The sequence below is a fragment of the Diadema antillarum genome, unplaced genomic scaffold (genome assembly GCF_040938485.1).
Source record: "Diadema antillarum isolate AM-2024a unplaced genomic scaffold, OU_Dant_1.0 scf00000008, whole genome shotgun sequence".
Classification (NCBI taxonomy): domain Eukaryota; kingdom Metazoa; phylum Echinodermata; class Echinoidea; order Diadematoida; family Diadematidae; genus Diadema; species Diadema antillarum.
Window position 1 is genome coordinate 234,934 of NW_027270897.1, and position 72,089 is coordinate 307,022.

A 72,089-nucleotide genomic window follows, 5' to 3' on the forward strand; every position below is an offset into this window, starting at 1 on the left:
AAGGCGAGGACTCCATTCACATTAGCAATGTGCTATTCATTTGGGATAGTGGCGTGATGGTGGGGGGGGGGGGGTGGTGGGCAACTTGAGATACCGCTCTTATGTATATTCCTTTCAATGCATCATATTTGTATGTATGTATGTGTGTGTGTGTGTGTGTGGGTGTGTGGGTGGGTGTGTGTGTTTGTGGGGAGGGATGGTATTGTATGTATGTGACGTCAGTGAAATGGAGTATGGCTGCTCTTTTGTTTTTGACCTAGTACCTGTAGTGAAGACTAGTATTGAAATGAGACACTCTTTGGTTTGTTGAGGGGGAATCTCTTGATACTAATGATAGGATACTAATGATAGCAATCTTGATTGTCCATTTTGTCTTCATCTCATCTAACATTTTCTTTGTCTTTTATTATATATGCTGTCTGCTTTTGTATCATTTTTAATATTGTTGCAATTATGGTAAAGGAAATTGAAAGTTTAATCATATTGTTTCCCCCAGTGACTTCCTGTATTTACTCTGATTGGGCCCATAGGCCAACAGTTGTGTTATAAAAAAACCTGACTCGTGTGATCCTTGATGTGTCTTCTTTTCCATTTATGTACAATTCCTGAGGGACGAACGAGAACTACCCAGACATATTGAATGGGATCGATGAGAAGGGAACAAATTTGTTGAAGTCTTGCGGCTAGAAACTGGAATTGTCAATACGTCTTCAGACTGTGAGCAAACATTGCGGGACCCTTGTGAAATTTACAATTCAGCAATGGGTTTTTGTGAATAAAGCAGATTTTTTCCACAAGTTTATTATCAAGTGGGCCTGTTTGAATACCTCCAATAAAACATGCATGTGCTCTTTGGCACATTTTGCCTGTGAATGATTTGTGGGAAAGGTATACAGCCAGGTAATTCTGCAAGTGATTGCGAGAAGGTGATACAATTGAGTAATGGAAGACATTAGCACACAGAGTGAGATGAAATGCATACACATAATGTCTGGAAAAGAATTGTCAGGGTTAGCCTTGGGGAAATTGCAAAGTGCAGGTATCTCTTTCTAACCCATCTTATCTCCCCCCCCCCACCCACCACCCCCCCTTGTTGTGCCCCCAGCTAATATACACCTTGATTCTCGGGCCATTGTTTTACCTGCCCCTTCGGGGAGGCCATCATCATCGTCGCTATACCAGCCATGCCTCATACCGCTCTGGAAACACAAGGCTCACGTGGTGACGACATTCCATTCAGCAATGTTTGCAGAAATGTTGGGTTTCCATAGTGACCTAAGATCCATTTGATGTGTCTCAATATTAGTTTTGGCACTGCCAGGAGCTAGGATGTGGAGAGTAACATGCGATCCAATGCATTCGTTATTTAGACCTAATTTGTGACAGGATTTGCTGCACATTCATACATGTATGATATGTGAAATGAGAAATTTCACACATACATTCAGATACTCATACATCTATCTACCTATATAAGATATATATATATATATACGTGTGTGTGTGTGTGTGTGTGTATGTGTGTGTGTGTGTGTGTGTGTGTGTGTGTGTAGGAAAGAGAAGAGCATGCTAATGTATACAGCAGCAGGAGTAACTAAATTTGGAAATAATCTGACCTGAGATAAAGAGAGAAATTTTGGAGATGGGATTGCCATGGCAACAGCCGAGGCTCCCGGTGTGATGGGGAGAAAATCGTGCTGACCTCACCTGCCAGGTGATAATGTGATGTGGGAACTTGGACTTATGGCATCTGTTGTTTTCTCCTCTCCCATGGGATATACAAGATACTAGTAGTGTGTGATCTCCCTCCCATACACTATACTAGAATATGTGCATGACAACTGCTCTAGATATAGAGTAACAAAGTGATGATATCACAGTCTTTTGTTAAAACTTGGGTTGGAACCAGGTATGAGCATGGTTAGCAACAGTAGTGCTCACAGATATTTGGGCCAGGTGAGGTTGTTTAGAACCAGTTTCCATGGCGATGAATGGCTACGACATCTCACTTTGGTACTCTATTGGTCCAGTGCAGTTTTTCGTACTAGGGTTAAAGGCTAGGAAACGGAAGTGCTTGGGGGCTAGTCAGGAATTTGGAGTGCATAATGTGGTCTTAGAACATGCAGTGATAGACCTGCACCATTTGCGGCAATAAGTGAAGTGAGTGTATAATCAATTATTTCCTTTGCAAGAGTGCTACTATTCACCCAGATCACAAGTCATGTTCAAATGTATATGATTTGCTATGATACATCAAGCATGCTATGAGAGAAAATGAGGCATTGTAGGCCAGTAATAAAAAGGAGACAAAAGTGCAGTCATCCTGACATTTTTGGGAAAACATAATATGACTACAGAAAGCATGGTAAGAAGAGAGATACTAAAAGGAGAGAGATATAAGGAGAGAGATAGACAGCTTGAGAGAATGGAGATATTGATGAATAGCGGAATCATATGGAGATAGAGAATGAAGAAAGGGGGGGGGGGGAGAAAAGTAAACTAGCAAAATAAACTGTTGATGAAGTGAGACTGTATGAATGTTGACATCCAACGCTCTGCTCAGAAAAAGAGAGAGGTATAACGTACAATGTAGGTAGAGAAAGAGAGATAGATGTGGGCAGGGCACGTTTCCTTCATTTTAGGATGGATTGGTAGGAACCATGATATCCACCGGGGGAACTTCAATTACAATTAGAATTAATTGGTTCCTGAGTCGGTCCCAAAGTGCCATTGGGTGTACACATCTCTGGACAGATTGAGTCGTGGATGATGGGCCTCACTTGGCAAATGCAAAGCAATTTACGTGGCAGTTACACACCCAACAAGAGGTGATGTGGACCATCAGAGAGGAAAGATAAATATATACACACGCTGAACTTGAGAGATGCAAAAATTAAAAGAAAAAAAAAAGAGGGGTTTCAGACTGTAAAAGAGAACATGTATAGTTAATGTCTTCACATATGGAATATGTTTCAAGCTCAAGTTATTTTTTGTTCATCTGAAAGCTGACTTGAATCATAACCTCCAAAATGCCGTATGCATGTCATATTTAGGCAGTCACGGTCTAGAGGTGTTCTCCAATTGCAGTTTTACTTGCGTGTGAGTGTGATCCTTTCAAATCTGAATTTTATCTCCTGGGCGGAGCATATGTTTAGCTCATATCAACTTCTACTGAGGTGTGTGCTCATACTTGTGTACTCTTTCATGTTAGTGTATTTAAAGTGATGCTGTTTGATTTGTTACAGCCCATACTCCCATGTTACAGCCCATGGAGTTTGTGACATATCTATCTCTTGGATGGAATGTCATTTGCTGTTTGATAGCAATTGGTGAGGGGACACTATTCAAGTGTTTGAATGGATCATACATCCAAATGTGATTGGAAAAACATCGCGGAAAACGTCATTACAAACACAAGATATATGCAGTGTGAAACCACCCAAAGGCTTGGCCCATAGAGGTCTGTCAATTACTGACTCCCCCGAGAACTTGATCAATTATTGAAATGCAGAGGGTTCAAGTCCCTCGGCTTGGTGACGAAAATGGGGGAGAAAATGGCGATGGTGAGGTGGTTGAATTACTGTTATGCAAATTGTTCTATGAACTCTGTCTGAACCTTAGTTTCAGCGAAGCATTTTGGTCATGTTCTGGGGACATTCACGTTAAAATCATCGCTGCATTCAGCCATACCTCTCTCATTGCTGTTGGCATAGGTTATAACATTTTTTGTTTGAAAGAGTGTCCACATTACTTTTTTTCATGTTGTGGTTGCTGTTGCTCTCATGTCTTGACAAAAAGCAGATTTTTGTTGAGTATACATATTATATTATGGCATGTGTGATATGTTAGTCTATTTCACATGCATACCTTACCCACGTGTATACACACTGTCAATTATGTATAATATCATGGTTAATACAAGGCAAGCAGAGAAAGTGTACAGGAGAGTATCAAAATTGTTTTCTGCTGAAAGATTTATTTAGTTTAAAAATATGTTCTGCTTGAAAATATATAGACATATGTTGTGTGTGTGAGTATGTGTGTGTATATACATATAAGTCAGTGTCCTTAATTGACATAAAAAATATAAGACTGTAACCTTCCAATTTTGGATGTCATAGAAATCTTTAACAGCAGCATCGGAAGTGTTAACGAAAGAATCAGGTACACAAGTGTACACTATATTAATTTGATGGGTATATACAAATGTTAATTGGCTTGTGCTATTCCTAGCAGCCATGCACAATCTTACGTAAGTGTGTGATATGCATGGATAAAACAGGTAGGGGGTGGTGGTGGTGGTGATGAGAGTCGAATTAGAAAACCAAAGTCTCTTGTTCGGTGGTCAATTTTTCGCCCCTTTCCCCGGGAGTGCTTTGCTGCGACAGATTGTCACTGAATAATTCATGCGCTTAGAGGGAGATCTGGTCACAGTGCTTCATTAACGCAGTAACAGATTACTTGTGAAGATGCCTTAGGGACAGAAAGAGATAGAGAAGGAGAGGGAAAGAGAGAAGGAGAGATGATGATGGATGGGACAACGAAGGTTTGAAAATTACAGCAAGATGTGTGCGTGTCTTAGGAGAGAGAAGCAGAGGGGTATTGGTGGAAAGATACAGAATGAATGAGGAATGGAAAGGCTGGGGACATCTGTATGATACTTTGCTCCTATTCCTTTTAATTATGGTTTAATGTACTGTAGAACAAGATATATTCACAGCATGAAATTTCACGTATTGGAGCCAACAGCCTTTTTCGCGGCATGAAATTTTAGTGTATATATATAGTGTTGACAAGAACTTTTGCATGCATTTAAATTTCGCGAATCTTGGCTCTCGTGAGATTCGCGAAATTGAAATGTACATGAAAATTTCTGGTTGTATAGTACTTTTTTTGTCTCAACTTTTACAAGGAGTATCTACCCTAGGCCATGTTGCTTTAAAAAAAATGTAATCAAACATAAGTCAGAAAGCCAAACATAAGCAGGCATCAAGAAATCAGATTTGAGTATACAGATACTTATGTTTGATATTCTGACCTATGTTTGATCTCAACTTTTCTGCAACAGGAATATGTACAACACTCTACTACCTCTCCTCCCTTGCTTTTCTACTCAACTTTGTCATGATATGACAGCATCAAAGTAATATCTTTCAGGCCCTAGCACTGAACTGCAATCTTCACCCCCTCCCCCCTCTCCATGGACTCTAGGTGTTAGTGGAAACTAATATTGTCTATGTTGAGTATGTTAGGCATCCTGTAGGCACCGAAAGATTGAAGTTGAAACTATAAAAATGTTTCAATTGAGTGTATCTGTATTGGTGAACAGCATTGTTTTCTACACTATGTCTGTCACTAACTTTTTGATTTGCCAGTTTAAACCAATGATGTGAAATGGACCCCCCCCCCCCCACATCTAAAGACCACATGTGACCGTGCATCACAAAACGAACAAAAAGTCGCACCCCTTGGTTTTAAGTATGGACTCAAAAAAGGTGAAACGAGTCAACTAAGCCAATATTAAGTTTTTCATATTTTCTGATAGAACTACTCTTATTCTACATTATTCTTAAGTTTGGGATAATAAAATGAATGGGAAAGTGCATTTTCAGCAGTTTTTCTACAACTCTTTTTTGTAGAGTAGTGAGATCAGGTATTATGTCTTATAGGCCCCTTTTCATTTCTTGATAACCCTTTGCACACTCTTCACTTTCAAGTCTGATAACTTTTGAAGGGATAAGGCTACTGCTTTGAAAGTTGGCTTGAATCATGGTCAGAACGTGTTAATAAAGCATGCTTAATTTCAACATAATCATATAATCCCTTCATTGTTGTTGCCCCAGTGGTTTACATCCGATTTTTGTCCCATCCATCGCACAGCTAGCACGGTTTGGTCAAGATTTAATGCTTGAATAGACAGGTACAGTAGACCCTTTACTTCAGAGCTTCTTTTCTCGGTTCCACTTTTCCAGAGCGCATGCTTTCTTTTCAATATTTAGATAGGTTAGGAGAGTCCATTTCAATTGAGCTATACATCATTTTAAAGGTTAGAGTCTGCTCTTTTAGAATCTGCCCTTTACTAAAAATGCATTTCTGGTGACTTTTTGTTGGTTTTGTGATGCAGGGTCACAAATGCTTTGAAGTGCAGATGTTCAAAGGCTGTTCGCCATTTCTCACAAGTATCTGTCGTATGCATTAGCCCGGTTGAACATAAAGTGTTATATCAGATAAAGAGGAACGCTTTGTGTTTACTCTCAGCCATTTATTATCTTGTTTGCATTGTCTGTATGTACATATTTGCAGCTCTGTAACGACAACAAACCTGTTGAGTAAATTTGAAGGTCACCACTATCGGTAACATGGTCCGTTCTACGTGTCTTCATTTTTTTTAATGACATCCTTTGAATATATGAAGAAACTTCTTTATACTGGAAACCAATATACTTGTTGTGATATCCAGTACTTTTTTATAACAACATCCTTTGTGCATATAAAGAAACTTCTTTATACTTGAAACCAAAATACTTGTAGTGATATCCAACACAACAACAATACTTTCACTTACAATGGCTATAGTCATCAGATGGTTATAAATGATCTCCATGGTGTAAGATTGCACTTACAAACTGTAATGTATGTGTTTATATACATTTCCTCTCTTTCCTGATTGTGAAATAAGATACTTTAGGCCTGTACTCCTTTTAGAGGACTTGGGTGAAAAGAGGAGAATGAAACAAATGTCTGTGAAGAATGTCCTTCAAGTCACTACAGAATTTTTCAAAGTTTTGTAACATATAAGTTTGGGTTTTTTGTGTTGTTTTGTGACACAGCGGATGATTTCTAGTTCAGCGCTAGCCTATTGTTAGTGATATTATATATCAACATGAGTGCCAGCAATAAGCCTAACTTGAAGTCAGTCAATGTTAGCAAGTTGACCCCATAATGATGACGTAGTTCCAGTATGTAGCTGGTGTAGGGTGCATGCTTAATGCTGTCTGCTGAGTCAAGTTCTATTATTCTTGAAGGCTAGTACCATGATTTTTTCTTTCCCCCTAATGGCTAACATCAGCCCCTAGGGACTATCAAATTTGTCATTTCAAATTTGAGGTCAGTGTTGGCATTGCTATGCATGAGACCTACATTCATGTCCATGACTGCACTTCGTCTCCTCTCAAGTAGAGTAATTGCATTGCCTAAGATACTAATGCAATAGTCACCCATGGAAAGTACCCAAATACACCTGACATGGCCACATACATCCATTTGTATGTATGCATAGGAGTGAAATTCAGGTCAAATTGTATTTTTGAAATAACATTAAGGAATTTGTGGCATTTCAATTATTCTTCCATCTCTTGGCTGCATCTTTTCATATTTGACCTGACCTAAGTGCAAATACTTTTTTTTTTTCCCTCATCATGCTATGCCTGCATTTCTTAGTGGTGGTGTGAAGGTAATGCAAGTGTTGGGATTTATAATCATGATCAGTATCACTTGCAAGTAATTTTAGGGATGATGTAGGAGCATTCAGCAACTACAGACATAAAACCTACCCTTTTCAAAGTCCTAACTGCTTAATCATTACAGCCTTCAACATTTTTTAATGTGTATGATGTGATTTTTTTTTATTTATAATTTTCATTTAGTCTCTAGGGATGTGTTCCTTTGAGATTTAAATTTTGAAATGAGATTAAAGAAATGATGTACAATTGTATGTGTTTAAGAACAGGTGGGTAGAGATCAACAGATGGATTGAGTGGGCCTACCTATTGAAAACTAAAAAAGGAATGGATATATCTGCTAGAGATAGATATAGATAGATAGATAGATAGATAGATAGATAGATAGATAGATAGATAGATAGATAGACAGATAAGATAGATAGACAGACAGATAGAGAGGCAGGGAAAAGAGTGAGTGATTGTTAATGAGTCTGAAAGTGATGTTCCTTCAGATTACCTTGGTGTGATATTTTACAGACTTGAGCCAATTTGCAATGAGATGTATTGGTTATCACTTTGCGCTGATTTGAAAGCTTTCCTTGACCAGCTTAATTCACCAGCCACGGAGCTCCAGGAGTGGAATTCTTTGGGGTCCATGATGGAGAACACTCCGTCTGGAAGCTCTTCTTCCTCCCAGCTGAGGTAAGATCCTCCATCCCATATTTATTCATCCTTCTGTCATTCTTCCATCCACCTGTCACTCTTTCCAGGATGCACTCTCATGCATTTTCTCTTATTACCTTATCTCAATTACCTCTCGTTTTTTTTTTCTCTCTCTCTGTTTGTCTGTATCTCTCACACATGTTGTCATCTCACACATCCTTTAATCATTATCATCATTATCATCATCATCATCATCATCATCATCATCATCACCACCATCACCATCATCATCATCATATTTCATCTCATCCTTCGCCTTTTACTCCTGTTTAACCCTTTATGAGCTTTGAGTGCTGATTAGCACAGAGAAGCCCTATAGCTTTGTTGTCCAAAGACCCTGGCACTGAACATGTTTACTGTTTCCAAAAAACCCCATTTCAAAATGTCATTGGTATAGTTTATGAATTGATCCTTGGTGGTAGTGACAGGATTAATGCCAAACGGTTGAGATTCTGTTGGGTGTCATTACAGATATTATACAAGTAACACACATAGAGCATTAGTAAGTTATATCCACATAATATTATGGTACCTTTGGCCTTTGGACAGTTTCACTTTACAATAAAAATATATGCGAAATTTCCGCAGCTTTCATATTTATGTCTGATTCCATTAGAAAATGTTTCTTGTTTTTCACTCTTCTGGCTATTTGATTGCACTCCATTTTGATCAACTGAAATTTGAGATGACAGTTTGCTGAAATCTTTGTTCTTCTAATGTGCAGGCTTAGGTAGAGTACAAGAGTATCTGGGTAGAAAAACATGGACAGCAACATTTTTTTTTATTACACGCAGTGGGATATCAGCATTTTGGATGACTCACATTCAGATGAAGTGGCATAAGCATTCCATTTGAGTCAGGCCATAAATTTTTAGTACTCTCATAGTTATTAATTCTGAAGTTTTGGTGCCAAGAGATTTCCTTACTCCGGGGAGTGCATGAAAAAGATTTGATTTATGAGTGTGATGTTTAGGAAGGAGAATGGGCTCCCCTCCCCCTAAGTCTTGAAAGTCTACCATCCTTTCCCCGTTGCCATAGGGACGCATCATCAGTCTCCTGGAGGATAACACCTTGCACCTGTGGGAGATCAACATGAAGGAGGGGCGCTCCATCATGGAGGAGAAGAAGATATTCACACTGGAGGGACGGTAAGGGATCCTAACGATCCCCTTCCCCGCATCTCTAATAGACTGTTCCTGTAATTCATTACAATTCATGAATGTTTCTTTTCTTACAGCCTATAGAAACGAAGTATTTCATTCACCTGCTATCTCCAATTAAGTTCCACAGGCAGGATTTTGCTCAGTTGTTTCTAGGTAGGGCAAGCCTCCAGCAAGCTTTGTAGTTGTTAAAGTGCAACTTTTGTGAACAGAAGATCCATAAAATCTGAATACATTACAGAACCAATATATAATTCATTTTGCTTGAAATTCAGCATTCTCCACCGTTGAAAAATATGAACTATAAAAAGTAGGAAGAAAAATGAGCAAAGAAAATGAGATTCCATCTGGGTTCAAACCAAAAAACCTCTGGATTGCTAGACTAGTGCTCTCACTGACTGAGCTATTGTTTGCATTGAAAATGTATTCAAAATCCTGCATCACTTCGGTGATCCCTGGCCTTTATACCCAAGTTGATTTCCTTTTCTTTGGGTTTATGTCAGGTTAATGCAAGCTTCTAACTATATGAGATTTGAGAATCAAGGCTTTCACTTTAAGGACAAACACTGTACAAGGGTTTTCCATATGTCAGTTGGTATGTTTACCGCTCTAGCAATCCAGAGGTCTAGGGTTTGAATCCCATTTTCTTTGCCTATTTTTATTCAACTGGTCATTTTCCCATTGTTTGCATTTATTGAAATAGTATAAACGATACATTGTAAATGAGAGGGTGATCTAAAAATAAAAGCAAACTTCTGAAATGTAACCATCCATTTTCTCTTTTAAGGTTTTGACTGTCTGAACCTAACTTAAACACCCATCGTTTTATGATACCCCAAATGATTTTGTGTATGTGTGTGCATGTGTGTTTGTGTATGTGTCATACTGGGCATACTGTAGGCTGTTATTTCACCCCATGTTGTGTGATTATGCGATGCCCTTTTAAGTTCGGTTGAAAGGTTTGTACAATTGATTAGCTGCATTATTGCAGGTGAGAGTGCCTGTGCCCTCAACGCATCACGCGTCGCTGCCATCACAAACGCGGTGTACATCCCCACAGTGCAGAGAGAGCAAGAGAAAGAGAGAGAGAGGGAGAGAGATTTAATCACAGAATGGCCGTGTGACATACAGTTAATGAGACGAAACAGGGCGTAGTACTGCAAAAAATGAAGTTTGTCATGTTGATATTAATATCTGAATTTGTCACAGGCAGGTTAGCATACTGAGATTTTCCGATTAAATGAATTCCTTGGGATTGATTTTGATAAACATTTCACAACTTTGTGTAGATGGTCCACCCTTTTGAAAGTCAATTGCAACACCTTATCTCGTATGTTTTGGTCAAGATTATGGGTCATGATGAAATGCTGTCAGATTAAGAGCAATTAACTTTGATTGATATGATTTTAAAGATACGATTCAAAGTTGTGTGTCAAAATCTGTCTTCTTTGTGTTCTTATGAATACCAAACTTGATGTAATGTAATCTACCTTGGTTGGGGATTGCACTTGTAAAGACAGACTGACTCAGGCAGTAACCTTCAGCTTGATTGGTCCGAGGTCAAGTTAAAGTTCAGGGTCAAATTTGGAATCAATTGAATAACATTTGATCAGACTTGCTATAAACATACAAACCCATCTTTTATAGAAAAAAAAAACAACTAACCTTTGGATTTCAATAGTATGTTGGTACTGACCTTTCATACTGTCTCATTCAAAATTGACCCTGGGCAAGTTTCAGGTCTAACAGAGTTGCAGCTGCAGTGAATGTGCTTTGGTTGAAAGCAGTGTGGAATGCAGTGTTGTACCACTTTTCTCTGCTGCTTCAAAAGTTATTATACTGATATAGTTCAACAAAGGTGCCCCTCACATTTGCATGTTTTACTTTAGTAATCAGCATTCTTAAATAAAATTCAGTTGCATTGACCTTTTTTTTTTGTTTCATCTCCTATCTGCATGCTAAACAGCCTGAAGAAGATTTCAGTGTGCTGCTTGTCGTCAGACTCCTCCCGCCTCTACCTGGGCACAGAGGGCGGTAACATCTACCTGCTGGACGTCGAGAAGTTTGACCTCGACGAACACATCGTCTACCAGGACGTCGTCATGCAGAAGTAAGCCTATTCCTCCTACCCCAATTTACATCATTCAGCTGTGCTGTGACGAGGAGGTTGATTATGTAACCACTCCTTCTTTTGAGATCTGAAAGGACTGTCACACTTTTACTTTCTCGAAACTTTTGGAGTATCTCTCTTAAAAGAAGAAGAAAACGATTCTTGAATGATCTGTTTGTTTGCTGCCTTTTCTCCCTGGTGTGAAATCATGTGGCACTTCATACACTTTTCCTCCACTTTGCCTACATCACTTGTTTTCTTCTCTGTGTTGCCAGGCAACCAAGTTTGGATGTGTGATAAGATGTCTTGTTCTGCAAACTGTCCCAAGTCATCACCCTAATGTGTGTCTGTGCCCCAGTGGCAGTGGTGGTAAAATTGGCAGCCACGCCCACGACTGAAGGAAAATATCCTGTGTCTTTCTTTGAGGAACTTCTTCAGGAAGTCTTATTCCTTGTAGGAAGACATTCCGTGTAGGAAGTCTTATTTCTTGTAGGAAGACTTATTCCTTGTAGGAAGACTTATGCCTTGTTGCTGTCACTGTGGATGAAAACATCAGCCATATTGTACTTTCAAGACATAAAGGCCAACTTTGTATATCCACCTGAAAAGATTTCTAGCATCTCTGCTGAAACTGGTATCTTGTTAGCCATACATTTCAAGTGAAAACTTAAAAAAGAAAAACTTTTCACTTGGCTACCAACCAGGCCTGTCGCAGTTTAGCATCTGTTGTATTTTTCTTTTTTTCTTTTCTTTTCATTTCTTTTTTTTCGGGGGGGGGGGGGGGGGAGGAGAGCTACGTATGTCAGCCCCATAATGATCGCTTCACATCATTGTGATAACTTGTATCTCTGCAGTTTGTAAGTCCAATCTTGATGTATTGTTATCTATTATGGGAATCTGGAGAGGAAATTCCCCCAATCTGGATGAGAGCGGTATCAATTTGCTGCAGACTTTTCCAACTTAGTTCGAGCTTGGGATGTACAAACACACATAAATTCTGTGCAGCGGTCTTGGGAAATATTCATCTTCTTCTCTTGGGGGCTGAAGGCCAGTTGATGAGGAAAAAGGACTTTGTGGGGCCAGTAATGCCACGCCCTCTCATGCTGTGCATCTCAACTTTCACATGCCCTCATCATCATCATCATCACCATCATCCCCTCTGCAAAGGGGGAAGCTATTGATACAAGGCTGCCAGATGAAAGTTTCTGGGGTGCCACACCTTCTCATAATGTGCATCCTCCCAAAATTTCATCCACCTTTATCATTCACCCCTTGCCTAAGTGAGATGCAGGTTGCAAGGTTGTGAGGTTTTTCACTCCCATTTGCTATAGACATCTTTCACCTATCATCCACCACTGTCTTCCGCTCCTCCTCCCCTTTACAAAAGGGAGAAGCAGCTCGTGCAAGTCAATCAAGATGCAGGGTTGCTAGGTTACCAAGATGCCACACCCGTCCACTTCGCACGTCCTCCCCAGCTATCATCCACCTTTTTCTCATCCTTTGCTTGCAAAGAGTGAAGCAATTAGTGCGAAGCTTCATAATGCATGTTTTCAATGAGAATGGGACAGAACCAATGTGTAGATAGTTTGACTGCAATGATGGGTCCATGTCACATTCCAAAGTGTTTTTTTTTTTTTTTGGGGGGGGGGGAATAGAAATAAGATATTTTCAGACTTGCTAATGCAATGTTTGTTTTCCAGCTTGGTAGAGTTGCATAGTGAAAGATGAAAATCGAAAGTACAGTCAACTTGATCAAACCAAAAATCATTCATGAGGTCAATAGCCGATTTTCCAAACAGCACATTTTCTGGGCCATAAATTATTCTTAACCAGACTGAAACTTAACCAAAGTCATGTGAAACATTGCGCACATTCCTTGAGAGCAGATTCAGTGTTTCCCTCCAGAGAGTTGGTGAAGTACATTCAACTTGGGTTTAATAGGGGAAGCAATACTTTTGCACGTTGTTAATGTCACCAAGACCAATTGACTTATGAAAATAGATCCACAAAGAAATATATGGCATATAGAGCAGATAATATCCTAAGATTGAAAAAAAAGTATTAGGAGGAAGGATACTTGTGGTAATCAAGGGTTGTATGTCAATCGTACTTCTGTCACTATGAATAGACATAAGTGTTTCAATGCCATTGTGTTTAGGAGCTAAAATTGTTGGGTGAAAGCTGTGTGTGTCATTAGACCCATTTGTGACAGGGCCATTAAAAAAAAGAAAGAAAGGACAGATAAACTTTATGGACCAAGTGGAGGCTGTATTCTGGAAGTAATGAGTGATTACAGAGCCAATTTGAGGCATGAGAGTGGTATTGTCAGTGTACTTCTTTAACCACAATAAATACAAGTACTTCAGTGCCATTTTGACCAACTCTGTAAGGGCCAGAGCTCTCTATATCTTTTGTACAACACCAGAAAGAAAAGGAAAAGTCTGTGACCCTAAAGCCCGCTGCACACTACACAACTCAAGACTATATTTTAGGAAAGGGGGAGGGGGTGAGTTGGGGGAGAACAGAATGATTGTGTCCTTCAAGCCTTGCAGCAAATTTGATAAATCTGGCTTCTAAAAGACTGGAATATGTTGTAACTTTCCCAGTGTACAAATCATTTTAATGTTTCATGTTTCTCGGTGACATTTATGAAATGTATAGATATTAGAGGAAGACAATATTTTTCTCTGTTTTTATCTTGTAAATCTCAATGCAGATACTAAAAATAAAAAAAGGATTGTGCTGCTTATACAATGTGCACTGAAAAACTAGTTAGAATGATTGTCAAAATTAATATGAATTCACTGTACAAAAACTATGTGTTTAAATGAAGAAAGAAAGGTGCACTTTCCTCATCCTTGAACTAGTGATATGCTAGAGTTAAAAGTGTGTTTTTGTTTACCACTTCTGTGAAGTGTCCTTGCAAAATTATATTATTTGCTTCTGTCAGGGAAGGCTAAGGTAATTTATGTTTATGATATTTGATATTTCATTGGTTCCTGTTTACCACTGTCGCAAAATGCATCGTTACAATTGTGCACAGTTTTACTCAACAACGGTGGCTTGAGTTGCCATTTGCGGATAATGCTAAGTTACAACGGGGGGGGGGGGGGGGGGGGGGTAAATGAGCTGTAGCTTACAGCACTATATTGTTGCAGCTTAATGCAGCTTCCAGTCATTAAAGTAAAAAATAAAGTTCTGGGAAGTGCAAAAAATTTATTCTTCCACTGCTTGAAATTTGATGGCAACATATCCAAAGGGTCTACTGAGAACTGCCAGGGTAATGAATATTTTGAGATCAAGAGTGCAACTGCATGGGATTCACTCTTGCGCCGAAGATCAATGGATGTTGCTATGGCCCAATTTGTAATCAGTTAAAGTAGCAACCATGACGGGATATGCTCTGAGATTCCAATGTTATTGGCATACCCTTTGGGAAATATATTGCACTTGTCGTTATCCAACTAAAATTGTGGTGTTACGGTGTTATTTCACACATTTCTTATGCATAGAATTTGTATATAATTCATGTCCATTTTGGAGCAAAAATGTGAGAGTTTCCGCAGGCATACCAGGACTATAGTATATTTTCCCAGACAGACAAGTAAACAAAGGAAATCGTTTGGTGTCTTCCACCCAGCAAGATCTACATCAGAAGTACTTTCTGAGAGAAAAAGAGAAACGTGTCATGATGTTAAGTTGTGTGTACTTCAGCCTGTTTTACACCACCAGATACAGTATGTATACACGCTTGCTAGCTTTATGCATTTGCCTACCCCCCTTTCTCATCCTACGGGGGCCCACCCAAATGAACAGTACACACTGGTGGTGATAACGACGATGTGTGCTTGTTTGTGTGTGGGAGTGCGAGTGGGATTGGGGAGTGTATTAATTCTTCCACCTCCAATCACATTACCGATGTCTTGTGTAAATTGATGTTCCCCCACACCCCGAGCAGCCAAATCAAATCAAACATGCACAGTTTGCCACTGTCTGGTCTCACTCCTCATCGTCATTGGAGTTGAAAAAAAGAAAAGAAAAGAAGGGTCTAATCCAGGGACGAGACAATCCCTGCAAATTCTCTCCCTCTACACCCCCCCCCCCCCCCCTTGTCTTTTAAACTCAGTCCATAGGATCCCTACAGGATCATTATTTGTGCAGCTGGAAAAAATACAACCCCCAGTCTCTCCTCTGTCCCGTCCCTCCTCCCTATTGCTTAACTCTTTTGATAACTTCAGCAGCTTGTTTGCATACAGAATAAATGGTATTTTGTGACTGTGGCCCTCCAAGGGTTAAAGAGAGAGAGGAAAGACAAAAATCCAGCCCTCCAGTCGTTGATGAGAATCGTCCCGCGCTGATTGGACCCAAGGGACTCTAGGATGTGAGGAGATTGGAATGAATGTAATGATGCTGGATTGGATAGGAGGTCGCCTCATTTGCAGAACATTAGCCGCATTCACACGTACCGAGTTATCGGTTTTTGCATCGCGATGCCAAAATCAATTTTACTTGCCATTGTTCAAGCACATCGTGCATGACAAATTATAGGGAGAGGTCTTTTTTTTCCCCTTTAAATCATGTTGGAATGAAAAAAAAAAATAATAATTTGGCTGCAAATGAAGAGCTTTGAATTTCCAAGCTGCCTCCATGCTGAAACAAAGAAACAACATGAGCCCAGGCATCTGAGTGTCAAATTTAATGTAGAGAGTTGCTCTATGGGATTTGAAAAAAAAAGAAGATGATATCTTTCCATTCTGTTCACACACACAGCACAGGGCAAATGAATAAAAAAAAAATTAATCCTCTGATTAAAGTTGCAGATGTAGCCCTTCAATATTGGATATCAACAATGAGATATTGCAACCCCCCCACCCCACACTGAAAGAAAAGATTAGGAAAAAGGAAAAAAGGAAATATTCTTCGAAGTTCTCAGTTATTACTACAGCATCCCATTCTGTCTTATCTCCCTGCTGTGTACAGGTTTTGATTAGCGCTCAAGTGTGTATGAAAAATTTTGCTTGAAGGGCATTCCAAAATACTTTTCGCATGTCTGATGACCTGACCTCACTTTTAGGCAGAATGTTATTGAACATGATCAAAACAACTAGAGCTCAGCCAAGACCCCAGTGTCAATCACGACATTCTTGGAATACCTGGAATACCACCACTGCTGCAATTTCCTATTCTTGCTATTTATTCCCCAGGTGATGTCTGCATACTATCAAAGAACATACCAGTGAAGGATGATGTTTTCTTGAAACCAACTCCAGAGAAAACAACAGAAATCTCAAGTAGGGGGTTATAGATGGGTTCTATCACTGCAACATTCTTCACGTAGTCATCGAGTATATAGCAAATCAGCAATGCATTCTTTTGTTTATTTCAAGTTATCAAGAAAACACCAGGTACAGATGCAAAGAAATTGACAAAACATTGACATGACAAAATAATTCCTGGATGTTATTCTAAGTAAAATGCATTGAGAAATGAACAAACTTACTCCATGAGTCATACTGTTTCAGGATGCCATTTTTGATAATGGATTTGTTGTTATGCAGACTAGCTCTGAGTTTGTTTGTTTTTTGTTTGTTTGGTTTTTTTTGCCAAGGACAGTCCTTACTTGATATTTACTGCTGCCATTTTCCCCCCTACACAAAGTGTTCCTCTCAGAATGCCTGCCACCAGTTGCCACCTTCACTTATTGTACTGACCAATCATCTCTGCCCATTGCTTTGTAGGGAAGGAGGGGGATATAGGGGGCACCAAAGGGTTAAACCCCTCCTCCTCCACCCCCCATCCATTTTGGCATTTAACCCCTTCAGGACAATCCTTCAAATCACCATTGGCATTTCATATAGTGGAGTTGGTGGTAGTGACAGCAAGAGTTAATGGGGAAGGGGGGAGGGGTTATGAAGGAAAGCTAATCCATTACAGTTTAGATTGCCTATGACAAAGGAAACCATAATAAAGCAACCTTCACCTTTTCTCCATGACAGTGCTTTTATCATGGTTGTTGTCATATCCCCCCCCCCAAAAAAAAAAAAAAAAAAGAAGAGAAAGTAGATGAAGTTAAACAAAAATAGTAGCAGTTTTTATGAAGCAGGGAGTGGCTGGAATGGGTATATTAAAAAAAAAGTGATTTCATCTGTGCGTAATGGAAAATTAATTGTGGCATTGCCTCACCCAGCTATGTAAAGATTTTCCGTACGATATTAGGAAATGCACTCATCAAATTTTGTGTGGTTGTTTTCCCCTGCTTGAGTTCAACCAGTCTCGACCACTCTGTTTTCAAAGCTTACATCTTGATAGAGGCAAAAGCCAGCCCCCACAATGCTTTTCTTTACATTTAATTTATCATTGCTAGTATTTTAAAAAAAACAGAAAGTCCTGATTTCCTCTTCTCAATACTCTTTGTTACATGAATGTGTTGCTCTCAAATTTCCAATTCTCATTAAAAATCAAGTGTTTATCCTTTCTTCTTTTTTTTTGCAAGTTTTGTCTTTCATCTCTGAGACAATACATGCATTGTAGAAGCTTGTTTTGTTATTTGTACGTGTTCGATATTTTCATTGCTATGTTGCTCACATTTCTTTGAGATTTTGATATGCAGATTTATATATTTTTTTTCCATCCATGACATCCATCATTTTGCATTATACAGAGCCACCAACTAGTATACTTTTTCCAGACATATTCTAATCTCTTTTTCATCAGAATTAAGGAAATGTTTTCAAGATGGAAAATGTTTTTTTTTTTTTTTTTTGGTGATATTTGGTTTACAAGCTCAAGAGTTCATTTTCTATTAGTTTAAAACCAAATTATCATTTTTATTTTCAAAATCATTTTTTTTACTGTGCATCAGAATTCTTTTGTTTTTTATTTGCAGAGGGTTTGGCAGCCCTGTATGCGTGACCCTTATGATCGAACTTTCATCTACTTCAACTTGATGAAATGATCTATTGGTATGGGGATGTTCTTCCTCCTCCCTCCCATCCCCCCTCCTCCCCAATCAACACGATAGAGCCATCCTCATCATTCCTAATGTCAGAAATACTATCATTGAATTCAATCCCTTGCCTGTTGCGCATAAAGGGCTCTAATGGGATCCAGCCCTCAACGCCCTATTGCACCTGACGCATAGGAATGCTGGCTCCTCCCAGTCCATTAACGGCGCCAATTTGCCAAAGGAGTATCGTCGAAGAGCTCTCACTCACATGCGTGTGATGATGTCCCTAACAGCGGAAGGATGCTAGGAGGTGGGGTTAAAGGAACAAATCGCATTCAAAGAACACTTCAGGAGCATAAAATTGATGTATGTCCATCATAAGAGGATAGAAGTGTATTATGAAGCCACTTACAGACTGACAAACACAAAACTGGACTTATGGACAAATTGTACTGTTTCCTCAAAATTAACCATATTCCTCTACAGGTTTAGATGCTCAGTTGAAAAAAAAGTGGATATTCAACAAATACTTCACAAGTTTTCACAGTTAAAGAGCATCATGATCTAAAATGAGACTTCTGATGCTGTTCAGATACTGTTGTCTTTCCAATGTTTTTAGGAACTTTAAAGGATTCTAAATGGAGTAACTTTTCCATGAAAGTGGAAGGAAGATTTTTTTTTTTTACTATAAAGATAGCAGGAATACAGATTAATTGTTTCATTTCTCATCCATAAATTCATGATTTGATCCAAACATGAACTCCAAGCAGTCTTGATTCATATCAGTTTATAGAAAGCATCATCCAATCACAAATTTCTTGAAAATGAGGACTTGGAGAGAGAGAGAGAGAGAGAGAGAGAGAGAGAGAGAGAGAGAGAGAGAGATGTTGCCTTTAAAGGACAAGTTCACCTCCATACATGTGGATTGAGTGAATGCAGCAATATCAGTAGAACACGTCAGTGAAAATTCAAAATCCGCAACTTTCTAATGGATTGCCCACTCTTCCTCAAACTTTCACGGACGTGTTCTATTAAAATTGCTGCATTCTCTCAATCCTTATGGATATGAAGGTGGACGTCTCCTTTAACAAGGAGGACTTGTCCTTTAACAAGGTGGAGAACCTGGCCTTGTGGAGATCTCCATCAATGTGCTTGTGGCATTCTTGGTATGGCATTCTTGTCATGCCTGAGCCTTGCTAAGTACTTGACCCTTCAGGGGAACCCCCTAGGAGGTCCTTGTGGTAAGAAAGAATGATGGGGATCCCCCCCCCCCCCTTTCTAGCTTTCTGGGGAGGGGAGCACTCTGATTGTATTTCCACACATCATTCCAGTGGGATACAAGATGATTGTCTAGTTTTGTTTGTTGTTGGCTTGCAAGATATTCCAGTGCGTACAGGTTAGAGTGCATTCAACAATTCACTTCCCGAACAACTTTCAGGGAGTCATAAACGCAAAGCTGTTTTGATTATGGGCTAAAAACAAGTTTCTGAAACGGTGAAAAAAGTGCAATCGCAAACAGACCAATTTCTGGCCTGTCTTTATAATTGGGACAGTTGCTTTTTGGGACAAAGATCTTGCTCCGCAAGTAGTCTTGAATAAATGACAGTGACTAAACTGCCTACCCTGGTTAAGGAAAGGCAGGGTATTTTTTTTTTTATTACCCCATAGAAGACTTGAAAAAGAGTTATATCCTTTGTTTTTTTCTCTCTCCTTTTTTTATGAGCGGTTCTATAAATCTCAATTGACAAATGACAGTCGAACAAGATATGAATTTAATGTCTGTTTGACTATCTTGTCGTATCCGAAGCGGAAGACGAATGTGGAAGTGGTGAGTGATGATAAGCTGCCATGTACATCCCTTATGTCAGCAAATCTCTTATGGACATTTCCCCTCAAATGTTTTTAGGATTGTATAGATTATTGGAGCAGATTGACATTTCCTACTCAGCAGTAGCCTCTAGTAGTCTTTATTGACATGTCACGATTACTTTGTGAGCCTTAGTTTTCCTGACTCTAGACTCTATGGTTTTTCTTGATCCACCGGTGATGGAACTAAATATCTGGGTATTGTGTCCTCAATAGAAATTGATGCCTGTAGCAAGATGCCCAGCGGAGAAAACTGATATGGCTTCAAGTAAAGTCACACAGGATTGGCTTTTGATACCACCTGGCCAAAAGCAATATAGTGACACCAAATGTGCATATCTCTCACATCAGCGGCTAATGCTGATGGTGGTATTCGGCTCCAGTCTCGACTCAGCGAATGATTTCTGGCAACTCTTGATAGAGTGGGACAGAAATGAAGACATCATCAATTTCTCAATGATTAATTTAATTCTTTTCAAGTGCCAACTTCCTTTTTGTTCCATACCTTTGTCTTGTCTTTTCTTTGACAATTCTCTCGACAAGAAGGAAAAGAAAATTTAGATTTAAAAAATAAGAAAAGCATGTATGTAAATGTTTCCCCCTGAGATCTTGGTATGTTTCATAATGCTTTCATTCTCTTGAGCAGTTCTATCCATTGGCCTTTATTCCACAAATTTCCATCCAACCACTTCATCATGCCACTGTGTTCCTCCTGATCCACCTGCATGAGTGTTTTCCCTCCTTCCCTCCTCTCCTCCGCATCCACCACCTCCTCCTCCGCATCCACCACCTCCTCCTCCTCCTCCTCCTCCTCCCCTCTGCCACCTCCTTCCCCCCTCTCTGACTCCCTGCAAGCTTAAAGGCAGCCTACCATTAATATGCACAAATCACCTCATTATGGAAATATTTTTATGGATTGCGTAGTGTTCCTTTGAATGCATTTCTTTTTGCTCTCACTCACGGCTGTGTTTGGGCATATTTTATGGTGGAATGGTTTCAAATCACACATTTTCTGACATGTCGGCGGAAGTCATAGGATGACTCTAATTAACAACACTGTATCTGCATTGCTTCCTGCGATAGTAGATGCAGCATTGCTCTGCGGGGCTGATTTAATCTTTCCTCTTTTCATTGCATTTTTTTTTTGTTCAAATACTTGATTATCACTTCAGCTTTCCACCCCCATCCCAACGCTATTTTCCTGCATTCTAACAGCTAACAACAAAAAAACAACAACACAAATAGCACTTCACGCATTCATATCATGTATACACATGTCAACTTATGCTGGAGAATTTACACTGAGGAAAAATCAAAACAGCACTTCCGAATAAATTCCGTGATGTAGCTATAATGGTTCAGGGAAACACTATTTGAAATCAGACGCAAAGCCCCCAAGTAAGTTATAACTTTTTGATTTTATGTTAACCATTAACCTTCCTCCCAGTGGATGCTGGATTTACTGCCTTGTGTCAGGATTTTGCTCATATCTCTTTGTTGAAGGGTTCCTTTTGTTTCTCTCTTATTCATAAAAAATGATATTTTTCCTCTCGGGGTAAATTCTCCTAACCATGCAATATCATACAATATTATCATGACAGTTATCTGCACCAACTAACAATTTGTTCATCATGGCATGCAGTGGTCTGAATTGACAATTTTTATCATTATTTTTTTAATCACATCTTGAACCTAGTCACCAACAAGCTTATCATTTATCGTTGTATGATGTGTAGTGCAATGCAGTAAGCAAATCACCTTGCACGAATCGATGCCGATGTCAACTTGTACTCTTAGTTGTAGGTAAGCTTCTCCAAGACAGCCAGTTCGAGGAAATGTATGAACGAAATTTTCGTATTCAAATTAGAGATGAGACAAGATTAGATGTGTTCTATATGATAGTGCTGCTTTGAAATTCGACACAATAAATATTGAGTGTCACTTGTACTGATCTCAGCTTAAAGTCTTGAGTACAGACTGATATGAGAAACCTGACATAAACCACTTTAAATGTTGCACTTTCTGTTTTGAGAAAGCAGCAATGCAGCTTTCTGTATTTTCCATCACAATCTTGCAAAGACAAGCTTGTGCCAGTAAATGGGCAGAATGAGACAAAAATTGATATCCAAAGAGGTACTGTCTCATTATGTAAATGAAAGAAATTGAATATCATTGCCAAAAATGTTTCACATTCATAGTTATGTGAGAAGGAATATAAGAAAATGTGCATAACACTATTGGTGATTGTTAACATGATGATAACTTGCTTGAGAATAAATTGTGTAATTGCAATAGCAGTCACATTTTAGGGAAATGACTGACGTCCCAGTGGAGCTCGATCATTATCGTAGCTAGTTTTATAGTTTGTAGACATTGTACATTCACGCTGTAAGGAGTCATCTAACCGTACGCTTATCAATTAGTAATTCAAATTGACCCATAACAAATTTAACTGAAAATCTTCATTTTTTTTTTTTAAAGAAAGTATAGTAACAAGAAGTTAATTGTAGCCCTGAACGTAATGGGTGTATTGGTCATAAACAATGGTTTACTACATATCAATGATGCAAAAGATAGTTTGGCTTGTAAAGAAATGCATTGATATTGTAGTGGTGTATATCCTATAGCACTGATATAGCGGGCATATAGACACGATTATCATATGTATAATGCATACTACTCCCACATTATACTTCTTCAGTTGCTTATGCTCCTTTTCCCCCTTTTGTTTTTACTTTCCCCTTCTTGCTTGCCATCCTGTTTTGTCTATCTAAATATGATCTTACTATCCTCCCTCTCCCCATCCTTTACCCCCTCCCCATCCCCAACCAACCCCCCCCCCCCAAAAAAAAACCTTCCCCAAAACTTTCTGCTTTTCATGCCCAACAACCATCCATCCATCCATCCTACTATCAATTCATCCATCCATACTGCCGGTCTACCCTTCCATCCATCCGTCCGTCCGTACGTCCGTTCGTTCGTTCGTCTGGCCGCATGTGGCCCCGCCCGGCAACGGCTCTCCTCTCTTAACCAGGTTACGTGATTCTTCATCCTCTAGTGTCCCCGACGACTTCAAGGTCAATCCGGGCGCGGTTGAGGCAATAGCTCAGCACCCAAGTGACAAGGACCGGGTAAGGGGGACATGGATGGAGGGATACAATTTTTAGAAATCTAAAACCAAGCCAAGTATCAACACTAGCCTTTGAATTAAATGCACAATTCCACATCATCTTCCAGTAACTCTCATAGATACACGAGAATCATACAATATACGGCATGGTGAAGTTTCATCAAAATCTGACGTAAGAGAAGAAAGTTATGGAATTCTCATCTAAACTTTCACAAGTTTGTACCAATGTTGGCTGCAACTACACAAGCAAATAAGAAGACAAGATGACCACAGCATAACTCTCCTTTTTGTCTGTTCACAAATATGTAATACAAATTATTTGTGTGGTCAATAATGAAGTGACTGCAACAGTTTTCCCCCATGAAAAGACATCGTTGCTTTTGTATGTAGTCTGTAGTATTTTGATACGAAGATGCAATTAATTCTTGTTAATTTTCTGTCAACAACAAAAACAAAAAAAAATTATACAAAGATATATTTACAGGTCAGAAGACTTTGGAAGGCACCCCTGTAGTTTGCATATTCGTGTTTGCAACAAATAACATTGTATGGAGAAAGCATGTCGATCGTGAAATTCACAAATGTGTTTTACGTGCAAGTTCGATGAAACGCATTCCAATGTGTTTGTCTTATATGATGTTGAATGTTTATCTATTGGATATTACTGTAAATAAAGTCGATTTAAAACATGGTGTGGGGTTGTGTGTTAAGCTTGACTTCCACTTTTTGATATTTGCGCCAAGTGACACCATTGTTTGTGAATGTTGAACTTTTCTATCTAGCACCAATATTTTCATGTGCCAGCCTTACAAGTTTCCAGTCGTATTACTGATTTAGACTTTCAACACAAAAGAGTTCAATTTGTCGATCTTGTTTAGTTTGTGAAGATGTTGCTTCATTTGTGGCTGACACGTATGTCACAGTCTACCCTCATTTGTTGCCATCTGTCCATTTTGCCATCTAATAGAGCAAGGACCATTTGATTAGTAGCTTACCAAGATTATCTGCAAGATGGAAGTACAAGGTCCTTAGAGTACAAATCTACTGGTAATATTGCTTGTAAAATGTATTTGCTGTCAACTCCCCAAACTATGCACGATCCTTCTCTTTCTTCCTTGATACAGCATAGTCACTTTCCCTATTTTCCCTTCACAACATGCTTAGCAGGAAAATTACTAAATACAAATATGAGCCATACAGTCAGACTTAGGTGACAATTCAAGTGTCAGTTGTGGCTTCATTGATTCTGAACCATTCTAAAAAGTCAAGTCTGGTAGGTTTAATTTTTTTTTTTAATAGTGGATTTGAAAACAAAACTTAAAAATAAAATTAGTTTACTGGCTTTGTTAATGTCTATATGTATCTTTGTGTCTTTCTAACCTGGTGACCCCATTTGCCACCAACCCCTCCTCCCTCCCTCTGTCCCTCCGTCCCTTCGTCCCTACTGTCTTCTTTCTCTCATTCCTTCCCTCCTTCCTTCCTTCCCACTCTCCATCCCTACCTCCCTCAAACAAACAAATAAACATGCATACAAACAGCTGCTGATTGGCTACAACCGGGGACTGATGATCATCTGGCGTCAGAGCGAGCTGATGCTGGAGGCGTCGTTCGTGGGCCACCAGATCGAGTCCCTGTGCTGGCACCGCGACGGGACCCACTTCACCAGCTCGCACAACGACGGGAGCTACCAAGTGTGGAAAGTGTCCGAACCGTCGCCGCCCCCCAAGGACCCGCTGGTGCCCTATGGTAAGGACGGCGCTCACACCGAGTTTAACAGTGATCATAGATTCTCCCGCAATGAAAAGTTTCATTCTGAAGGACCCTATAGCGTGGGGATTCATGGAGAGGGAAGGTCGGCCAAGTTTTGGTGCATTCAAGAATCCCCGTAACATATTGTATACAGCGTCATCAGTGATCTCTATTTAAGTACACACACAGCCAAAGGCCCAAATTCACGAAGGTGGTACAAATGAAACCATGGTTTAAACCATGGACAAAAACCATGGAGTGCCAAGTGTCGCATGGGTTTTTTCGTTACAAAATCAGTCAATTCGTCGATGAAATGATTATTTTGTAACGAAATGACAACATTTTGTAACTAAATAAACATTTTGTCCACGAAATGATTATTTTGTTAACGAAATGAGCAATTTCGTAACGAAATATTCCGTGCGACACTTGGCGCTCCATGGTTTTTGTCCAGGGTTTAAACCATGGTTTCATTTGTGCCACCTTCGTGAATTCGGATTGATGCACATATTCGCTGACTAGCAGCTGACGGGCGCTATTCGTGGTTTTGAATGTACCCTAGTGGGCAGCGAATGAAGACTAAGTCAATCGGACCACATAGGTTTCCTCACACTACTGGATCTTTGAGAGGAAGAGAAAACGTATCATTCACTTATTACACCATGGCCGCAAGACCTGACATGATTACCTTTATGCCGGACCTGAGATGCCGACCACTATGATCCATTTTCAGAGTTGTGTGAGGCTGATATATCTTGTTCCACATCCATCAACAAGATAATGACACCATGCATTAAAGGGGATGGCTAGTAACCGATCAGTGGGAATCAGTGGGAATGCTGAGGGATGATTGTTCCAATTCTTTGGGATTCATTTAAGAGTACATTTTATATCTACTGTTGTGTGAAAATTATTTACTCAGAACGGTCTCATATTCAAGTAATGTGCAGATTAATGCCCCGTCACTGACCAGGGATGCTTACCTGGAAACATTAAACTGCACATTACTTGAATATGAGACCATTCTGAAGCAAATAATTTTCATACAAGAATAGATATATAATGTACTCTTAAATGAATCCCACAAGGATTGGAACAATCATCCCTCGGCATTCCCACTGATTCCCACTGATCAGTTACTAGCCATCCCCTTTAACTCAGTCTGCGGAGTGGTCTCATTTAATCAGGCCTATTTGTAGTTGGAAGGTGTATAAAGCATGCCTTTGCCACTTCTGTTTCTCAAACAATTTTACTGGTTGCAAGTTTTTTATCTCCCAATGGAAGTAGGCATCACTGACCAAACACTTTGAGGAATCATAAACATGGCAGAAAAGTTTCTTGTGGTGGGAGAAAATGCCCATCAAGTCTACACTTTTAACTCCGTTTATGCCATTGTGAGTTTTACTGAAATTTTAAAAGAGTCATGCAAGCGACAGGAAAGCTCGGAATGTTAAAGGACAAGTTCACCTTCATAAACATAAGGATTGAGAGAATGCAACAATATTAGTAGAACACATCAGTGAAAGTTTGAGGAAAATTGGACAATCGATGCAAAAGTTATGAATTTTTAAAATTTTTGTGTTGGAACCGCTGGATGAGGAGACTACTACAGCTTGTGAGTCATATGCGTACAACAGTATAAAGAAAATGTAAAAGAAAATTCAACATATTTTCATTTTTTTCGCATAATAAAAGAGCTCTTGACTTGCCTCTTTCTAAAGGCAGGGGGAATAATATTGCCCATAACATTTGTCGGTAACGAGTCAGGGGAATGTGTACTTTTTTCAAAAGATGGAATTTTGTGAAATTCTCTTTATATTTTCCTTATATTGTTGTACGCAAGTTATTCATACACTGCAGTAGTCTTCTCATCCAGCGGTTGCTGCACAAAAATTTTAAAAATTCATAACTTTTGAACGGATTGTCTGATTTTCCTCAAACTTTCAATGATGTGTTCTACTAATATTGCTACATTCTCTCAATCCTTATGTTTATAAAGGTGAACTTGTCCTTTAAATCCGCCCCTTGTAGTTTATAAAAAACAAACAAACAAACAAGAAGATAGAGTGTAGATTTCATATAGATCCACACCAAATGCGATATTTATTTGTAATGAAATGTATGAGCGTCTCGTGCCTCCATACGACAGCTCAGAATCTGTCTTGTAAGACCACAAGCTCACAGGTTTCATCACTTTTACCTCTTCCTTCTCTGTTGCTGTATTTTTTTGTTTTAATTCACATTTTTATGTTCATAGAGAATACAATTTCTTATGTCTCTCTCTGTGGCCAAATAAAAAGTGATAAATGAGAAGGATGATGGGATTTTGACGGTATGATTTAGGAGAAACGAATTACCGGAGACCGTCAGGGAGCTTGCTTTAAAAGGCATAAAACCAAAAACAAAAGGGCTCACTGTTCTCATTCTTTTATATGTCGTGTGCGCGAGACTGCACATTTTTCTGAGACGTGATACTGCTCTCATTCAACAGTGACAGATGGGGAGTGTTGCCGTGACCGGCAAAAATTCATTTTTCCCTTCCTCGACAATGTATCTTCTGCTCATTATGAATTCATAGAGACAGAAATTCAAAAGAGGGGAGGATTAAGAAAATGATGCAGCGAGGGAGAGAGTGAGCGCGAGAGTGAGCTGTACAACATTCATGGCTTACAACTGTGGTTGATAATTCATGGTGGAGCTAAAGAGAAAATGTCAAAACAAGCGATGGATAATGTGGCTTTCACCTGGAGGGGGGAACAAAAATCCCTCACCACGTTAATGTCGCTGTGGCGCATTCCTGACTAGAGAAAGAGCTAGAAAAGATATAAAGCTGGTGGTGTTAACACCCCAGCTTACCTTCCAGCAATCATAAATAATGATTACAGCTCTCCCCAAAGCCAGTGTTTTTTACAAACGTGGAGAATAGTAGAAGGGACTGCTATATCCTCCCACCAAACGTCAAATGGTGGGTTTCATAGACTAGTTAGTGTGAGTCTGTTTTATCCCCAGAGTGGTATGTGTAGCATTCAAAGTAACTCTCTATGTACATTCTTTGTATTGATTCTACATTGTGTAGTTTGTATAGAAACTAATGATAATGGTGATGATAATTTGGAAAGGCGAAGGCCAATGATAAGTAATGATGGTAACGATAATGATTAAAAAGGGTTAGAATATGATAGGAATAAAGACAAAGACTAACCAATAAAATAGGACACTGAGATAGATAGTGGTTTATTTCAGATTTTTTTTTAAAGCCACTAGCTGTTTCTGCATCACATACATTTTGTTTTGCCCTTGCCGTAATGCAAGCACAAAGTCACATTAGTCATTCACACATGAACCGATACCAGAGAACAGGCATACATCCACATTGACTCCACATTGCCTAGTTTGTATAAAAACTACTGATAATGGTCGTGATACGATTGCGAGAAATCCAATAGTACCCTCATAACTTGGAGGAAATACCCAGGCATTGTTGTGAGAAAAAAAAAGAAAAAGTAAAAAACCTTCGAGTAGGGGTCAAGTGTCGTGATGTGTAGACAGACCAAATACTGATAGATGTTTATCTTTTTGATACATAGCAGGATTGAGTGTTGTGCCGTGGATGTTTTGATAAATTGCCCTCCGCTCACAACCCACCAAGTCTTGTTGAGAGCATTTTGTTGCAGAAATTATAATCTGTATACATTATCAAATCGCCATCTTTCAATTTTAGCTTGCCTTGTAAAGTTTAGACAGATAGGATTGAACTGACTGAATTGAATGCATACAAAGTAAAAAAACAAAACAGAATGAGAAAAAAGATGTGCAAAATTACCCCAATTAAAAAAGGCCACCAAATTTCCTTCTTGGTAACCCGATCAGGCATCTAAAATTCAAAAAGAATTTTCATATTTCTTTTTTGTTTTAGGCCACTACATTTCTTTTTCAGACCACCAAAATTTCATATTCAAAGATTTTAGTGGCCCGAACAGGCCACCAGTGCTAAAAGTTTATAGTGTCAAGTCCTGCAATAGATATCACATTTTTGCTGATGTTCCTCCCAATATTAATTGTCTGCTAGATGTAATCATTCTTCCTTTTTCTTAAGAGAATTAGATAGGCATTTTTTTCTTCAAAAATAGTCTAGAATGTTTTCTTTTTCTGAATGTTAGCTAAGCAAATTTTGTTTCTTCATCAATATCTGCAAATATCTTTATTGAGTTTTATATAAACAATCTGTGTTTCTACAGATATATCTGATAATATTTTATTATTAGAATATTAGATAAACATGTTCTCGGCCTTCAGGAATAGCTGAAAATGTTTTCTCAGACTGGAGAAAACACTCATGGGCGTCTCCTCAGTGTCGAGCAAAGTGTACAGTGGAGGATGTTTGAAATGCAAAATTCCCTTGGCGGAATAACCTTAACATATTTTTTTTTTCATTACTGTCTGTGAGATTCCAGTTCCAGGTCACTAATCAAGTTATCAAACATGGTATGAACATTGAATGGTAATATGTGTAAACAGATGTTTTGAAATATTGCTGTCTGTTTAAGTGAATGGAACATTTTTAAAAGAAACTTCTATTGGTTGCCTGTAGTTTTTTTTTTTTGAAAGCATGCAAGTTCTTTATTTAGTTCCTCTGTTTTGATAAGCTATGCTTTTGGAATTGACCTTTCTTGTAACCTAAGAATGTAGCTATCTCCCTTTCCGCACACACTCACACACATATCACAACACTACCATCAACTGTCTTACAGTCCAAGGTTGTATCATCTCTGCAACAGCCGCTGGATCTCTTTGCTATGGTTTGAAAAGCATCAGCTTAGATTACAACCAGGCTGTCATTTGATAACATCAGCATATACAAATACATTTAAAATGTCATGCGTGACAAATGTCTTTCCTTGTTACCAGAAAACTTCCTGAGACTTGCCTAAGTTAGCAAGAGCCAGTGCATGCAAACTATCAATCATCATTCATCCTTAAATGCATTCATAATTTACTACACCATTGCAGTCAGTATGTGAAACTTACTTGTCCATCATTGATCGAAAAGCAAAGACACTATCCTACAGTGCCTCTGTACATAATGAATCAGACAATGTCACTTGGTCAGATAATTCAAGAGTCATCATAAGCTACTCCCTGCGGTAAATCACGTTTTATTTCCAGAAAAAGACAAACAATATAATTCTAGCCCGGTTCTCACTTTCATTCTGGTACAATGCGAAGAGCAAATTTCAGTTGTGAAGCTGATGTTACATATAGACGGTGGCAGTTAGGGGATGGGGAACATTCAGAATGTGTCGTTAAAAAATGGTTGGAAGTGCTAGAAAATTATTCAGGTGCCATATATGGTACAAACAGAGTTGGACTTACAACTGTACACATACTTGTAGCAGTAGGATACTGAAACAGCCTGCTTTATTCAGCTTGTAATTTAAGATTTCTATATACAGTGTACTATACATGTAGATTGTCCATGTATAGGCCCTTGTTGTTTACAAGTTGGTGTTTTATCATTTATGCATTATTTTATTTCACTTTTTTTTCCTCTTTTCATTTTACTCATGTTTGTAGTCTCATACACAAAATTATCTCTTTAATATCTTAGTGTCATTATGTATAATCTACAAGAATTGTATTCACAAGTCTGTTGAAATGTTATTTATATTCCATGTTTGTTTGCCCTCTCATACTCAGAGAAGGGTTCAAAAGAGTCAGTAAGATTCTACACCATTCTACAGATGCAAGAGCTGCATTTATTAGGATTTATTCCTTTGAAAGGGTTGTGATCACAAAAAGTCAAGCTCCAATTAGGTGTGAGGATCAGGTAATTTTTTTCTCTTCGAGCGTGAGATTTTCATCGATTGGCACGAGGAAAGCTACATGAAGTGTGCGTGAGCCTCATGCTCATTGTATGAGACTTGGCAGGCATGATGCCGTGCAGCAGTTAATTATGTAGGGCCAATCTAAAGTGCATTTGTTCCCATGGCTCCTTGTACGAGAGAGTGCTGGATAACGCTGTGCTGTAAAGAAGCTGTTTGAAATATTTGTCTCCCTCCATTGTTCTTTATTAGATTGTGTGAAGTTCTCTTTAACCCTTTCTATCTCTTATCTTTCTCTCTCTCTCTCACATCCACAGGTCCATTTCCATGCAAGGCCATTCCCAAGATTCTGTACCTGACCACAAAAAGGTGAGGTTGAATGATCTAGAGATGCTTGGTGTGAAAGTGGAATATCCTCTTGTGAATTCCACTTTCATGGCCTTGGCAAATGTAGGGGTTTTTCGTGGTGTTCACAAAACTCTTGATGTTGTTCTTTAAAGGGAAATCATGGCCAGTTGAGATTTAGTCTGATAAGAAAGAGTTCAATTTTATATAGCAAAACAATGAAAATTTAATCAAAATCAGATAAGAATTAAGGAAATTCTGAAAATGTGAGGTACTGCTAATCCTATTCATTCTCTTCAAAATAACTTTCAACTTGTTCAAAGTTTCCCTTAAAGCTGCCATCCAGTGTGGACTAAAGGGGAATTACAGTGTTCCATAAATTTTCATCGTGCAAAAAAGACATTGAGATAAACATTCACATACCTCATGAACCCATTCGTTGTTAACATTGGTTGTAGCTGACACTCCACTGGGTATTGAGTCATACCTTTGGCACCAGCAGAAGGTGATAACGCCAAGGGCATTATTTTAATACCCAACCATAGCATAAAGAGGGGGTTAAGACATGCCCAAGGGCATACATGAACATGACGCATACACACCCCATCATTTTGTTGTTGTTGTTGTTTTTTTGATTGGTGGATGCATGAATGAAAATCAGTGAGTGTGACAGAGCAGTCGCCAGGGGGGATGCCGACACCCTGATAGGGGGTGTGAAATTTACGCGCCTGATGGGAATCCAGGGAAAGTGCATTGAACTCTTTGAGTGTAACATCATCAATCACTCCATCTGCGGCATGACATGCTTGAAATTGTTCGTGCATCAGAGAGAAGAGGATGTTATGAGGGCAAGACAGTAAGAGGAGGGAGGATGATGCGGGAGAAGAGATTAAACCAAGAATGAAGGCTGAGATGGAATGAATCAGGGAAAACATTTATGCTGATAATGGTAGGATGGAGGGAAGGTTAGAAGAATTAGTGCATCAAAAGAGATGTGAAATTTTAATGTATATAGTAAATATTTAATGTATAACGTGTATATATTGTATGGCTTAGAAGAAAGTCAACAAAAGTTGATTGAAACTGAAATTGATTGAAGGAAGAATTTTGAAAAATGATGTGGTTGGTTGATGAAACAATATGATTTGAAATACCTATGCTAATGCCATCTTGGTATCACATGTTATGGATATCATCTTGATTCCAATTCGATTGTTTGATTTAATAAGCTGTCGTTTTAATGCACTGTAAGTATGCAAAGTCCAGCATGTCCCAGCAAAGAAGCCAAAAGTGGCATGCTTTCATAACCTCTCGTGACCTTTGCGCCCGCAGCGAGCCTTTCACTATCTTCTCCGGCGGCATGCCGCGGGCGAGCTACGGCGACCACCACGTCGTCACGGTCATCCAGGACAAGGGACAGCACGTCGTCTTCGACTTCACCTCCAAGGTCATCGACTTCTTCACCATGTCCGACGTGGACGATGAATACGGTGAGCTCCTGTTAACACTTTGTTTGCTTTGAGTGCTGATTGGCACAGAAAACCGTATAGTGCTTTACACACTGTCCAAAGTACCTGACACAGATAGGGTAATCGTCTGGCTCATAGGGTGGTGTGCAAAATTGCATGTATATCTGTTTTACTGTTAGAAGTTTATGTGATTGACTTGCACATTTGTGAGAGAGGGAAAATTAGTTTTCAGGCCCTCTGAAGAGGCTGTTGTTTTTTTTTTTGTGTGTAACTATCATGCGTGTTCTAAATGTGTCCGAATATTACTCATTCAACGACATCATGCAGAATTGTATTAGACCTTGATGAGGATGAGCATAAGGGCATTTTGTGTGAAAAAAACAAAAAACAAGATTTCCAAATTGTTCACACAATGAAAGTGAATCTGAATCTCAGTGATATCAGATGATAATCACGATGATGATGGTGATCATTATGTTGATGACCATGAATATGATGGTAATGATGATTGCTATCTGTATAATTTCTAGTAGTGGCATTATCATAATTATTACTAACTGCTGTACCTGGCAGAAGTTGAAAGCTTAATCCTCATCTCAACCAAAATTCTGCCATCCCTTTAACTCTCCTCTCTCCTTGCCCTCCTTCAGAATGATGAAGAGAATGCTTTGAAAATTATTAATTTCTTTATTTTTGCTCATTTTTCTTTGTCATGGATTGCAGAATTTGATGAGCCACACACACTGGCCGTACTGGTGGAGGAAGAAATCATCTTCATTGATCTGCAGACAAAGGGGTAGGTCTGGAAGAAAGACTAAGAACAGGAAAGATACTCTGAAAAAATATTCTTCTAAATGTAATCGAATCAAATCAAATTTAAGTTCCAGCATCACAAATTTGATGCACAATGTCATCATTGCACACGAAACATTTCCCCTGCTGTCCTGCACATAAATTGATTTGTGTTTCCCAGATAATTCTCCCCATTTTGTACTGTCATTGATTCGAGTGAGTACAGACAGAATAAGAACAAGAAGCTCATTTTGCGGCAGCCTTATTGTCATGGCTACTGTATATGCCATATATTTAGCGAGTCTGATTTTTTGCGAATCATACTTTCCAACATTCTATCGAGTGGTTAAATTCATGATTGTCGAATACAGCAGTGGACAAAGATATGTATGTGTGCAATTTACATTCATGTCAGCATCAGAGTTAATATATTCTTGTGTTATATAATTCACAGAATTCATAAAAATAAAAACCCTGCAAAATGTATGACAAATACAGTTTTTGTCAATGACTGTTTGGGGGAAATGTATCTAATTCACTTATACAGGCCGGCTCGGTGGTAGTGTTTTCCTTGTGACACTGAATATCACTGAAAAGAAGCCTTATGAGGTAGCCCTGGTAATAACAAACAAACCAAATAACTGCTGCGAAACTCCCTGTCGTATTATGCTAGAAGGCCGAGTGACAATTTGTTGGCGTTCCTAATGTGAGTGGAAAGGTTCTACATATGCCAAATTTTTCACGAGCATTAATACATCCTTGTTGACGTAGCGAGTGTTGAGATTCACGACCAAGAATCACTGAAGGAAAGACAACTAAATCTTGCTTCTTTTCAACATTATACTGTATAAGCTGGTATTTTCACGAGGGTTTAATTTTCGTGAATTTCACGAATCACAGTTGGATCGCGAATTTAACAACACGCGAAAATGTCTCAATGCGCCCTGTTAATAGTGCATTATTAACGTAAGCGTCAGCGTCAATTCGCGAAAACAACATCTCGCGAAAATGTCTATGGCCTCGCCATTCGCGAAAATATCTGTACGCGAATAATAAATAAATAACAGCGTATACAATAAGTTAAAGATTTCTCATCTTGGAGATGATATACATTGCATTATATTATTTGTTACAGGAGAGCAATATTGTGGCATGTTGTTAATCGTTCAATTGTGAAGAATAAACTTGCCGCGAAATATGTGATGTACGCAACGTTATGCTCATAAATGACATCACATGTAAACTGGACATCATGCTTGTTCATCTTTCATTGACTGATTCTCATTTTGTGTGTTTGTTTGTGGGGTTTTTTTCCCATCCCTCAGATGGCCCACGTTCCAACTGCCTTACCTCTCCTCCATCCATGCCTCCTACGTCACCTGCTCCAACTACTTTGCCAACGTGCCCTCCCACCTCTTGGAGAAGATACAGGAGGCTGGGGAGCAGCAGCAGCAGAACTCGGTCTCACAGCGGGTGAGTGTGGTAGTGCGGGGAGGGAGGGGGGAGGGGGGAGGGGAGGAATCCTTGGGTGTAGTGGGGAAGGGAGGAGGAGGAGGAGGGTTTGAGAATAATGAGAAGAGTGGGAAGGGGAGGAGTTGCTTGTCTCTGTGTAACAGCAGTGACTTTGGTGGGGCTGGGTTGGGTTGGGTGGATTGGGTGCATGTTTTGGTGTAATGAAGATTTTGAAATAGAAAATAGTGATGGCCATAATGAGGAGGAGAAAGCTGAATGGTGATTATCACAGTGATGATGATGGTGATGATGATGGTGGTGATGGTGGTGGTGATGGTGATTATGATGATGATGGTGATTGTCACAGTGGTGATGGCATGGAAGTGATGACAGGGATGCTGACATTGATGTGATGATGATTTTGGTAGTGATGAGGGTAAGGTTTATTCTTCAGGGTTTACTCAGTGATGAGGATGATGAAGATGATAACATGTGTTGATATATATGGCTGATCGGTTGATGATGGTAATGTTGGTAATGTTTATAACATCATTAGTTATGAATATTGAAAGTGCTGGTGGTGAAGATAATGATAATGAAGATGATGATGCTGGTGGCAATTTTGATGGTGATGATTGACTGGATAATGCTCCTTTTGATGTTGAGGGGCATAAACATGAAAAGATGATAAATCAGAAACAGAAGCGAAAAGCAATAATGGCAGTGGTATAGACATGGAACAAGTTGATTTTAATGTCAAATAAACTGTGAAGCTATTATATTGGTGGGACCATATCAAGAAATGCAAGTGATGAAATATCAAATATAATCGGGGATTGAATAATCAGTGTTAGGGAATCAATTCTACCTATTCGATCCCAAAGCAACGTAATATTTCCCCAGTCAGAATCATACATAGAATAGTGTGTCCAAGAATAAGACAAGAGCAGCAATCTGGTGTGTCTAAACTGTGAAATAAACTGCAATGGGTAACCCATTTCCTATGGCACCCCAAAGTCTCAATAGACTTTATACAGGATCCCTGTGAATAACCTAGGTAAAAGGGTTGATGAATTTCCATCTAGAGATTCTGCGTCATTCTATCCCGCAAGCACTTGTCACATTTTGCATTAGTCGAGTTTCTCAAAGATTACCGGTATCTTTAATGCCATTCTGCCCCTCACAACCATGTAGGACTTCCCCGTGACCGGTGGCAAGAACCTGGTGGAGACACCGGTGTACCATGACCTGCTCCTGACTGGCCACGAGGATGGCTCCATCCGCTTCTGGGACGCGTCCACCTCCTCGCTGCGATTCCTCTACCGCCTCAACGTCGCCCCCATCTTCACCAGCGACGGGGAGCAGAATGGCACGGTGGGCGCCGTCGAGGCAGAAGAGGAGTGGCCGCCATTCCGAAAGGTGAGAAGGAAATGTTGCTGTGCCCATGCTGGACGTAACTCTATGTGCTGTACTTGTGGGGGCCCTGTGTGTATGTGTGTATCGTCAATGAAAACTTGGAGGCATTTTTTTGTTGTATCCACTATTACTCTTTGTAATTCTTGTGTTTATATTCGAAAAAACGTTACCATGTGTGTGTGTCATATCTTACATCAGATTGAATGATCTCAACAAATGTTGCTGATGGTTTTGTTTTTGTGTCCCCCCCCCCCCCCCCTCTCCAGGTTGGGAACTTTGACCCCTTCAGCGATGACCCACGCCTCGGCATTCAGAAGATCGCCCTCTGCCCACAGAGTGGCACCCTGGTTGCCGCGGGAACCGCCGGTCAGCTGGTGGTGCTGAAGATTGGGGAGGAAGATGTGGAGAAGACAGTTGAGGTGAGAGAGGAGCAGATTTGAAGTCAATCTTAAAGGGATGGTATAGTATTTAGTTGAGGTGAGGATTCAGCTTTGAACTTTTTGTGAGGTACTTAGAAACCACTTCATATAAAATTTTATATAGCATACAACTCCAAGAGGAATGCAAAGTTTATTTGATAAAAATCAGTTTTGAAAGGGTGAGATATCCAAAAACAAAGTAAAACAAAGTGATTCTAATGAAAGGTGGGTCCCACCTTATATTTAAGATCGCTTTGTTTTGGATATCTCAGCCATTTCAAAACCAATTTTCGTCAGATAAACTTTGAATTCCTCTTAGAATTATATGCTATTTCATATTTCATAAGAGGTTTCTCATTATCTCAAAAAAATCATCATCAAAAAATGTTGAAAACTTGAAGCCTTATCTCACCGAAAATGTACCACCCCTTTAAGTGAATCCCTTTACGAGCACTGTCACTAGCTGTACCCACATGCATATTACCTGGTGTTGCATTTAATAAATTCTGTAGAATAACGGGGGAAAAAAATGCAGGATTTCATTTTACTACCATTCCATTTTCTCATTTGCTCACAAATGTTCTCGTCCTTGTTAGTCAAAACATGGTGAAGCAGTTGGCTTAATGTACTACAGTTTTCATCATGGAGTATGAGTGAAATAGTATGCTTTACTGTATATCCTGTAAACAAGTATTGCATGAGAAGAAACTTATCCCTGTATCCTCAGAAGACTTGCAGCAATTTGTAATTCACATTTCAAAACAAATTTCATTTCATTCATTGTTTCTGCAGGGTACAAATAATGAAATCACCTGAGAAAACAAGGCTTGATTCATCATTCATTGTTGTGTAGTATACATATGAAAGAATGTATAGAATTATTGTGACAGAATACAGAGAAATACAAAGAAAATCAAATGAGAAATAAGTTTGACCATGAGATGCTGTATAACGATTGGACTTTGTCAATACAGCCTTATAGTAATTTCAAACAAATACTGCAAAAAATTAAGAGATGTTCTTTTTCTTCCGTTTGAAATGAAATGCACAGACTGTGGTCGTAAATATTGTCGGCTCTGATGACAAGTTTGTGTGGAAGGGCCACGATGCCCTCTCCGTGCGCGACGATGCGGTCAAGTACGCCAAAGGGTTCCAACCCGACTTTGTGGTGCAGGCCCAGCCCCCGGCGGCCATCACTGCCCTGGCGCTCCAGTCCACCTGGGGCGTGGCGGCCTTTGGCACCGGTCACGGTTTCGCCCTGGTGGACATCACGCTGCGGCGCCTCATCCACCAGCACTGCACCCTCAACCCCGAAGATCTGTCGGTCAGCGGCGAGCAGATGTCGCGGCGCAAGTCCCTCACCAAGTCTCTGCGGGCGTCGCTTCGGCGGGTGCGCCAGAAGCGTGGCACCGCCAAGCCCCGCGCCAAGCACCGACGCGCCCAGGATGGTGGCGGCAAAGTGATTGAGGGAAGTGACAACACACCCACCACACCCGAAAAGGTGAGAATAGAAACCACCATGAGGTATCTCTGTCCATTGTTGAAAGCACAGAGGGACCCAGTTTTCTCGATATGCATTTGTGTTGCCTCTTTATAGAAATACAGTGTACCTCTTCACAAACTCTGATGTATTTTGATCATATGCAGGACAAAGAACATACTCTCTGTCGAATGTTTAGGTGGAAATTTGGAAAGCTTTGCAAAAAGAGATTCCCATTTAAAAAAGGTTTTTCTTTATCAAGATTGACTGCGAAATCTTTTACTCTTGTGTGGACTGTGTGATGAATGACAACACTCCTCTTTAACTTTTTTGTTTTGTTCTGTTTGTTTTATCTGCATTTGTTTCACAGGAGAGGACAGATCACAAGCAGGACTTTGACGCTGACTTGGTGCCAGTGGAGAGGAAGATCGAGGCGCGGTCAGAGGACCCCAAAGTCAGCATGGTGCGATACGTCTACTTTGCCAACACGTTCGTCAGGGACGGTAAGTCCTCTCCTGCTGTGCCAACATTATCCACATCTGCAGGCATTACTCGCCATTTTCAGTCTGACTCCCAGCACATTCCCTACTTGCCAATATATTAATGGCTCCTGACCTCCCGTGCATTGACCACATCCCGGAGTTCTGGCAAGTGTATCGAAAGCAAAATATTTGATGTGCTATTTGAAAGGAAATTGACTGGCTCTTGTAAAAGGTACTTCTTGCATTAACACCAAGCATTTTGCAAATCATTTTCTTATATTGATTTGTAATACACCGTGGTAATGCTTTCACTGTCCCTGTCCGATCCTAACATACAACAAGCCTTATACGTGATATCTCAACTAAAAAAAAATTAATGAATAAAAAAATGTGTCAAGGTGAAGATGTTTGGGATATGCAATCCTTTTTGCCGTGCCAAACTCACCAAAAATTTTTCTCATGTATATGACTTTTGTGTGGTAGGAAGGAGTAACCCTCATAGGTCACATGGTGTCTTTTTTACAACCAGAGAGAGAAATCCACTGCTGTCAATTCAAGACTCTCCCTGATAGTTTGATCAACTATAGGCGACCACCACTATAACAAAGTCCTTGGGACCAGCAGTTTTCCTTTGTTACATCCAAAATTCCGTCAGAGCTAAACAAATTAAGTATATAAAGATATGTAGATTGTTTTTAGTAATTTCAGGACCTGAATTTTCACGTAGTTATAACAAAATTTCAGAATAACCGTGCCTGTTATAATGGAAGTGCTTTGTATCAATACCATTTAAGTGGAAATCTGTTTATTTGTGTGGATCTGGTTTTCAGTTTTACTGGATTTTGATGCGCAGGAAAAAAAAAGGGAAAAAAGATAAAGAAGGAATTCTGTAAAACCAGAAGTGTTCGCATGCATTTTAATTTCGCAGATTTTGTGAGAGTCAAGATTCTCAAAATTAGAATGCATACAAAACTTCTTGTCTGCACTTTATGCATTAAATGCCATTGGTAATTTGCAAAAATTTTGTGCCGTGAAAAAGGCCATAGGCTCTAATTTGCAACAATTTCATGCCACGAAAATATCTTGCTATACAGTAGATCTTTTCATCTTCTCTCTGTGTGTGACTTGTCTGTCATCCTGATACAGCTCATACAGCCACGCCGTCTGTGTGGGTCGGAACAAACGCTGGCATCATTTACATCTTCTCGCTAAGCGTTCCCACGGGGGAGAACAGAGAGCAAGGGCACGTGGTGGCAGAGATCAGTAAGTCTTGCTTTTTGAGAACTCCTCTGAGAAGATACTATATTTACGAATTTTTGATGTCGAAAAATCTTACCCCTCAACTGCATCTGCAGTAATATAGCAGTATGTCAGTTTGTGCCACATACTGTGCCTCGGGATCAAACTTCTGGAAGAGCAAAACTTTCACATAAGTAAGTTTTTATGGTTAGCCAATCTTAGCAAATTTCATTTTTTATGAATTATTTTAAAGGTGAGAGTATTTTTAAGTCATAGCTCTATCTCCAAAAATGTTTGCATGGCATTACTTTTGAGTTGTTAGTGGAGCATGAAATTCACAAAGAAAAAAGATTTAACACTTCAAAATATCTTTATGTCTACATTATGGCACTACCCTACTGAAAAGCAGACACATGCCCAGACAAGTTCATAGTCTTGAAATATATAACAATAGTATGGTACCGTACCATGCAGTGCAATTTGGTATGGTAGGACACGATGATGATGATACAGTGTGATACAATGCAGTCCAATGCAAGATAAGTTAGTGAACAATAAAAGCTTAAAACACTTCCACCCAAGAAAAGCAAGTGTTCATTGTTCTAATTCATGTTTGAGTTGGGAGTTGTACAATTGGAAATTTTCTGTTCTTTGCAGAGGAAACATATATTACAGAACTGACTCTTTCTAATTGCATCTGTGTGTGTGTGTGTGTGTGTGTGTGTGTGCGCACAACCAGGCAAAGAAATCAAACTCAAGCACGGTGCTCCCATCTGCTCCCTGGTGGTCGTCGACAGCGACAACAACCCGCTGCCAGACCCCATCGATGTCCAGAATGAGTGCGCCAAGCCCCCCAACATGACGGGCCACAACCTCATCGTCTGCTCGGAAGAGCAATTTAAGGTCTGTGCAATGCGAGTCTGAAAGGTTTAGACTATTTCTTTCAGTTTCTAAAAATGCTTGCTCTACCCTCATTTGCAACCTTTTAGAAACTTATTTCTTACATTTATTTTCTTGCTGATTGATTTTTCATTATTTTCAATATCACCACCACCATTACCACCACCATCACCATAATCATCAACATCACCACCACCTTCACCATCACCATCATCATCATCACCAAAATCGTCACCACCATTGTCTTTACCATCTCTGTCACATGATCATCACCAACACCATCACCATCATCATCACCATCATCATCACCATTACCATCAACACCATCGCCACCACCATCACCACCACTACCACCACCACCACCACCACCACCACCACCACCACCAGTACTATCACCATTACCATAACCACCACCACCACCACCACCACCACTATCACCATCATTATCATTATTGATTATTATATTTCTTTTGTCTATGCCAGGTGTTTGCTTTACCCAGCCTGAAGCCAAGGTACAAGACCAAGCTGACAGCACTAGACGGCTCCAAGGTTCGCAAAGTGGCCTTCACCAACTACAGGAGCAGAACCAGTGAGTGAAGAAAGCATATCATGAGAGGGACTTTCCCTGTCATAATTACCTTATCCTATCTCTTTATTTAGGGGGATGGTAGAGGGATAAAGGGGTGCGATTCTCAGGAAATTAGAGATTGAAAATTGCTTCAGATTGCACACATTTGACCTTCCCATTCAGTCATTTTAATGGCTCGTGTTTTAAGTCCTTTTAACATACAATACTGTTCCTATTCATGTAACTTTCGATGCAGTTGTTGTTGGCATGGCATTTGTGTTTTCTAAGGCAAAGGTGTGAGTGAAGAGTCTATAGTCTCACATTGTAATCTGGCCATATTTCGTCAGTCTTGAAGACAACTCACAGGATCTCAGTGCTGTGTAAATGATGTCAGACCCATACCATCCAACATACATGGTGGAGTTTATGATGTATACCTGAACACATTTTTTTTTGTTTAGTGTGTGGAGTATTTTACAGGTTCTTGATGGCAAGTATTCCAAAAGCTCTTTGCCATGCTGGCATTTAGAGTTAACAAAATAGGTGAAGCGTATCATGGAGTAGGCTTCATATTTGCCCAAATGAGTATATGAATGATGAACAGTAGACAGTGAAAGACTCTAACTTAAAAAGCGAGGACATCAATGAGAAAAATTCTGGTTTGTCCTGATCCTAGATGAGACGTATTCAGAGAACCACGTGACCTGCCTGACCAACCAGGGTGACCTGGGCATCTACAGCATCCCCCACCTCAAGAGGCAGGAGGTCTACCACGCCATCCCCAAGGAGAACGTCATGGGCATCGGCTCCGTCCTCTTCACCTCCAGGGGCGAGGGTTTCTACCTCCTCACGGCCTCCGAGTTTGAGAGGTTTGTGTCTCTGGGCCAGGGCCCCACCCTTTCTCCCCCTCCCCATCCTCCCCCACCCCATCCTCCCATTCAGTGTGCCTCACCCAGTGTGCGATTGTTGTGTGTTAACTTGTTGTCACACTGTCCTGTGGCTTAAGTACAAGACCATTCCATCTTCCAGTTAAACAGGCAGGGAAAGATGATTCATGATGATCAGACATGTAATTAGAAAGTGGCGGAATTGTTAAAGTGTCATTATGTTTCCACAAAATGGTGATATCAATCGCTATCGCATATGCAAGTGAGATGAGCAGATAGTGAAAATGAATTGCAGAAATCATTAACTAAAGTGTAAAATAGATGAGTTCTGATTCAAGTGTAGAATAACACAGTTTTGTTTAGTACAGTACATAGAAAATTGAATCATACATGATACTTTTCTGCAATTCAGCTCAAAATAAGAACTGTCAAAAGCTCCCAGTTGAAGAGAGAGAGAGAGAGAGTTGGACTTTGTGTGGATATTCTTGTGACGGTGACTCAAACATCCCTCCCCAACCAGATTCACGCTGTCGGCCAGCACGATCACTGAGCCCCTGTGTTCGCTGCAGCTGGCGGAGGGCATGAGGCCCCCGCCCCCGCAGCCCGAGGTGGAGCCCGAGCCCGAGCCCGAGCCCGAACCCGAGCAAGAGCCGAAGGCCGAGGCAGAGAAAGAGGGAGAAGATGCAGGAGGAGAGGTGCAGGCAGGAGGAGACGCCACGGCAACGGCAGTGGAGGTAGCGGAAGAGGCAAAGCCAGACGAAGACGGGGAGAAACCCAGTGAAGAGTCAGCAGAGAGTGAGTGAAGAATTCAAACCAGTTCAAAATATCTTCATCCGTGATAGAAGAAGTTATCAAGAGACCTCACTAGTCTGAAAGGATATACATTTTCTACATAGAGGTCTGAAAGGCTGTGGACATTTTGTCATCTGATCATAAGCTTTAACAACAGCAACATCATCTCATATCATATCAGCATTATCTTTGTCATCATCACACTGAAGGTAGTACACTGTCCAACAGATCCACATCTTCACTGTGATACTTATCATCAGAATTAAATCAGCCCCAGTAATCATTCTCCCTTTTCATCATTACCTCCATCACCATCATCATTATCATCCTTCATCATCGTCGTCATCTTCATCGTAATCTTCATCTTCATCATCACACTGAAAGATGCATACTGTCCAGCAGATCCCTCATCTTCACTGTGATTACAGTCATCACAATCAAATCAACCCAAATAATCATCCTCTCTGTCTTCATAATCACCATTATCATCGTCATCAGTACCATCATCATCTTCATTATCATCATAATCATCGTCATCTTCATGTCTTCAAACATCTTCAAATGTCATTATCGTCGTCCTCTCCATCTTCAGTGTCATGATTAATGTCGTTATCATGATCATGATTATCAACTTCACCACCACAGTTACATCAACATATTTATCATCATCATCATCATCATCATCATCATCATCATCATCATTGTCGTCCTCACCATAGCCACATCTGGCATCCAACAGCATTAGCTTGGTTGTGTGCTGTCACTGTGGTTACGTATGTCAGCACCGTCAGCACCCTTAACTTAACTTCTCAGCACCAGTGTGCTCATCTCTCACACTACTACTAATCTGCTATGATATTTTCACTGACATTAGGGTCATCAAATGTCACTGACATCATTTCATTCAAACTTCATCTCTCACCTCAGTTGTCTCCTTCTTGTCATATTTAATACTGTCGATTTAAAGCCCTTGTGAAGTTGTGCTTCGAGAATCAGGCTAAAATTTTATATGTTTGGTCATTATGATAAAGTTATCATATTTTCCCAATACATCAGCCGACAAAGCTGTAGCAAAATTACACTTGCTTATTTTGTCACCGCTAAGAATATAATCTGTCTATGAAGGATTCATCACAATTTTGTCATAAAAATAATCTTTTCTAAATGTGTAACATCATTTCGGTATGCTGTAAATCACATGATTTTTGAAAAGGGTGAAATTTTGTTGTATTTTTTTAACTTTATTTTTTATGTATTTCCCCAAACTATACAAGGGCTTTAAATGAAAAAAAAAATAGTTGTTTTGATGTCCTTGTGTAATCACAAATACACTTAATGTCCCATATTCTCAGTGTCATTAATGTTATCTCCTTCATTAACTTTGTATTGTATCTCTACATTTGTGATGTGTGTTTGTCTGTCTTAGCTAAGCACTTTGTCTTTGAAGTGGACTCTTTGTATCATAGCTTGATTATCACAAAATCATCAAAGTAGTCACAAATCCTATTGAGAAGACATCCAGTTCATGCTCAGTAGCAAGGCGTAGATAGAGATGAACTGTTTCATTGTTTCATGATCCACTACATGAGTGGCTTCAGTAGGTTTCTAATAGTTCTATGCACCTTCCTCATCGAAAATGCAGTTGATAATTAGTATGAACTGCATTCTCATAACACTCAAATCACTTGTACAATGTACATGTAGCCTCTTACCAACGATCTGTGTAGGCTGCCATATTAACCAATAGAGTATTTGAATTGTAAATCATTCATAGCTGCTACATGTTCAATCTCTCTTTCTGTGTGTATATGCATCTCTTCCTACCACTTCTGTCTTTCGCCCACGACCACATCCTTTGGTCATCCTTTCACACATGCACACACACTCACAAACGGCCCCGCCCTGCCCTCCCCCTCCCCCCTGACCCGAACAGAGCCAGCAGAAGATGCTGCCCCACCCCTCCAGAACGGCCCCAGCGAAGAGACACCAGCGGAAGACGTCAAGGCTGGCGGCGACGCCGGAGAAGTGGACGAGGAGGTGGACAATCAAACTGCAGAAGGTCAGTAATCAACCCAGACCCCACCCCATCCCCCACCTTTTCCCACACCCTCCCTTCTCTTGTTCTCCAAAACTCCTCAAACACTCTCCATTGTAGACATGAAATTTGCAGTTCCTCACTTAGTGCCTCTAGAAAGGTGAAAAGGAATGTGATTGAAGTGTAACTCACTGGTATCAAATGCCTAGCAATTGCACAATCTTGTCTTCTGATACTCTTGGCCGCCACCATGATAGATCATAGTTAGATTTGACTTTGTATTTGGGTCACCAAGGCACACTGAAGGTCCAGTTTGCACCTCTTGGGCTTTTATAGCAGGCATATACAACAGACACCATGTAGAGTGTTTATAATTCACATTGAGAGTTGCACCACGGTTAACTCTCATAGCTAGAGTCTAATTTGGTGGACAGAATCAGGACTGAAGCAGAAATGTGAGTCTCACACTCCCTAGATGGCAGTGATGCTTTTGTGAGTAAATGTATGAATCAAGATATCCCCATAGCAGAATATACCCATACTTTGATGTGAATGACATGCAGCCCTTAGCAATCAAGTGCGAGAAACTTTGATTCTGGTTTGACAATTTTTCGATACAACATCCTGAATGCAGAGTTAACATAGAGATGAGAGAGAGGAATGTACATGTAGTACATGAGTTAACGTATATTTGAGGGTTTCATCTTAAAACAATACAAGAAAGTTAAGCTTGAGAAGGTGTCCTCTTCCTTAATCATAACAGTGGCAAACTTTCCATTGCAAAGTCTAAATTGGGGTTCCAAAACCAGTCAACAAGTTTAAGTGCACAGACTACTCTATAATCCATACTGTATTTTGCAGAGCTGCAAAATCTGTCTGATTCTGCAGGAATCTCCCTGAAAACTTGACTTTCTTTTCATGTCCTGACTAAAGAATAAAAAAAGGAAAGAAAACAAAAATGCCTGGTTTAGGAATGATCTTCAACCCCTCTGAGATGTGTTAAAATTTCCCCAATTGTTTAAATCCTCCCTGATTTTGATGAATGAATATTGGCACTTTTGCTGATGTTGTTCACACCATCTGGTGAAAGTCAGGTAGCGGCAAGTCTTCCTAAAAGTCTGCACAATCCAGGCCCTACATCCAGTCACATAGAGTATAAAATTGGTGATGTGGAAGGCATCGGCAATGTTGCCATGTTGTCAGATTTTATTCTGCACCTCAATATTTACAGCATCTTCTATCTTTATCTTTAGTGTAGAAGAACAGTGATGACATTTTCGTTGTCTGTGTGAGGTTGATTTCCCAATGAATTTCAATTATTGTATTGTACTCTGTACAAATTTACATGCATTATTTCTGTCACTGAAGGAAGTGAGATATATATGTTTGTATATTATCTTACTGTGGAAAAACAAAATGCATTTGTGTTTGAACCTGAACTTGAATGAAGATAGTAATTAGATTACCTTTGTCAAAATGTGTTGTGTACTTTGCAAGCAGTGTGTTGTTCTGAAAGGAATGAGACACTAATTGTAGATCTTGATGTACAAGATATGTTCAATTCTCTGCCAAGTCTCCAATATTCCCCCCTGACTCTCCTCCCTTTTCACATCCTACTGCAAATGATTTTTTTTTTCCGAAAGCAACCTTGACGGCAGTCAAAATGCCTTTATAACCCGCCAATTTTGTTTTTCCTGTCAAAAAGCAAAAACAAAACAAAAACAGCACCTTGAATGACTCCACCAAGAAGCGCCCAAATTTTATGATTTTGTGCTCTTTTGCACCAAAACTGCTGTCTTTTTACACAACTTTTCAGTTTTCTCATGATTATATGCCATGTTGAATGAAGAACAATTCCCTGCATGTCTTAAAAATTTGGCAATTATTAGTTGGTTGTTTGTTTGTTTTTTTTCAACATGCCAAGGTAGTGATATTGTTCATGGACAAAGTTGCATGAAATTCTGCAATTTGATTTCTGCAGTTTCTCTCTGTTGTCTTTTTTAGTTTAAAGTTTACATGGCGACATGGACTGAGGTCACAGAATAGATAGAATCTATATATCTATCTATTTTAAGTTAAAAATCACTTACATTCACTTTGCAACATCCATCTCAAAAACATCAATTTTACTTGTCAATTGATGCATGATGTCATGCATGGATTTTTCTTGTTAAGGCACCTTGACTTGTTATATTCTTTTATCTTTTTGTTTTTTGTTTTTGGAAGATTCTTGTATTATCATGTGAAGATGCAATTTTTTTATTTGGAAAAAGCAGACAAATAGTACTGGTGCTCAATGTCAACATATTGCCACAGTTGATACACATACGTGCGAGCATTAATTTGAAGAGAACAGAGGCATACACACACATTACAAATCCTGATGTCTCCTCACACAGGTGAGTGCGACACTCACTTCTAGTAGTCGCAGATAACTAAGGAGGTACAGTGCATTCATCCTTTCAGATGCAAATGGACAGCAGCAGCAAAAAATGAACACTTGTTGTCAAGTTCAAGACACTTTTGTGGTTTGATGTGCCAATTAAAATATGTACCAACTACACCTCACATAGGTATTTAAACACCTCCTTGATCGATGTGCAACATGAATTGTGAGTTGCGCAATATGCCGCACTTCCAAGTTTGAGCCGGTGAGTAGGGGAGGATGTATATCCAGGACATCACTTGGCCTAGTGTTAGGGAATAGATGAGTTACTTATTGTTTATTGTTTTGAATGTACTTTATTCCATGCACACAAAACTTGTAAGGCACAACTGGGAGCCTGTTACTGTGTTACACACATTCAGCTGCTATTCATTTCTATGACTAAGAGGAGATTTCGTCACAGTTGAGGGAATTCATGGCTTTTTGCATCATACCTTTTGCCAATACAGAGATTCAGAAATAAATCCTTGTTGTAGAGAAGGTGTATGAGCTGCTATCTGCTTTTATTGACTAACCACTTCCTTTTTTTTCTTTTTTTTCTTTTTTTTTTTTTTTGGGGGGGGGGGGGGGGTATAGAGAGTATTTAAGTTTAAAATAGAAAGTTTTGTAGGGCCTTGTCACTGAATCAATGCTTTTACATTTATATATATGACATCAGTGATTTTAGGCAAAAAGCACCTTTACTGTAGATTATTAGTACATGCTTTAAAGCAGTGATCCTATATAGAAGTAGTTTCATAGAATAGGTTAACATCAAAACTTACCACAATATTCTGTTGTTTCTGTTTATTTCTCTCTTTCCTTTGTCCATTAATTTGAAAAAAAAAATCATGTTTTGCCATCATTTGCCTTTGGTTTTGTGTTATGTTTGTGTTTTGTATGATTTGTGTTATTCCACTTACCACGTGTTTGATTTGTGTAATTGCGTGGATATTATGTTGTCCATGTTTTTTTTTTTGTTCATTTGTCATGCCCTGACATCATCACATGTTTTGTTTGTGTTTGCTGCTACATGTGAACAAACAACAACAACAAATCATGCTTGTTCATTGTCAAACTCCAAACATACACATGCAACCAAAATGCCATTCCATTGATATGTACAAAATGACTTGAATTCATAATCAACTATACGGCTTACCATCTATATGACAATAAACTAAAACATGCATTATCTTTTTAATATCCTATGTGAAATGTGCAAATGCATGTTTTTCTTGAATTTGCTTTAAAAAATAAATAATGACATGATTCACCATAATTCTGTGCTAATTTCAAATGCTTACTGTTGGGATTAATAATGTTTGCATTAACTTTGAATGTACCTCAAAATCATATGATATCATGCATGGTTATCATACTATTGATTTTGATTAATCATAATAATGTTATGCTATTTCTGTTCAAATTCATATATTTGTCTATATTTCTATAATTTTGTTTTGTCTTATGTTCTGAGTATTTTGTTTAATAATATACTTTATTCAACTATTCTATCTTTCCAATTATCAATAACATATTCTGTCACTGCCTTATATAATTTCCTGTATTTGCTCTATTCTTCTTTGCTCTTCATTTAATTTGTTATCTAACATTTATTGGCAATTTTCTGGTTTATATATATTTTTTTTTTTCATCTTTCTCTCTCCATGCGTGTGTTGTTTATATCTCTTCCTTTTTGTTATGTTTTTCATTTCTTTTCCTATTTCTGCCTTCTTCCCCATCACTCCGCCATTTACTTTATTGAAACTTCTCTCTGTTGTGTGCTACCTCCTCCTTCCCTCTCCCCTTTCTCTCTATCTTTTTTTCTATCCTTTTTGTTTTCTTTCACTTCTCCTGCCTTGTTTTCCTTCCTTCTTGTATTGTCAAATATGACAATATTCATATCTTCTGCATGCATACTAATACTGATACTCATTTATTAATATATCTATATAACTGGTTTCATTGTGGTTTATTACACACTTTCATGTTGTCTTACTTGCTTGCTATGGTGGATTTGGTATGTCATTCAATATTTTTCCCCTTCCCAAACTTCCCATTCCCGATGGACCGGTTACTCGGCCCCTGCCCCATTTTTGTACATGTTTGGTACCGACAAAACTAAAAATCACCCCCAAAACAATTACGTTGTCCCTCTCTAATCGCACCTGTCCCCCTGTCTTGTGCGGCTTTGCTTTCCTTTGCTTTATATCTGATTCCACTTCGCTCCCTTGCAATGGATCCTTCACTTCACATCTACCCACTCCTTCCTCGCCTTCATCTCCCCAACTGCTCTCCACTTTTCCCACTAATGCCAACCATCCATACTAACCCCACCCTGCCCTCTTCCACACTCCTGCCACGCCCCAACCTGTACCACCTTTCCTCTGTGCCCCACACATGCGCCCCTAACATTAACCCCCACCCAGAACTAGTCAATGAAGTGGATGAATTGCTTGCCAAGACAGGAATCAACGTCAGCCTGGAGGGTGAGACGGACGACAACCCGGACATCACCATCGACGAGGTCAAGGAATACGAGTGAGTGCTCCCCTCCCTCCCCCAAAGTTTAACTTTAACCCGTTCACTGCTGAGGTTTAAAGAGATAGCTTCTCACTGCCCCTCAGTGAAAATCCACTTTATTGAAAACGTACATTATAGCAAAGATGCCAAATCTCCCCAAGTCTGAAGGACCATCCCTGAAAACTAGCTAATATTGTTTAATTTCGTGATAATGGAATATTAGAAGCCTCCCAGATTTGGGAATAATGTTAGGTCTACTGAGATGGATGCAGCATGCAAGTATCTCCCCAGTGGCTGTCTTGACCCGCCCTAATTTTGATGTATGAATCTTGGCAGTCGTGATGTTGGGATGCAAATTAGATTGGTTCGTGTCTGATGGGGTCACGGGAAAAAATAAGATATATGAAATAAATAAATACTGTATAAGCTGTTATTTTCGTAAGGGTTTAATTTTCGCGAATTTTGTGAATCACAGTGGGATCGCGAATTTAACAACATGCGAAAATGTCTTTATGCTCTCGGGTAATAGTCCATTTACGTTAGTGTCGGCGTCAGTTCGCGAAAACTACATCTCGCGAAAGTGTCTCTAACCTCATTCGTGAAAATATCCATACGCGAAAATAACAGCGTATACAGTAAAGAAATGAATGAATGAATGAATGAATGCATGAATAAATGAATGAATGAATGAATGAATAAATGAATGAATGGAGAGCAAATCTTTCCTTTGCTTCTACTTGTGGATTCGACTTTAAAGTCAACAGTGAAGGTGGTCCTTGAGTGACTTGTAGAGTACCTAGCTATGTGAAGAATCACTCATCACTATCATCTACAGTACTCAGTATGAAGGTTACCATCTATTTTGAAGGGGAGCAGAATATGTCTTTTGAGCAAAGTTTGTAGCTGTTTGGAGATACAAGGTAAAAGCAAATCAGTGCATGGCAAGTAAGACTATCGTTCTTTTCTTCTCTCTGTCATCCCTACAGCAACAAAAGCAAGGAGGAAATTGTCAATGGCACGGGTAAGAATACTAACAAAATAATATTTTCTCCTCTCCCTTGTCCCTGATTTTTCTCGTCTATTTTTCCTTCTGTAATTCATCCTTTATTCATTTTCCCCACAACTCTCATTAGAAAAACAAACAAACATAAAAACATTTATTCAAAATCATGAGATACTTATACATGACAATTATATATAATCCATCTGAAATGCGGAAGCATTGGGCCAAAGCGTAGGTGAAATTGTCTGCCTTGTATTCAATATTATGCGATGTAATCTGCTCATTTCTCAATGACGTCTGTATGATGTAACCTTGTATTCACACTCTATGTGTCCACATTATATATACCGGTATATAAGATAACACAGCTGCATCATGTGTTGTAACACAAATGTTAGATAATGGTTCACAGTCAGATACAATCATTTCACAACAAAGTGGCTTTCACTGTGTCTAAATCATGAATCATTCATTCACGTAGACGATTTGTTGATAATTCTGTGTTTTAATTTGTCCTTGTGTATCTAACCTTTCTGTCGTTAATAACCTTTTAAGTCTTTTTCTTTTGAATAATTCTGCCTTGTTTAGAATTTAAGTGAATTCACTGAATATTGTATAAACTTGGCTATACTTCTCATTTAAAAGGCAACGTGAACACAGAGTGACTTGCTTGGGGCATTTGGTGATAGTGGGGAAGGTTAATATGGAAACACACATCAAACATTGTTTGTGTATAAGGAGATATATTTCTCAGGCCACATTGGGCCTATTTCTCAGCTATAATATCTATCGAAGAGGTTTAGCTCTCTTTTACATTGTATCATTTATATCTGCATATTCTCATTATAACAAGACAAGTTAATTTTACAATATCACACACACATACACACAACACACACACACACACACACACACACACACATATTATGCACAAATATATATAATAATTATATCACAAATATGTCTTATGTTTTTTGTCAATGCTACCATGTTTGTGTTAATGTCACCAAAGTAGTGTTGGTGCACACATGAACCAATAGAACATGGCAACAGCACATGTGGTACTGACAGGTGCTTTTTGCACCGGGTTGCAAGACAGCGGGAAGTTCCACTTTTGATCTGTAGCTGACACTTTGTCATCAGAACAATACACGGTTGTAGGTCTTGGTTTGGCAAGAACAGAAACCAGATGATAATTCAAGTGCATTTCCTATGTGTATTCCAACTTCGGTCAGTTTGTTATCTTCTCACATATTGACACATTGTATCTTCTTGTCGCCTTATGACAGAAACACCGACCTTTTTTCTTTTTTCTTTTTTTTTGAGTGTGTGGCATATTATCGGTACTACAGTGATATCATAGCTTTTAATCTTTGTGATTGTAAGTTTAAAGTTTTCTAGATGATCCCTCTGCTGATGTGATGTGATTGTATCATGTGGGGATCATGGATTCAGAGTGTGGATGGAGCTCTGCACTTGGCTCAAGAAAGGGCCACTTGGGTTGGATTGACTGTACCTTTGTGCGTTTCTAACTAAGCAAAGACATCATTCCAATTGTAAGCAACCAAATGTAGTAGAGGGATGTCGTAAGTGACACCAGTGTGATTCACTGGGATAGTCTTTATCCCAGACACACTTGTATTCTAGTTTTAGGCAAGGTAATAGCTCCACAAGTTTTAAGTCTAAGCTGGTTACTAATTCCACGAGAGATGAAGAGGCTGTATTACAAGAGATACAGGTATAAATGGTGAGAGAAAAACCAATGGATGTCAGACCTGGTGCTTGTCATGTTAGAGATCGGAAGTCAAAGGTCAAGATTAATGGTATACTACAGAACTTTCTCCACCAGAATTGACAGATTTTACATGTCAACATCATGATGCTTTGATTTATTTTGTAAGTTTGTGCTGCATGTGTAGTTGGCCAGCTTGTTGCACTGGAACAGATAAATGTGATAAAGATGAGATTTCACCCTTCTTTGTGTTTTGTTTTTCTCTCTGGTGGTCATTTGTCCGAGAGGTGCACTCTGTTTTGAATAGATGTTTCTGCACGCTGGTATTTCTCTATCGCTATCCTTTATTTTGTACTCTCTCACAAGCTCTTTATATCTTACAATCTTTGTTGTCTCCGTCGAAACTCTTGTCCACTCCCCTTCCCCCGTAATGCAGCTGATGCAGTGGGCGGGGCGCCGACCAAAGACGTAGCGCCGGCCGAAAATGGTGAAATGGAGGTCAGAACAACCCTAGCAGTGTGTGCCTGGCATGTGCATGGAATTTTTAGAAGCAGTGGTTTCCCCTAGCTGCCCCTCATGCTCTCATTTACATCACATCTTCCTTCCCCTCCTCCTTTCTTCCTGCTGTCACACCACTTCTCTCCCTCCTCCACTTCCTCCCCTCCTCTCTCTCTTCCCCTTTCCCTCATCCTCCTTCTTCTCCCCCTCCTTTTCATCCTCTCCTCCTCCTCCTCCTGTTTCTCCTTGTCCTCCCACTCCTCTTCATTCTCCTCTTTTCCCCCTCCTTCCTTCCTTTCCTCCTTTCCCCGACTCTCTCCTTCCCCTCATCCTCTGCATCTCCTCCTTCCCCTCTTCTTCCATCTTTTCTTTTTTCTTCTTCTTTCTCTTCTCCTCCCTCCTCTTTGCTTCCTCCTTGTCCTCCTCTTCTCATCCTTCTAACCATTCTTCCCATTCCTTCTCCTATTTTCTACTTTTTTAGCTCACCTGAGCCAAAGGCTCAAGTGAGCTATTGCGATCGCCCTTCGTCCGGCGTCCGTCGTGCGTCGTCCGTCGTCCGTCGTCCGTCGTCCGTCGTCCGTCGTGCGTCGTGCGTAAACTTTTTACATTTTCATCTTCTTCTTGAAAACCCCATGACCGATTTTCATCAAACTTGGCAGGTAGCATCCCTAGGGGGTTAGGAACTCAATTTGTTAAAATGGGCACCATGCCCCACCCAGGGGGCCCCCAGGGGGGCCCAAACCCCCCAAAATTAAGGAATCTGTAAAAATCTTTTTCTCTAGAACCAGAAGTGATAGAGCTAAGTTAATACTATGAGTTAGTACATTGATGACTGTAGTTTCAAGATTGTTCATGGCAGAATCAGGGGTGCCCCCCTTGGGACCCAGGGGAGGGGGGTGGGGAAGGGTTCTAATGGGGCCTAAATTGTACATTTTCATCTTCTTCTTGAGAACTCCATGACCCATTTTCACCAAACTTGGCAGGTAGCATCCCTAGGGGGTTAGGAACTCCATTTGTTAAAATGGGCACCATGACCCACCCAGGGGGCCCCCAGGGGGGCCCAAACCCCCCAAAATTAAGGAATCCGCAAAAATCTTCTTCTCTAGAACCAGAAGTGATAGAGCTAGGTTAATACTATGAGTTAGCACATTGATGACTGTAGTCTCAAGTTTGTTCATGGCAGAATCAGGGGTGCCCCCCTTGGGACCCGGGGGGGGGGGGGGGGGGGGGGGGGGTGAGGAGGGGTCCTAATGGGGCCTAAATTGTACATTTTTATCTTCTTCTTGAGAACCCCATGACCCATTTTCACCAAACTTGGCAGGTAGCATCCCTAGGGGGTTAGGATCTCAATTTGTTAAAATGGGCACCATGCCCCGCCCAGGGGGCCCCCAGGGGGCCCAAACCCCCCAAATGAAGGAATCTTTAAAAATCTTCTCTAGAATCAGAAGTTATAGAGCTGAGATAATACTATGAGTGAGTACATTAATGACTGTAGTTTCAAGTTTGTTCATAGGAGATCCAGGGGTGCCCCTCTTGGGGGTGGGGGGGGGGGGTGGTTGGAAGGGTCCAAATGAGGGCCTGAATTGTACATTTTCATCTTCTTCCTGAAAACCTCATGATGGATTTTTGTCAAACTTGGCAGGTAGCATCCCTAGGTGGTCAGGATCTCAATTTATCAAACTGGGCACCATGCCCCACCCAGAGGGCCCCAGGGGACCCCAATTCCCCCAAATTAAGGAATCTTGAAAAAATTGGGCCCTTATTGTACATTTTCATCTTCCACTTGAGAATGCCTCGTCAAATTTTGGTAGAGCTGTGAATAATTTAGATTAGTGACTGCGTGAAAGGTGAACTTGCGATACTCAGGTGAGCGCTAGACCCGCGGGTCTCTTGTTTCCCCTCCTCCTCTGCCTCCCCTATTGTTCAACTCCTCGCCTCCTCTTCATCTTCCATCTCTTCCTCCTCTCTCCTCCTCCTCCTTCCCCTCTAATTACTCATTCAAACCGCCAAAGATTCCCTGCAACCAGAAATATCAATAATCCACATATCTGATTACCGTTTTGTCCCTGTTAACTCCCTAAAATTGTGTGTTTTTTTGCGAGTGTCAGCCACTGTTTGCAGAGTATGAGGGTCACAGTAAAACATGGGTATAGTTAACATAGTATGCTGATTCCTGTAATACAATAAATATTTAGAGTATTTCCAAGTTACTGCGCATTCTCTAAGACATTTCACAGAACCAGTCATGGAAGGGAATTGGTATAGAAACAAAATTATGTTTTTCTGTTTGCTTGTTTGCTTTTTTGTTTCAATTTGCTGATGCTGAATAAAGGTTCAGCTTAATTTTAATATATGCCAATTCGATGACTTGTGTCATCAAAGATTAGAAGACAGTTAGCCAAAACAAACAAACAAACAAATGTACCAACCCATAAATTCCATCTGAAGGTTGCATTTTGAGCAAGAGTTCCATTTGTTCTAAATTTCCCTTAAACTGTCTGGTTTCAGCAGTGAAGAATGGAAGAAATCCTGTCAAGTGCTTACGTCTTAACAACTTTTCAGGTGTCTTTTGTGTCAGGTGCCTTTTACGTAAATGTTACATATCTACAATGGATGTAACATGATGTACATTGTATCATTTAGACTCGGAATTAAATGTTTCAGTTTGTTAACAAGTGAGTAATTCATGCTACAATCTTTTGATTTCTGTTCCAGACAAAGGTCATTGTTATGCAAATTGAGGCTACTCTGTGCAGAACTAAAACATATATCACCATTGTATGACTTTGTGATGTGCATCATTCTTTTGACTGACATCTTGTTGTCCATCACTTATACCAAAAAGAGAAATATGATAACAAAGTTATACTTGGTGAAGTTCTGTTATACATTCTCAGCCTTCTAGCTAAATACTGGGATGAAATGCTTACCCTTAAAGTGTATGTGAAACTAATTACCTCCCCCCCCCCCCATGTACCCTCCTGAAAATTGCAAATGCTGCATAGCAACTAAAAAATAATATGTATATCTGCAAAAAGCTGGTATATCAAAAGCATCTTATCTTTTATCTGTCCAAGATCAGATTGTCAGGGTTAAAAATACACATTCTTTTTATTTAAAAAAAGTTTGTTCTTTATGTACGTGCACAAAAACAAACTTTATGTATGTGCACAAAAATATACTGTCTCCCTTTTTTGTTTGTTCTTTTTTTTAGGGGGGGGGGAGGGTTACTAACATTCCTGTTTGTAGGCATTGCATAACTAGCTCAGTCTACTCCTGATATGTGATCATCAGTCAGCTAAAAACAGCTAAAAACGTAACTTCAAAAACACACCTGAATTAGATAAATGTCTGTATCAACAGTTTGCATTGATATGAGACAAGTTATTTTTTTTTCTTCTTTTCTTTCAGACAGTTGCACACACCATTTTAAACATTTAGGATAGCATGCTCGTTTCTGTTTGGTTTTTTTTTTGTATATACATGATAATTTCTAAAAGTCATTCATACGCTGTAACTTGAGCAGCAAGTATACCTGTGGTGCAGTTCTAAGGTATAGATCAGTAGGCATATTGTTCGTAAGCTCAGTAGCTTTGAGTGTACCAACGCATCAAGGGGATTAATGTGTGAACAAGGGGAGTTGCCTTGCTAACATGCCCAACATCGTCATCATAGAGTCGTATCATAATCTCCTCATTTTAGTTAGTGGCTACTCACCAGGTTCATCATTCATAGCATCCGTCAGTTATGATTATAGTAGATTAGACTTGGTGATGTACTACTGATTTGATTTGAAATGTACATTGTAGATTACCAATGATATTCATGTACCAACATACAATGTATGAATGCCCATGATTGTTTTTGACCTCCCCCCCCCCCCTCACCATCAGTTATTTATTTCATGCATAGTAACAGAAGTAGTTTATTAAGCACAGTTAGAGTATATGTCTGCCTCTACTCTTCATCTAGTGTTTGTTTCTTACTCTATACTAACAGTACTAACCTAGTCACAGCCGTTAAGGATGTTGTGGTCTTCAGGACACCATGTTGCCATAGTAACATCAGTGTGACATACTTTGACTTGTGGTTGATTCTTAGCCCTGTGCAGAGAGCATTGCCAGCAAGTAGGATAGGTCCAGTTCCTGCATCCAGTGGACATGGTCACTTGACCATCTAGTTGACCATACAGAAACCTAAAAAAAAGTTTTCCACCAGAATTTGCCAATATTTCTTAAATATTGCAGCATGATATTTAATGATTGACTTTAGGCATCATTGTTAGGTGGGACTTTTTAGGGGGATACATTGTGATGACATTGTGTCATAGTTCAACATTGAATTTTCCCAGTGAATGCGATTATACGTACAGATACATATGACATTCAGACATCTTTTCATACTCTTTCATGCCTTTGTAAGATGATTAGCTCTTGGATTGTAGAAATTGGGATAGCACAAAACTTTTTATGGAAGTTATCATTATGTTGAGTGATGAATTTGATGAACTATAACGAAACACTTCTTCAAAGCTGTGAGCATATGATCAAATAGTTTTTGTGACCCAAATCATGTGGGATGTATGAAACCAATAATTTGTAGGTCGCGCATACAAAATATTAGACATTTGTATCGTACAGGGCTGTGCGTAGGTTGGTCCATTACGGCTTGCTAGTGACACTGCACAGGGTTGTGGATCCTCTACACTCAAGTTAATCTCTTCCTTGTTCATTGATCCTTTCATTCTCGTCATTTCAGCCACCCTTCCCTTGTGGGACTATGTAGCCATTGTAGACAAAAGTGATAGATCAAGCCTGGGAGCCTTGTACTTCCTCCCCCTGGTAAAACTGGCCAACTGCCATGCATGGTGTGATAAGTATTGTCAGCACTGTCCACAATGGTCACTTTAGAACCAGAAGGTCATTAACTGCACAGGTGGTACAGAGTACTTGAGCCCTTTTGCCTTCCACAGCTGATGGTGTGTTTGTCAGTTTTTTTCAGAGTACGTACTTTTGGGAGAAGAATTGACTGTTCAGCTGTTCATATGACCTTGCTTGGCATCAAAGTAATCTAGCTGCCTTTAACCATCAAGCACAAAAACTAACTGCGAGGAATAATCAAGTATTAGGCAGTTTGTACCTTGTAGCTCCAGTTTTGGGCATGATGAGTAGCTGAAGGTTGCACGTTACAAAGTGTACAGAAACAGTGTCAATGTATTGCACAAAATCTAAACTATATTTAAGATAATTTTCAGACTTTTCGCTCTTGTGGGATTTTCTAAGCATGCATTGTGCACTTTTCTACTTTCTAGATGTTACGAGTATATGTATGAAAAAAATTCAGTACAATCAATGCCATACCAAAGTAGCTCTGAAATGATGATGATGATGATGATGATGATGATGATGATGATGATGATGATTCTCATCATCATAAGTTTCATCATCATCAAAATCATGTTAATTTGACAGTACCTCCATCATTGTCTCCACATCGTTACCATCATTGTTACTCATTATCACAGTTCTCATTGATTCAATCATCAATATCATCATTCAGTTGTTGATATCACATCCTCATCATTATCTTTGGTAGTCACAAAAACTGGTGGCTATTGTGGGAATGTTAATGTATGACACAAGGTTTTTACTGGATAAGATTAAACATGGCATGGTTTCTCCTCACATCAAAGTCCCAAAGATCCTTTTAGATTTTGTAGATTAGGGCCTTACACTCGGTCAGGAAAAGTACACCAATGCTGCCGTTTGCATCGTTTGGTGGAGCAGTGACCTCACTGGTTTTGTATACAACAGATACCGAACATTTCTTCCCCCATTGTGTTAAGTGCCTCCTCCTCTTTCTGTACCAATACTCCCCACACATTGCTGCCATCCATGCTGTGATGATATCAGATTAGTTCTTCAAGTTTTTTAGTCATCGAGTCTTTGAGTGGTGTATAATAAAACTTGTGCTCCAAGAAATTTACAACAGAGGAATTCATATCTGAAACAAAAAACACAAAGTAGGTACGTGTGTCAGTACCAATATTATGCAATATCTCATGTGCAAAGGAGGACTACATTTCATTATGTTAACAACCTCAATTGCATTCCCTTCCTCAGTTTCATGAATTAAAAATGTCTTGCATTGATTTTTTTTTTTTGATGTTTTTTTATAAAGAAAAAAGTGTAACTTCCTCTGTTGTTGATTTGGGGTATTTTTTGTAACAAGGAAGATTCCAGATTGTTTTTTGTTTCTTTGCATTTTTTACATATGGATCATGTATACCAGTATTTTTTTTTTCAGGAACATTGTCATGACTTGTGGTACAATCTGCTACATGTATACATCCTGGTATGTTTTCACACACCGGGTCCATCATGTCCAGATCTGGGCTTAAGACCGAAAACATTCCTTCCCTGATGTGATTTTGGGGGGACTTTATCCACACTGAATTCACACTGAATAACATTATCTGGCATTAATTGATTGCCAGTGGCTCATAATTATTTATCTGTATGTGCTTGACCTGGCATAATCAGTTTTACGGTGATACTTACTGAGACTGAGCGTGTTTGTTGTCATATACTCCATTTTGTATTTCTGTTTCAACTTTACTCTTGTGCATAGTGCTCTTTTTCTTTGATACACCATATTTTTAATGCAAATAGGAATGTGCAACGTGCAGATCGTCACTGGGGTGACAAGACCTTATATCTGAAATTTTGGTGAAAATGACTTTTTGGATTAATGGTCAAATAATTGGTTAAGTGATGTCCTGTCAAATCCCAACTGTCTTACCCCAAAAGTGATGCCACCACAGCATGTCAAAGTAAAGGCTATCCCATTTGCTGTAGTACTTTGGCCGCCATGTTTTTTGGCTCTCCTGGACATTTTACATTTTGTAGATACGAGGTCTTGTCACCCCAACGACAATATATAATGTAGAAGTGACAATTTTTCCCTGTCATTAATGTCTTTCTTTCTCAACCCCTTCCCTTTCTCTCTCGTTTGGCCCATTTTTCGTCCCACAGAATAATGGGGTGAACGGCGAACAGTTGGAGAAGCTACAAATCGATGAGTGAGACGGGAGTGGAGATGACGGGGAGCAAAGATGATGCAGCAAGGGGGGGTGGATGGCAGGAGGATGGACAGAAGCATCTCTAATGTAACATCGTCTCTCCTCCAGGATGGGAGAAGCTTAAAAGCGTCACATCTCATTTGTGCCTGAGCGTTTTGACCCGCAAGCGTATCGGCAGGGCGTTATTTGACTCCACTTTCTTTTTTTGGGGGGGGGGGGGCATAGGGTAGAAAGGTTGACATTGGAATGTAATTGTTATTAACTTGAGTACTTCACATTCTCATTCCATAATGTAGATATCTTTGTTTTTTTTTTTTTCATTCATCTTCTTTTCCAAGTGTGAGGAGTTATGGCTGTAGTGTATACATCATTTGTTACTGGTTTCAAATGATTGTCACCTTTTTTTGAGTCCATATTAGTTGGTGTTTGAGTTCCTACTACACGAAAGTGCAGTAATTTTGGAGCATGGTAAACCATTTTTTTGGTTGTTGTTGTTGTTGTTGTTGGGGTCATATTTTTTTGTGTGGGAAATGTTGTGCTTCAGTTGTGAAATAGAGCCAGCGGTGGTATGGGGATAGCGTAGCTGCATCTAAGTCATGATGAGAAATATTTGCTGTGTATACCAGTGCAGTGTGGGTCGGAATCGGAAAGGAATTCAGACTTCAAATGTAGCCATGCAACAGAAATTGCTTGTAGAAAATTGCAGCGGTTGTCATTGTAGCGTTATGCAAATGTATCATTGAACGGCTTGAGGGGGAAAAAAACCTGTCACATATAGGGACATTTTAACATGGTGGTTCTGATGTAGTTTGGCTGTTGTATTGCGTGTACAGATGAATGAAATAGAAATCAGTGGTTGCTCCTGAAGGCTCAGATATTCACTACTGGAAAAAAGAAGAAGATGGAAATGAATGTTTTTCTTTTCTGTACAGAACAACATTGCTTTGGAAGTATTGCTAGCTCCTTCCCCATGTTGGTACTGGGGTGGGGGATGTGTATGTTATCAGTCTGAAGTGTACAATTTCATAATTTTTCCAAGCATTCAAGGAAACTCCGGTAGTGTTGGTGTAGTATGTGGCTTTAACATGCCCAGTGTATATTGGCTTGCATATGTGTATGTGCCCACCATCATGATGAAAGACCTGGAATCTACAATGTATTAAAGTTAGTGCGTCGCTTTCCAGTAAGAGTGACATGCCTTTTGCTGATGAAAACAAAAACACAACATTAAAAAAAGAAAAAAAAAATCCATTTGATTTTGATGATGTGGTGTAACCCTGTATAGAGTAATGGAATGCAGATGAATTCATAATTGAATGCTTGTTTCTCCAATCCAACCTAACCACCGTACAGCCAGTTCTTTCTGTGCTCATAGTGCTTACGCAAGGAAGGGAGAAAAATATCGCTGGAAACTTGTGACCAAAATTTTGCATGCTGTGAAATTGTTGAAAGTGCTCTTTATCTTTATTGTCCTTGATACTTGTAGAATAGGGAGCAGAAATATTTTGTTGTTTCCATTCTGACTGATGTTATCTTGAATTCTCAATCATTGAAACCGTATTTTCCATCGAGGGAAGCAGGGGGAGGTACTGTGTGTATGTGTGTTAGGGGATGATGTTTAGATATAATCTTTGACTTTGCAAAGTTGTGCCTGAAAGATCAAAAATCCTGTACAAAGTTTGAGCAGATCTTTGCTTCTGCATTTGTGTTGACTTCTCCATTCCGACTCTTAATTGATGTCAAAATTGCTAGGAATTTGTTGAAAGTACTTCGATTAACTTGGCTTCGTGCGATGAGTGGCAGATGAAATGTAGGGGTCTGTGTCATGATGGTTATTTGACTTTTAGTTTTTATTTTGTGTGTGTTTTCCAAAGGGGAGTGAGTACTTCTGAGAGAATATTCATTCTCCCTCGATTGTGGTAGATTGCTGTAGATTGATATTGACCAAAATGTAGAAATCATTCCTCATCTACTTCCCAAATAGTAATAAAAAGAATATTGACACAGTAGCCTGGTACTACTAGTGGTTGATGTACACGTGATATGTTATTTTGACATAAATTTTCGGTAACGCCGAGTTCTTTACTTGCTTGTGAATGCTGTCGCAAATATTTGTGATAATTTGATGTACTATTAAAGTTGGTTTGTTTGTGCACACTGCAATGCGTGGCCTTGTTGTGAGGAATTGGAAATTTAAAAAAAGAAAGTATGTCCTGCTCAGTGGGGTTAAACAAAATTAAACTTTTATCAATTCCTGCGAGCGTCTGTACATTCTCATGAGGAATTAGAGGTTGGATATTGATCGCTTTTAGACAGTTTGTGGTGTATCCAGACAGCACTGAGAAGGGTAATGAAAAAATTGAAATGAATGTAATGATAACACAAATATGACAACAATTTGTACTTTATGATGTAGTGTTTACTTAAGTAGTCTTTTGTGGTTGTGACATGTCTTTGATGTGGATGCGGGTGGGGTCATTACTTTGATGATTTTTTTTGGGGGGGGGGTGGGTGGGGTTAGTGTTTTGCTAATTGAAGTATCGTGATGCCTACATTTTGCCTACTTTTTCTTGTACTTTCAGACTCTGGTTGGAGTTCACATGACATTTCTCTCTCTTTTTTTTTTTCGATAAAGAAATCATGTCTTCTCTTTTTGTAAACTGTCCTTTTGACAATGAACTTTAGATATACAGCTGTACTCGATGTTTTGCAGCACATTTTTTGGAAACTTTCAACTTTATTACTATATGAAAAAAAAAATCACTCTGTAACTTGCATTATTGATAGATTATCACATTTCTTGTAATGGTAACTGTAAGATTAAGTTTGAGCTGTGTGTAGTCCCAACTGAACTTTGTGATTTGCTTGATACACCTCGTCATACATGTAATGACCTGTTGATGAACAGTTCAAGAAGTGTACAATAAGTTGTTTGATATGTAACTAAATGAATGATATGGTTGTACTCATTTGTATTTCTGCTATGCTTGATTTCTATTAAAGAAAGTACTCTGTGTTTCTGTCAGTCCTGACTTGTATTTGTATGAATACTAATGTTTGTCTCTTTCTCTTTTCTTTTTGAAAATTTATATCACAGTACATTTATGTATTATGAATCATTTGTCTTATTGTATGCATTTTGAGAGTCTTATCAATTTGACCTGTTCCATTTTGTGTTTGTGTCTTGCACTCCCGTACATTTCTTTGGTATTCAAAATGTGTTTGAACTGGATCTGGTGCGAGGACGAAACCAAATGAAACGCCTACGTTCGATGTATTCATTTTTCTGACGTATCTTCTAGTGAGAAGTGGTAGAAATATTGTGCAGTACGTTTTGTGAGGGGGGGTTCTTTTCTTTTCTTTTTATTTTTGCTGGCTATTTACTAGCGGATTTTCCAAACTACACGCAAATGTGAATATGCTCCTTTTTCTCATAGTTAAATTCATAGATGTGTTACACATTCTGTTTTGTTGCATTTCCAGCCAAATTCCATGCAGCTTTGTTTTATTCGGTGCATTTTCCTGTTACAAAAAAAAATAGAAAAAGGAATTTGAATGATGGATATGTAGAGTGCCATCAGGTGTATGTGATTTCTTACTTCTTTCCTGATACTGTCGCTAAGAAATGAACAAAAATGAAGGTTCTACTTTGTGCTTGTCGCGAAGATTAATTCATTTTCCTGTAGAATTTCAAATTGTGAAAGCAAAAGTACAGAATGTCTACATTCCTCATTTTAATGCTCTTTTTTTTGTAAGCTTTTTGTGCCACGATAGTACCAATAAAATATTTGTGTGAATGTGAGAACTTCTGTGATTGCTGCAGTATTTTTTTTTAACTGTTGTTACCAGTCATTAGATGAATGGTGTTATGATCTTTATATTGTTAAACGAAAAGAGAGGACAGGGAAAGTATTGGGATACTACAGTAATAACAATTTTATCAACAGTAATGCTGATACAGTACACAAGTATGACAACATTTTATTGCAACAAAATAAACATTCAGTGATCCCAAAATATCATTTACATTTCTTTATATTCTTAATTTGTTCAGCTGCAGGTGTATATCAGAATTTCAATACAAAGAAAGAAAACTGCTGGACCCAAGGACATAACTGGAGTTGCCTGTATTTGCATATGTTTCAGCTCACTGTCACTTCTAGTTAAGGACACTTTGTCAAGTGTGTGATAGATGAATAAAAATATAGTACAGTGCACTCCCATTATAACGAACAGGGTTATAACGAAATTTCAGTTACAACAAAGTAAAAATTCAGGCTGCAACATTGTCTACTCTTTGTATTTTTACTGTTTATTTGTTCGGCTATAACGAAATTTTGATATAAAGAAAGAAAACTGCTGGTCCTGAGGACTTTGTTATAACGGGAGTCCATTGTATAGTGATACCATCAAACAGATTGAATACTAAGTCTTTATCAAAATTGGGTGCAAAATAAAGTTTTGGACTGTCAAAGTCATACATATTTCCACAAGACAGAGAAGTTGGTCACAAGAACATTAATATGCAAATGAGATGATTATGATGATGTCATCACTTTTAGTCTCCTATTCACCCACACACAAATCTTCACTAAATGTCTTTTACATGAAATCGGAACTATTACCGTTATCCTTACCATAAAATTGTTATACATACATATGTATACTGATGTGATAATTAAACAGTAATGAATTGTAAGTGAGAGGGGTTTTTTAAGGCTAAATTGTCATCAGAAAAGAACAAATAAGGTAGTTATGTCATCGCTGCATCTTGTTCCTTAATTTTCCTTCCAATTTCAATGAATCTCATACCAGTCTGTAGTTGAACAAATAAAGTGTATAAAGATATAGAGATAATGATTTTGGGACCTGAATATTTGGCTTACTTGTAACAAAATTTAGCTATAAAATATAACCATATTTCGTTATAATGGAGTGCACTGCACTCTAAATTTATGAAATCCATGGCATGTACATTAAAGTCTTTAGACATCTTACAAAGGCTTGCAGATTAGAGCTACATCCTGGCCATATTTCAGACCTTATTCATCACAAAGTCATTGCTTAAGATCAACTACAATTAATTTGCAGAAACACACACACACACAAAAAAAGAATGAAAATGGGGTGGTGCTTGTTGCAAAGTGCTTGTGTGTATGCGTGTGTGTGCACATGTGTGGTTATATGATACTTCCCTTCTAATTTGAAACATTTTGGTTTGAATACCAATTGACCATTTCATTGTGTAATTTGAAATATTAGACTTGACAAAACATTTTTTCAGGGTGTAAATTAACACATATATACACACTTATAATGTGTAAATATGTACAAGCATGTATGCATATATATATATATATATATATATATATATATATATATACACACACATACACACACGCACACACACACACACACACACAAAAAGATGATCAAGATACTACTTAGACAATAAACTACTTAGTAATCACTAAAGTAGATACAATAATGCATGACAGGTAAATAACACAAAAGTTATATTTGAATGATGGAACCAAAGACCTCCACAAATAAAATGTGTACAAATAGAACAGAACCAAACAAAAGAAATATGCTTGTATGTACTAATCAGTTCTGTTGGTTGAGTGCATTTTTATATTATAGAAGATAAGTCAATTTTTGAAACAGAATTATCCATAAGGGTAAACACATTCTATTTGTGCTTATTATCTTATATTATTGTTATTATAAATGATAGGCAACAAAAAAGCGGGGAAAAATAGGGCAAAAAGGCACCATAATAATGAGCACCACTTCATTCAGGATTGAGGAAAAGACGCTTATATAATGTATTACATAGACATGTCAAACTAAATCTCAATCTGCCTGAATGAACACCACAGGATGAAGAGATAATGTTATTGACACGTCACAGATAAAATGATTTCTTTGTCATGCTTTTTTTAAGAGCAGCGATTTTAATCTGCTTTGAAAATGGCGAGGGAAGGGCTAAAAGTGGCGTTACCAGGGAGGTCATTCCACAATTTAGGACTGTGATGAAATACTTTATTATTTATTGGGAATATATCTATACCGGTATATATATATATATATTATATATGATATATACTTAATATATATATTGAGCGGTAAATGGTAGAAATGACTTCGTTGGATTGGAAAAGCATGGAATTCGTAGAGTTTGTTCTAAATATGGCTAAAAATACACCAAGAGGTCCTATCTAAGTTGATGATTTTAAGCATAAACACTATATTCAACGTTATACAAAATTGATCATCTATTTTGAATACTTTTTAAAAATGATATTTCGTTTGTATGAGGAAAAATAGCTATACACACGTTTCTAAATGATACGAATCTATCAAGATAAAAATTATGCAGTATTTCCTCATGCTAGACTGTCATAATTCATGTATGAGTTAGTTGACGTGCCATCATAGTGTTTGCAGAACATTAGTGGGAAAATATCTTTTTAAGTATTATTCTTTAAAAAAGTATTCAAAATAGATGATTAACTTTGTATAACGTTGCATATTGTTTACGCTTCATCTCTAAGTGGATGATTTTAAGCATAAACAATATATTCAACGTTAGACAAAATTAATCATCTATTTTGAATACTCTTTTTTAAATAATGTTTCGTTTGAACAATGGAAAAAATAGCTATAAACACGTTTCAAAATGATAAGAATCTTTCAAGAAGAAAGTATGCACTATTTCCTCATGCTATAGACTGTCATAATTCATGTATGAGTTAGTTGACGTACCGTCATAGTGTTTGCAGAATACTAGTTGGAAAATATCTTTTTAAGTTTGTAAAGAATTGTTTCTTGAAAGTTATTTGAATAGATAGATAATGCTGGATTTCCATGAAAGGTCATATTATCGATATCACCTAGCAGTAGATTTAGATGATAATTTGACATGGAAAGGGATTTGGTAAAAAAAAAAAAAGAAGAAGTCATTTTAAGATGTGAAAGGACGTGAAAACAAAGTTCTTTCAAGTATCTTAAACAAAGTAAGCAAAAACGTTAAGAGGGATATTGGATACTCACTTAAATGATAATGATAATCATTTACTTCTTATCTGTTTCTCTTTTTAAATGGTGGAATGACTAGGGATATTCACGCGGCCAGGTACTTTTCATTAAAGGCATTTTTAAAACACGTATTAAAGAAGAGGTAATTTTGTTAGAAGTATGCTTTAAGAGGAATTTTCTTATACCGTCAAAACTACGGTATAACCTTTTATTTTTAGGTAATTAGATTATACATGATTTCTTTTACGTCTTCTCCCACATCTAATACAAAGAATAAAGACGATGGATTTCTTTGTTGGATTGCAGTATTTATTAGGTTGTGGTATGCTGCTGGTAGGTTCTGTTTTTTTTTTCTTTTTCTTTTCTTTTCTTCTTTTTTTGTGCAAAGAAATCGTTGAAGGCTTCTGATATTTGACTTGGCTCTTGAAAGTTTATTTTGTTTACACGAACTTCGGTTACTGATTCATAATTTCGCTTAGATTTAATACTTAATCATTTTCCATGGGATGTTTACGAACTTGAAACTGTTTTGCAAAATATGGTCGTTGAGTTTGTAGTCATTCGTAACGCGCATATTTCTTTTTGATTAAGTGGTGGGATTATGCTTATACCTACGTATATATACAGTATATATACATATATATACATTATATATATACATTATATATATATATATATAATTATATGTATTATATGTGTATGTGTGTATGTATACATATACGCAATGCAAATAGACATATGAACATATTATATATGTATATGATTTTGTTTGTGATTATTATGCTTAAATTTATGAGAAAATATGGTTATTATATGTCAGCACTATGATATAAGAATCTATTCATATATATTTTCTGGATATATGATGTTATTTTGATGATGAGATGAGGCTAGATCGGATATTTGTATTGAATTGAATGATTGATTTGTGTATATAAAGGAAATAATTCAGAAAATTGGTAATATATGAAATTGCATTACATTATGACACATCAGATTATTCAGACAGGCCGAAAGCTTGACTGAATAAAAGGGAGACTCAAGATCGAGAGCAACGTCCGCCTCAGTCTGATTTCTTTCAGTATATATAATTGTATATATATATATATATATTATTACGACTGATACACGTCAAAAGAGATATGTATACAAGTGTAAAGGTTATTCCCGACAAACATTAAGTTGAGTATTCAACACAGCAACAGCTATAGTGTTTGTTTGTTTTTAAATGGATTCAAGGTATTCCATTAAAGTGAACTTGTTAGGAACAGGTGGAATGAATTCGTAAACTATCTTCCATGGAAATATGGGAAATTTGCATAAGATTGAATCGTGGGGAAATCGGGCTGTTTGATTTGTATTCAAGTCATTCATAATAATGAAGATGTCTTCGTTCTTTCAATCTATAATGATTATATAAAATATCTCTCTCTTCTCAGTGTATATGAGTGATATAAGTCACTCTCTCTCTCTCTCTCTCTCTCTTTGGGGGGAGGAATAATGAATGATATTATGATTGCCAAAATTAGTCTATAAGAAATCCCGTCATTCCTATATACGTAGACTTATCTAAATGGACAGCAATTATAATAAAAAAAAAACGTGATTTTATTGTTTCATCTCGTAAAGGTTGGTGACCATTTTGTTATCCTTTTTTATATATTTGTTGTTTCAGCAGTTCTTAGGACGGAGTCCAGTCGCCCTTCAGACGAAAATAGAATATTTGATATGAATCAAAATAATCAATAAAGGAGGCCAAACGGGGAAATTGCACGCGCGAGCTAAGTTTCGTCTCCTACGACCGTCTCTGAAATTTCGATTTATGCTATACGTTTGTATTTTAGCTACGTTCTTATATAACCTATACACGTACCATGATGAACGGCTGAGGTGACCATGAATTGTGCAAATAATTCAATATTTGTTGTAAAGGATATATGATTATGATCATCAAAGATCTCTGCATTGATATTTGTGCTTTGTTATGAATCTTTTTGTTTTATCTCGCTGGCATTATTCCGCATTTTGGCTGTTACGACAGAATATGACCTTGAATAAAGTCATCTCCTAATCAATGCGTAATAAAATACATTCTTGAACCGAGTAGATAAAATGGTGATGTATGATGCGATTATTGGCTATTTTGGTGTTAGCAAGGTGTCACTCTCTTACACGGTACTCGTGGTTCACCATGATATCGGTCATTTCATTAAAACAAACAAACAAACAAACAAACAAACAAACAAACAAACAAACGTATTGCAATAACAAAATATGCCAGTAATGTTAATTCTTCATCCTTATCGCACTGTTACCACAGTCCCCACCAAGCTTTATTTGCAATAACATCGCTTCTCACATTGTTTCTATAATCCATACTTTCGTTTTCTCCACAGTGATACTTTAAGACCTAAAATTGATGTACGCATTTTATTGCTATGAGTTGACCAAGCGATATATATAATATGTGTTATATATATATATATATATATATATGTGTGTGTGTGTGTGTGTGTGTGTTTGTGTGCTTGTGTTATCATAATATACATAAATTACATAACATATGTCCATAGCCATAGACCTGTTAGTCTTTGCCAAGTTCAAGACAAAAGAAGCCTTAAATTTGAATGCTTTATGAAAATCGAAACTGATGAATTCTTCTTTCTCTCTCTCTCTTTCTCTCTCTCTCTCTTTCTCTTATTTGATATACGGAGACAGTTTTTTTTTCGTTTGTGTGTTTGTTGTTGTTGTTGTTTATGTGTCTTTATAAGTGTATGTCTGTTTCCTTTTCTTCTTTCACTCAATGTTACAACATCCCCACAACTGCTGCTACGGTGTACATACGAGCAGCCACGATTACCAGGTAATCCATTGCTCGCCCCTTGCGACTTTCACCGCATTACATCCCACCAGCTTGAGAATTGGTGATGATAGTTGTTGGCGAACACCTTATCGCTAAATGCATGCATTGTGCTTTTCATTTTCACACAAACACCGTGCAATGTTGTCCGACCGAGCTTGTCTGTGGCGCCGGGGATTAAGGTCAATGAACTTCCTGATCGTACTGCAGTACTCCTAAAGGTAGCGTGAGATTGATGGGCTTTGACGAAGTATCAAGACGTCGCGTGTATTCAGCACGATAGACCAAACAATTATGTCTTGTCATTAATCTGTTTCGAACGATAGTCTTTTTTTTTTGGGGGGGGGGGGGAACACTCCACCATTGGTTTTACTTGTGGTTCTGGTGCACACTGAGATGTCTATCATTCCAATTATTGTGCTTTGAGTCTCTGCCGTTTTTAGGATACTTATATGTACATTTGTTATCATATCGTTTACCTGATTTATTTGTAATTCGTGGCATACATGCGACTCTCCTTTAAACACGAACAAACACGAACAAACAATCAAACCAGCCAACAAACAAACAAGCACTAAAATTGAGATTCCGGGGTCAGTGTATTTTCTTGTTGTTCCAAAGATACAACTGTATCACCGCCCAAGGCCGACGTATTTTTTTCATTGATATCCAAAATTGTTTAGGCCCTACCTTTGATGTATATAATAGAAATGTTTATTTACTTTGTTATTTTATGCCTTTGTCTTCTGTTTGTGTGAATGATATTACTATATCAAATGTATTTGTCATTCTATTTTGTGTATCATACAGGGCGCCATTGTAAAGTATAAGCTAGCAAACTGACTGTGCCTATCATACCCTGCACTCTATACAAATCCGGGTCAGAACTGACTCGGAACTGGTTCCGTTGGGGTCAGATATGACCCCATCCAGAGTCATGAATTGGGTCAGGGTGACCCCATTCCGGGTCTTCATGACCAAATTCCAAGTCATTTTTGACCAGGAACGGTGTGTCGTGTGTGACCCCAACGGACCCAGTTCCGGGTCAGTTCTGACCCGGACTTTTTTAGAGTGTGTATTTTCTTTAAAGAAAACATGAATAAATTAAATTAAATTAATGTGATGGGTATCTAAATATTCCGTGTGTCTGTCTATGTAGCAATTTCACTCTAATCATCTGTTTACTATTGTTATTGTAGGCCTACTTTTTTTATCGTATTCCAAACACGATAGATATTCTCCTGCAATAGCATACTGAACTCTCGCTAACAAAAGCAATGCGTACATTACGAAGCAAACAGACCCAAAGACCAACTAGGACCTACTCCAGTTTCTTCTGTAGTAGTAGTATAGTAGTAGTAGTACTACTACTATAGTTGTTGTTGTTGCTGTTGTTGTTGTTGTTGTTGTTTGAGTTTATGCCGTTTACGGGATGCATTTATGAATCCTAATCAATGTCAAATGATGAAATTTAAGGAGATATTTCTGTAAATTATAAGCCTACAAAGTATGCTTGCCACCCTCCATAAAAACAGTATTGGCCTATATACCGACTTTCTGTGAACAGTGCCATTCTTGATCTTGTCGGTCAAAAGATAAGCAGGAATTTAATCTAGAGCATATCCCCGCTCATAAGGTCGACATGGCAACTATCTATGTATAGGGTCTATTCGTTTATCTTCATTGTAATGTGCTATTA

General features: G+C 38.7%; 1 protein-coding gene across 1 annotated transcript; it reads left to right on the forward strand.

The window, feature by feature from the left end:
- Positions 1–8,054: 8,054 nt before the first annotated feature.
- On the forward strand, positions 8,055–60,493 carry LOC139718310 (LLGL scribble cell polarity complex component 2-like; the record flags this gene model as incomplete). The annotated part of the gene is made up of 23 exons (XM_071629793.1): positions 8,055–8,144; positions 9,204–9,313; positions 11,292–11,435; positions 23,282–23,378; positions 24,916–25,123; positions 31,266–31,317; positions 32,626–32,783; positions 33,486–33,558; positions 34,880–35,027; positions 36,201–36,425; positions 36,689–36,841; positions 37,893–38,342; positions 38,692–38,824; positions 39,950–40,066; positions 40,782–40,945; positions 41,426–41,531; positions 42,187–42,379; positions 42,918–43,192; positions 45,123–45,248; positions 50,082–50,193; positions 51,162–51,196; positions 53,347–53,408; positions 60,443–60,493. Coding segments are annotated over 23 exons (3,282 nt in total), but the record flags the coding sequence as incomplete, so codon positions are not given.
- Between the last annotated feature and the right edge of the window lie 11,596 nt (positions 60,494–72,089).